This window comes from Urocitellus parryii, chromosome 6 (assembly GCF_045843805.1).
Source record: "Urocitellus parryii isolate mUroPar1 chromosome 6, mUroPar1.hap1, whole genome shotgun sequence".
In the NCBI taxonomy this organism is placed as follows: Eukaryota; Metazoa; Chordata; class Mammalia; order Rodentia; family Sciuridae; genus Urocitellus; species Urocitellus parryii.
Genome location: NC_135536.1, coordinates 164,291,492 through 164,352,439, shown reverse-complemented (window position 1 = coordinate 164,352,439; position 60,948 = coordinate 164,291,492). Strand labels below are relative to the sequence as shown.

General features: G+C 44.2%; 1 protein-coding gene across 2 annotated transcripts; it reads right to left on the bottom strand.

Moving 5' to 3' along the window:
- Nucleotides 1-4,196: 4,196 nt before the first annotated feature.
- Nucleotides 4,197-40,548, bottom strand: Jag1 (jagged canonical Notch ligand 1). 2 transcript variants are annotated; one of them, XM_026385805.2, is made up of 26 exons: nucleotides 40,035-40,548; nucleotides 39,280-39,585; nucleotides 30,710-30,761; nucleotides 24,842-25,096; nucleotides 23,035-23,095; nucleotides 19,038-19,168; nucleotides 18,345-18,464; nucleotides 17,735-17,848; nucleotides 16,429-16,542; nucleotides 15,698-15,811; nucleotides 15,133-15,179; nucleotides 14,624-14,797; nucleotides 14,057-14,207; nucleotides 13,080-13,244; nucleotides 12,477-12,590; nucleotides 11,808-11,921; nucleotides 11,614-11,727; nucleotides 11,323-11,439; nucleotides 10,813-10,840; nucleotides 10,277-10,362; nucleotides 8,985-9,098; nucleotides 8,270-8,379; nucleotides 7,953-8,186; nucleotides 7,620-7,751; nucleotides 7,254-7,419; nucleotides 4,197-6,451 (listed from the first exon to the last, which is right to left on the bottom strand). In XM_026385805.2, exons 1-26 carry the CDS (start codon nucleotides 40,113-40,115, stop codon nucleotides 5,994-5,996), a joined length of 3,672 nt encoding a protein of 1,223 aa, XP_026241590.1. In that variant the 5' UTR covers nucleotides 40,116-40,548; the 3' UTR covers nucleotides 4,197-5,993. The 2 variants fall into 2 exon arrangements, with proteins under 2 accessions (XP_026241590.1, XP_026241591.1); XM_026385806.2 differs by having other exon boundaries at nucleotides 7,254-7,404.
- Between the last annotated feature and the right edge of the window lie 20,400 nt (nucleotides 40,549-60,948).

The following is a 60,948-nucleotide window of genomic DNA, read 5'->3' as shown; positions in this document are numbered from 1 at the left end:
TAATGGTTAATTGCCCTTACCTGACACTGAACAGGACCCTTGTACCTGGCTCTTAGATCCTGAGAGCAGCACTGCTGTCCTGAAAACACCCATTAATCGAGAGTACATGTGAATACAGGGAGGAGGAGGAGGAGGACCTGGGGGGGCTGTCGATTTCCTTTCCGAACCCCTTTTCCTGCAATTCATTTTCTAAATTCAATGAAGCAGAATCTAAAAAGGAAATCTGAAACTTCCCAAGAACAAAGGAGCAACCCACAAAGGAATGGGCTTAATCTGCCTTTGATTCAGAAATCCCCTATTGCTCCACGATTTTAAAAGATGCCACTTTCAGCCAGGCATGATGGCACACACCTGTAATCCCAACTACTCTGGAAGCTGAGGCAGAAGGATCATAAATTCAGGGCCACTCTGGGCAATTTAGCAAGACCCTACCTCAAAATAAAAGGGGCTGGGGATGAGGCTCAGTGATAGAATGCCTCTGGGTCCAATCCCCAATACCACAAAAAAATAAAATAAAACAAACACACACCAGATTCTACTTTCTAAGTAAAACTAGCTCAGATCAATGACACTGTCTTTGTGGCAGGTCCCTGAAGCCTCCCTTGAGCCTTTGCATCTGTTTTTGTTTAGTGCTGATCTCTCAGTGCTTCACTTTTTAAAATCATGCCCAAGGCAGGATCCAGGCACAAACCTGGCAAATTCCCAGACAAGGCGGAAAACACAGCAGCCCAGGAAGCAGGATCCCCAGGGTCTAGCCCTAGCTGTTGCTAACTGAATGAGCAAATCTCTGAACCCCTTTAGACCTCAGTTTCTCTGTCTGGGAAAGTAGTGGAGGTTGGAATACTCTGATAAGTAACATTCCTGATTGCATTACTTTTCAGTGAGTTCAAGGAAAAGGCTTTTCAATTGCACACATCGCAGCAAGGATGAAACAAAGTACTTTACTCTTCGGGTGCAAAATAGTGGGGGGCCATGCCCCAAGTGGTCATTAGGAAGCCAGCTGCAAAGGTGTTTCCCTCTGGATCACCGAGGAGCCCCACCAACATGCCAGGAGAGCTCTCCTTAAAACAAAGCTGTTACTTTCATGTTGCTGGCATCTACATTTGTTCTGTGGATAATTCAACCCTGGGTGCCCTGCTGGGGGAGGGCAGAGGGTGGGTTGAAGGCTGTGGGCAGACTTCCACTCAGAGTTCTTATTGGAGTTAAGAGCCTTTACTCTTCAAGTTAATTTTCCTGACTTGCATATCACAGGTTAATACTGGACCCATGCATAATGATACATAATTTGAGACTTGTAAAAGCTGCCTTGGACTTGAAAGAAACACATTCTTTGCCAGGAAGGTTGAGCCCTGCATGCAAGAGCAAGTAATACAGGTAAAGTGTATATCCAAAGCAAGGGAGCCGCGCCCTTTTGACACGATCTCAGAAGACACCATTCAGGGTTAGGCCCCTCAGCTCCCAGGCAGCTTTCCTGCTGCAGCCCCACAAGCACCCCTTGGCCCCGACTTGCTCTTAATTTTAACAACCATTGGAATGCAATTGTTTACAAAGGGAAATTCGTTATTTTTAATATACCCTGAAATATCTCATGGATTTGGGGTGATGCAATAAGATTGCCCTAATGGTTTCTAAACCTTGTTTTTAAGACTTCTGGGGCCAGAACCCTAAAGAACTGCCTTGGGGCACCCTTCTACCTCAGATAACCAAGCTGTTTGTTGGCATTGTTGGAGACTGACATAGCCTAAGCCGGGATGTTTAGCTGCTTGTGGGGTGGAAAAAAAATGTTAAGAAAAATAATTGTTGTTTTTGCAAACTATCTATTTAAAAACAGAACCTCAGGAAGCAGATTTCTGTTCCAATGCTTGGATGAATCAGAGCTTACAAAGTATAAATACACATTAGCAGGAGGCGGCTTCCCATAACCCATGTGCTTGTGTCTTCCCAGATCAGGAACCTCTGAACTCCTGTTTCTCATTCCCAGTAGAGGCAAGAAAGAGACCCACAGTCCAAGCGGAAGTGGTAGAGCATTGCTCAGCCCAAGTTCAAACCCCTGCAGGCCTGTAGGACTTTTTTCTTTAAAAGCAACTTGTTTTTAGCTACAAACTTGCTCACTCTGGGAAAGACAGGTGTAAGCCATTTAGAAAGGTGGGGAAACCACACTCTGGTTCCTTTGGCTCTTTGCTACCTAAGAAATATTATTAAATAAGTTAACTTTGACTCACTGACCCCTCAGATCAGTTAATAAAGATGAAGCACTTAGACCACAACTCGCTCAAGGGGGAATGTAATTATTTTACTTAAAAATGATGTCAGGTGGCAATTTAGCAACAAACTGGCTTCCAGGCTATTTAATTCAGTTTAACAAGGAGGAAAAACATTGTAATTAATGAAGAGCTTGTACTTCAGTACTACAGCAGGGTTGTTCTCAAATTTTACTGCACATAAGCTGAGGAGGACAGGGCATGGGAGAGAACATGCTGAAAATGCAGATTCCCAGAGCCAACTTTGGTCCAACAGGGTCCTGACCCAGCCTTGGAATATGCATCTAAGAGACCTGCTTGCAGATCATGCTTCTGATCACCACTCAGTCTCACTTGGTTTTTAATCAGTTAAGACTTTTCAATTCTAGTTCTACTCTGTGTAAGTCTAGGGTCTCAGGACAGTTTCCCATCCTAAAACAAATAGCTTCAAGTTAATTCTTTCATGGAGTTTCAGGATTTATTCTATAGCCTGGTTTCTGGACTGAAGATTCTTTTTCTTCTAGGACCCTTTAAAGAACCGAGAATACTCCTAGGAATGGTACAATCACCAAGTCCCTTCTTTTGCACTTCCAACTCCAGAATAACCAGGGCTCTGTTGCCTGCTTCCTTCTGTCTTCAAAGTTAAAATCCTGGCTTTGAGCCATGCCCACAGGAGCCTGATCTACGCCCTCCTGCTACGGAGAGTGTCCGGACTGCTCGTTAAGACAACACCCGTGAATCCCAAGATCACTTCCCTCCTGGAATGAAGAATTGCAGAGGCTCGTTAAACTTTTTTTTCTTGGCACGAAACCATCTGGCAGCTACCCAAGGAATTCTGGGGTCCTGCTGAATCTAAGTTTAGAAACCACCAGAACAAGATATTGCTTCAGGATGGTATCTGAATCAAGGACAGCTAACTAGTCTGTCTCCCGGCTTAAAGGGTCCATTCTTCTCCCTTCCCATAACCCCACCTTGCAGAAACCAGCTGTCTACCAACAGATATTGATGACAAAGTGTTGCTACACTAAGGCAGGGCGATGTCACGGGAATCCAGACTCATCACTATCCAAGTCCTTTGGGCTGCTTCCTCAATGAGCCAAGACACACTGTTGGCCACTCCTGGGGATGTCACAAACTGGTCTCTGCTCATACACCAGGAGCCTGGGACACTTGAAGCCTGTCATCCATTATTAAACAAGTTGCCCGTCTGAGAAAAGTTCCTAGCCTGGTTAGAAAAAAATGAGAAAATCGCCTTTTCTCCAAAGCTGCTTGCCAGTGGGAGGGAGCATACTATGAAAACCAGGGCTGGCTGGATGGGCCTGAGAGTCGCTGGGGAACAGATCTGAGAAGGACAAGCTTTAGCTACCAACCAGAAGCAACAAACAACTCCCAGTGACTCCACGCAGCTACTGGAAACTGTCCATGTGCCTGTCACAACGCATCCCTTGTTGCAGAGGTGCCAGAGGCAAAGCTTCCGCCACCATACAATATGGGGACCGGCAGGGCCCCTATCAATATGCCATGGTAGCCTCTGGGCCCCAGCAGCCAGAGAACTATGCTCCTTTGGTGACAGCCAGACCCTGGAACCTCACAGAAGGCCAAACACCTGACACCCCAAGGCTGCACAGTGAGACCAGCCGAACACTCAATTCCCAGACGATGAGTAAATGGACCCTAATACCAAGAAGCTCCTACTGCACAGGAAGGAAACCACTCCAGTGGGTTAGTGGGCACGAAAGCCACACATAAAGGTGTAGTTTATGACAAGATGTAAGTATTAATCCAAGAAACTGGAGGGAGAAAAGAGAAAGCATTCAATCTCCCTCTTCAGCCCCCAACACCAATTCCAAACTGTTTAAAACCCTTTTAGTGTGGTGGGCGTTTCCCGCGAGTGCTCCCAAACAATTCACCTCCACACTGCAGGCCATTAATCCAGTGGTGTTTATTCAAGCAGTATTCACACTTGCTGTTGAATAACAAGGGAATCAGGCTCCCACAGTTCCAGCTTCACAGCAGCCCCCAAGGTTTTCTGAGAACTTCAGATAAGTTTTGTGGTTGAAAAGCCTTTCAGTTCTTCACCGCTGCCCCTGTCAGTGACAGCCTATTATACCCATTACCAGCACAGACCAGGGAGGTGGCAAAGGCAGACAGCAAAGCGGGCAGAACTACGGAAGCTCAGAAGAGGCCACACTATTCCAGGTTTTCATACAAAAAATTTAATAAATATTACTTCTCAAAATTTATTGCCAGGAACAACACATCAAAGATGCATTTTTATGTTCATATAACACTAATAGGACAATACAAAGTATCTTCACGGTCTCAGTGGTGAACCAACAAGATTACTCTGTTTTATAAGCCTTTTTGATCTTGAACTTTGTAATAGCACTTTGATTTCCTTACTTAAGGCAGGCAGTGTACTCTATGGCAAATCTAAACAGTGATCTTACTGGACATTTTATGGTTCAAGTATTCAACTAGCTTATTAGAATACTCCCTAAATGCAGTAGATTAAAAAAAAAAAAAAAGAAATCAAATCTACAAGTGGTTCAATAGTACATATGAATGGTGAAAAGAAATCAGAATTTACAAAATAAGATTGGTGTGCTTCCAACTTCACACAATTAATTTGATATTTTTAATGATATTCAACCACTCACATTTTGGCTACATTAAGTCATAGCTCAACTTGTTCCCTTAAACTGCTCTGTAGCAGATCACTTGCCTGTCTCTTTTCAAGTCTAAAGCAGAGGGAAAAAAAAAAAAAAAAAAAGGAAAAAGAAAAGAACCTGTTCTAGACTAATTCTCAACTGCCTCGGTCAGTCCTTAAAACGTGTCTTAAAGTGATGCTATAACAGAAGGTGTTTTAACATCTGACGTCGTACAAAAAAAATTCCATCAGTATCCCAGGCACAGAAGCCCATTCTATTGTTTTAAGATAAACTATTTTCAAACACCTTAATTTTGTCTTATAGGCAACACGTAATGAGAAAATAAGTTCAAAAAAAAAAAAAAAAGCCATACGCTTACAATGCTATCAAAAACCTTCAGTTCTAAACACATACATATAAATAAAAAGGAATGATGTTTTAAGGCTCTTGATTATTAAGTTAATAAATCAAATATACACAGTGATTAATACAAAAAAGAATTATTTACATAACTATACAAAAATTCTACTTTTGACACATTTTTCCTCTTTAAATTCTTCATTTTACCAGCAACTGCTGACAAAGGCCCCCCCTCCCCCAACAACAAAAATACAATAAAAAAAATAAATAATAAACTCATTTGTGATAGTTGCTGTGGTTCTGAGCTGCAAAGGCACTTTCAAATACAGAACTATTTGTACGTCATCATAAAACCAATATACAAAAACAACTCAAGAGTCAATAAATATAAATAAAACTATGATCCTAAGACTGCATCACCATTAGGACATCTGGCAGAAGTGGAAGCTCAAGGACTAGGGGCCGGGCAGTGTCCTGGGAGCCTGATCCGCAATGTCTGGCTGCAGGGGAACGTACACCGGGGCACTTTTGACTAGTTTTTGCATAGCTGTGAGATGCAGCGCTCGATTTCCCAGCCAACCACAGAAACTACCATTGCCAGTGTAAGCCAGCTTGTCGAAACTTAAATTAACACAGGGATTCTAAGTCAACAGCCTCAGACTCAAATGACACAACAGTTTAAAGAACTACAAGCCCCGAGTGCCCTCAGACTCTACCTAGCGGCGGCAGCACCTGCTGTCTGCTATACGATGTACTCCATCCGGTTTAAGCTTTGGGCACTTTCCAAGTCTCTGTTATCTTGTTTGTTTGTCCAGTTTGGGTGTTTTGTCGGCGTGCCATTGGGGGCCTTCTCCTCTCTGTCTACCAGCGTGTACGCTGGCTGCTTGGCAAACCGGGCTTTCTGCTGGTGTTTATCCATGTCATCTTCTTCAACTTCAGAGTTGTGTGTCCTTATTTTAGACATTTTGGAGTTTTTGTTCTCGTAATCCTTGATGGGCACCGTATTGGCTCCATGCTTCTCGATGGGGTTTTTGATCTGGTTCAGCTGCTCCCGCACATTGTTGGTGGTGTTGTCCTCGGAAGCAGAGTGAGTGTGGCTGCTTGGCTTCCGCCGCTTCCGCAGGCACCAGTAGAAGGCCGTCACCAAGCAACAGACCCAAGCCACTGTTAAGACAGAGCTCAGCAAAGGAACCAGGAAATCTGTAAGGCAGACACAAGAACCAATTAACTCAGGAAAAAAAAAAAAAAAGCCTTCAACATGGGAACAAAAGAATACAAAGAGTGGTTCTCCTGTCCTTAGTCCCCGAGAGGGGCACTGTGGGGACAAATCCCACTTTGCAACTGCATATTGTCATTTCACAGCTTGATAAGCAAGTGGTCCTTCGGGACCTTGGCTCCTGTTCCCAGAGAGACCAGGTAGGGCAGTAGCTCCTACGGTCTCTGGCTCCACACTGGAGAACAGTACCTGGTTAAGTCCAGGTTAGTCTGGCTACTGAAGCAGCTCATGATTGAAATTAGTTTTCAGAATTAGCAAACCCAAACCAAGCATGGACAGCTCAAATAACTCACGGCCATATGCCCCATTTCTCGCTTAGCTAGAACCATGATGCTAAAGACCCTCAAAAAAGGGGGTCTGGATGCCTCACAGTGCTCATGACAGGCTGTGCCATGACACCAAAATGCTAAAGCAGTTTGACAGCTTCAAGCTCAGGGTACAGTGATGCTCTGCCCTAGGGCTCTGCAATATATCTAGATAATACCAGTTCTACAGGGAGCCTGCTGGCAAGAGTACACAGCTTGTTGGGGAAAAGATTCACCTCTGCCCCCAATGGCTATACAACCTTGGTCAAATAGGCCGACCTCAGGTTTCTCACCAATTAAGGAGCTCCTGGGAGGCAGGGGCACTGACAGGTGATTCCCCACCCCGTGGCTCTACTGGATGGTGTAATGAGATCAGTTTGACAGCAATTACAAAAAGAGACTGTTCCCATTTGATACCTACCTGTTCTGTTCTTCAGAGGGCGCCTCTGAACTCTCACTTCTGCAACAGCAGCAATAAGTGAGCTGTTCCCATCACGTTTACTAACAAGATCTATTATTTTGTCAGTGATTTCCTTGATAGGGTTTCCATCATCCCGTATGTCTTCAGCAGACTGGAAAAAGATCAACTGTCAGACGTGACTTAGGGGGGACACTCGGCAGTAGTCTTTATTTGAAATTAAACTACAACATGTATAATTTATACGTAATAATAAATACGTAATAATACTTAATGCTTTCTTTCAATATGCTTACACAGTCTTGATACTGACTGACATTTACCTCCCTTGCAATCAAATAATTAGGCATAAATAGATCTTATACTCACAATGGCCACGTGTATTTCATTGTTTGCCAAAAGGGAAGGCTCACAAGCTATGTAGATTGAATATTCAGCAGAAACATTCTTCAAAATATTCAAATTCCTCAGTTCACTGCAAATGTGCTCTGTGGTAAGACCCTAAAATGATTTAAAAAGAAAAAAATCACAGGCATGTAAGGAAAAAGAAAAAGCTGATGTTCTTTTCAAACTTTGGCTAAATTCAAGCCTCACTTAGAGTCTAAGACAGGAATTCAGGCTACAGAGAACTGGATCCTAGCTTCTGACATTCGTTTTTTTAAACAAGCAAACATACTGTCCCCAGTTAAAGTTGTTACATACCGGTGACATCATCTCTTTATTAAAGGTGAACGTGATGTTTGCACAGTTATCCTGGTAATAGGAGTCAGAGGTGCACTTGGTCTTCACCGGCTGGAGACTAGAAGACCTACACTCGCCCACTCCAGTGCAGGGGCGGACGAAGCACTGGTCATCCAGGATGGGGATGCAGCTCTGCCCACTGGGGCACTCGCTGTGACCTTTGTGGAGCAGGCAAGGTCGAGGACCACACCAGACCTGGAGAGAGTAAAAGAGGAGCTGAGCAGGAACGTCCACCTACGATTTCAGAGCACAGAACCACAGCAGCCCTCACACCCTACCTTTGAGCATGCAATCCGTCCATTCAGGCACTGGCAGGTGTTACAGTCGTCATCCCACTTGGCCCCATCGGGGATCACCCTCCCTATGGTGATGCAAGGTCTCCCTGAAACTGAGAGGTGGAGGCATATGAGTAGGAGTTTCTTTTTCTGTAGACTGGATCACAGTTCTTAATGCTTCACCTCCTCCCTGTTATGAAATGGTCATATACCCTTGACCACATGGTAATAGTTCCTTCTACCACACTGGGCACGTGTTTTTTCCAGCCCCACTAACTTCACTTGGCCATGTGACTTATTTTAGCTAATGCAATGTCAGCAGATGTGACCCAAGAGATGTGACCCTTTAACTTGGCTTTTCCCACTGAGCTTGGCCTCTTGTGGGCCTGCCATTTGCCATGAAAAGAACAAACCCCCGAGATGGCTGCTGGCTGGTCAAGCTAAGCCTGAGCATAGTGGCACAACTGCTCTGCCCACCCATGCCACAGGCAACAAAAATAAATGCTTACTGCAAGCCCTTGAGGGTTAAGATGGTTGGTTACACAGAATTATCCAAGGCCAGTGGCTACCCTGTTTTGGGAAGACCCACTTCCCCTTCCCTGCAATCTCCACTATGCATTCCATCCCTGAGCACAGTGCCCATTTGTGAACAAATTAATGGCTACAATGCCCGCTCACCCCAGAAGACACATGGGCAGCCAGGACTTGGCACACATACCTTCCTGGCACTTGGTACCACTGTGCCCCGGGGGACAGACACACTGGTAGCCATTGATCTCATCCACACAGGTTGCCCCAAAGGCACAAGGTGAAGACTGGCATTCATTGATGTCTAGGAAAGATGGAGTTTAAATTTAGGCTCCATTGGGGAGTAACAAAGTTTTTGTTTTTTTTCAAACATAGAAAAGCATTCAAATCATAATTATAAGCTTGGTGAATTTTCACTCATGTAACCAGTCCCCAAGTAAAGAAACAGATCATTAATCTCCCAAAAGCCTCTATCAGTCACTGACCCCCAAAGATCACCACTGTCCTGACTTCCAACAGCTGAGAACCATTTTAGGCGGCAGCAATTTTTATTTCTTAAGTTCCTTTCTCTGACAGTGCAGTTTAGAGCAAGGCCAGCAAACTTTTCCCCCAAAAAAGGGTCAGAGTGAATATTTTAGGCTTTGCAGGTCACAAGGTTTCTATCACAACTACTCAATTCAGTTGTGGTGTGTAGCCACAAAACAGATAAACAAGTAAGCGTTTTCTGCGTGCAATAAAACTTATAAGAACAGATGGTGGGTTAGATTTGGCCTCCAGGCTGTAGTTTGTCAATCTTATTTAGAAGTATGAAACAGATAAACCTATCCCCATCTAGTGCTAAAGTTCAGTCCATCCCAGATTGGAGAATGGCAAGCTCCTATAAAATTTCAAACAATTTGGGGACAAGAACAAAAATAATACAACTATTCTGTCATTTTTATTTTGTTTAAAAAAAAAAAGGGTGTAAAAAATAAAGTTTCAGCTTCCTGAAAAACTGCACCGTCTGCCTCCCAGTTTTAATTATTTCTCTGGGGCCTGATCAAACCCATTGCAGCTCAGCCTTTGGAAGTCACAAATCTAGTCCCTCCCATTTGTGTTAGCTCTGTCCCAGTCCCACAACAGGATAGCCATGGTAAGCTTCCACTTGCCCATTCATTAATCATGTTAGTCACGAGGAGAAGCACACTTTTCTCAAGGCCCCAGTGTAGCTGAAATCGTCAGATTCTGTGGCTGGCACTCTCCCCATGAGGAAGGAGGGCTGCACCACCCAGGGACTACCAGCAAGTACCTGGGAGGATCCAGCAGGAGCACCTTAATCCCAGCTGGAGGCAGGAGATTACTTGCTTTGTCAAGGCTACTTAAAGTGAACTGTAGCCTTAATTGTTTTTAAAGAGAAAAAAAAAAAAAATCTCAGGCTGAGGAGTGGAACAGGGAGTAAGGGAATAAAGCCACTGGGAAAAATCAGATGGGGGCGGTCCTTACTTATTCTGCAGTCGGGCCCAGCAAAACCTGGAGCGCATTCACACCGGTACCAGTTGTCCCCATCAACGCAGGTGCCGCTGTTGTAACTAAAAAGAAAACACAGACGGCCTCAGTTACCAGACTCACAGTCCCCGACTCCAGCTGCCCCACAATGCAGGCAGCCGTGCCAGTTACACTCAGCAGCGCTCAACCCTGGCCAGAGTTGCCACTGTCTGAGAAGCTTTAAAAATACTGATGCCTGGGTCCCACCCCGAGAGAGTCTAATTTCTTAGGTCTCGGTTGCAGCTCAGGCATTGGGACTTTTAAAAGCTCCCCAGGTGATTCCTGGGTCCAGCCAAGGTTGAGAATCACTGCTCTAAATGAAGATACAACCTGGCTAATTAAAGTGTGGTCCGCAGAGTGACAGGACGGGTGTCACCAGGGAGCTTGTTAGAAAAGCAGAGCCTCACCCCAGATCGCCCCGAATCAGAACCCACATTCTAAACAGGATCCCGGGAGATTCTCATGCAGATTACTTCAAAGGTTGTCACACTTACCAAGGATGTGGGCTGCAGTCATTGGTATCTGCAAAGAAAAGACAACAGGGAGGTCTTTAACAGGGAAAGGAGTCTTAGCCCTAAGTAAAAACACTTATTTCCATAATACCCAAATGATAAAGTCAAAGTTAACACCAGCCAAATATGCTTAAAACCTCTGCTAAATTGGAACCAGGCCTGCACCACACTCAGTTTCATTTGCCGTGGGACATATGTACACAGGAAGAGGCCCTTGTTGGGGACCGAGGAGTGTGAGAATGGAAGGAGGCAGGGCTGCTGGTCAGACCCCGAGCTGGGAACCGAGACGCCATCTGTCTCCACTTATCTTCATCGGCAACTTTCTCATGCCCAGGTCAGGGCTGTATCCCATCAAGTCATTAATACGGACCCAGGTGATACAAAAGCAGACATCAAACAGTGAATGCTGCTTCTGGTTTCGATTGCAAGTCCCCAAGGGTGTCAGGATATGTTCCAGGAGCCCTGGGAGAGTTCAAAGGGGAGGACACTCACTCTGAGTACAGATGGGCCCCTCCCAGCCTTCTTTGCAGACACATGTGAAGGTCTCACCGTTGACCACACAGGTGCCCCCATTATGGCAGGGGTTGGGCAGGCAGCTACTGTTTCTGGCTATAAGGCAAAAGCAGACAAGACCACCCTCTCTGAGGATCCAAAAATAGTCCGGAGGGGCAAAAACTAGACCCAAGAAAAAAGATCATAAGATCCAGAAGCATGTCCAGGAGCATGATGTGCTCACTCAGGTGGCCATGCCCACTGCAAATCCCACAGGGGGCAGAAAGTTACCTATGTTACAGGTCGTTCCTTCCCAGCCACCAGGACACATGCACTTAAATGCATCCCCTTCATCATAGCATGTGCCACCATTGTTGCATGTGGCCTCATCACACTGGCTGTCACCTGGAGGAAGAATCTCAATGTGAGCCCCAGCGGGCCCCCTCCCTCCTACAGAAGACAGAGGCAGGACCCCCAACACTTACGTGAGTGGCAGGTCTTTCCTTTCCATCCATTTTTGCAGTCACAGTAAAAGTCATTGACCAGGTCTCGGCACGTGCCCCCATTGTGGCAGGGGTTCTGGCTGCAGTCATTAATATCTAGAATCAAAGAGGAGACGCTCAACTGAAGTAGATTCCAGGACTGTTCACAACACTTAGGAACTAAGCTTTCCTACAGCGACAGCCAACCCTTGCTTTCCATCCCCACATTCCAGAAACAGCTGAGCAGCCTCAGGACCTCAACACAATCACCCTTTTCTAGGAATAAACAAGCTCCCAACAGAGCGACTTGGAATGCCACAAGTCGGGAAAGAGTTTGCAGTCCTCTGGAATTCCCATGGAAGTTGAAATCAAGATGCACAGAGATTAAAATCAAAACAAAGATTCCTCTCCTTGCAAGAAGGGATATGTATCTTAATTACCAATCTTAATTCTATAGCTTCCCCGGAAGTTCCTCACCAGCATTAATAAACACAAATGGGACAAGTGATGAGGTCCCTCTGCAGAAATCATTGGGGTCTTACTTCCAGAGGTTTCCATTACAACAAAGAAAAATTGGGGTCTTATTTCCAAAGGTTTCCAAGTTAAGGAGGGATCCTCCCACACACCCTCTGCAACCCAGAGTGGTCAGCCCCCAAATAAGCCCAGACTCACTGGTTTCACAGAAGGCCCCCTCCCAGCCGTCACTACAGATGCACTTGTAAGAGTTGACACCATCGATGCAAGTGCCACCATTTTTACAGGGGTTGCTCTCGCAATCATTAATATCTGCGAAAGGAAGAAAAAGCGAATTGAAGGACAAGTAATGCCACAACCCAGCACTGTCCTGTGATTTTCACTGCTGTCTCCTGAGAAAATGCACCTGGCACCTCAATATGCTCAAATCCATTAGGATATATATTTTTTTTCAATTAGATGGGTGGCTGATGAAGCAGAGGCTTCCCTCATTTTATTTAATGCCCTGACATGACGAGTCAACCCAGTGGGCTTAGGGAAGAAATGTCTTCAGAAAAGAGGGCCCACTCAAATTAGTGAGACCCCAGAATATTCTAAAATAAACTCATGGCTCAGAGGCATCTGAGTGGTCTGATAAATTAAATGTACCTCAGTCTCAGATCCCAGGTACAATGATAAACTTTCTGGTCTCTTCAACTTTAGCTTCCGATTAAAGCTATTCTCAAATACTGTCTTAAGCCGGGCAGCAGCACTGAGTGGGGAGCACCATCCCCATTCCCCAATGTGGGTGGGGGTTCTTACTTTCATGGCAGTATGTTCCCGTGAAGCCTTTGTTACAGTCACAGGTGAATTTGCCTCCCGACTGACTCTTGCACTTCCCGTGGGGACCACAGACGTTAGAGGAGATATACCGCACTCCTTCAGGTGTGTCATTAGAAGCCATGGCCACAGTGCAGCTGTCAATCACTAGAAGACAGGCTGGGGTTCAGATCATAGCCACGGACACACAGACACAGCATTTCTAAGCAAAGTGGGTAAAGCATACCAGCTACACTGGAGATGGGCACCCTTGAGCTAATGAGGATGTCACAAGGCACCCCAGGGACTAAGACTCCAACAACATGCCTGGTAGCACTATGATAAGCAAAGTTGAACTCTTGGCAGATGGGATTTTTTTAAAGCATTTTAGTCCTAAGCTGTCAGGAAACCTGCCTGCCTGTGAGCCCCTATCATTCCACCTTTGACATTACCCGATTTGGTAAAATGCTTGCTGAGGAAAAAAAAAGACCAATTAGACTCGGGCAATGCTAAAGTACAAATCCATAAAAGCTTTAAGGCTGTGCCACCTAATTCAGCAACTACAGGCCACATGTGGCTATTTATATTTAAACAGAGTGAAGCCAGTCCCATTCTAAATGCTCAATGGCCACTACAGCTGTAACCTGATGCACAGAACATTTCCACTGTTGCACAGTTCTACTGACAGTGCTGCTCTCAGGAATTTGTCCTGGTGTTGCACATCAGCCCACCCCAGAACTAGAGTGATAAATGGATTTCACATTCTCTCCCCAGGGCTACTTGTACATGTGGTTTTCCTGCTGACCAGTCTGAATAGATTGTTTCCACTTGTTCTGGATTCTCTAAGAGCTCAGGATAAAGTAGTTCCAACCTACAAGTCCTCTTTACCCTATACTACTTCTAAGTGCATTAAGGGGAGGTGGCCAATGGGAGACATAGGAGGAGGACTAGACACAGTCAGGTCCTGGAAAGGGAAGTACCTTCACAGGGGGTCGTACGGCAGTGGTCTTTCAGGTGAGAGCAGTTCTTGCCCTCATAGTCCTCGGGGCATTTGCAGAAATAGTCACTGGCACGATTGTAGCACTGGGCACCATTCTGGCAGGGGTTGGGCTCACAATAATCTATGTCCAGCTGCAAGTACCAGGAGCAGAGAAGAAGGATCAAAGTCAAACAAGATGTTACGATCACTTCTCTGGGACAGTAGACACTGGAATATGATCCCATCCATATACTTTTAGGAGGAGACACTTGTAGGTAATCATCTTTATGCCCTAGGTACTGTCATGGTTCAGGTAAGCAATTAAGAAAAACAGGGTACAGTAGGAAAGAAAAGAGTCCGGGGTACGAAATGAAACACAAAGCCGAACAGATGCACACCGAGAAGAAAATCACTCATCAATAGCTCCTTCCATCAGCATTTGTCTAACAGAGATTCACTAGTTAATAGGATGTTAATAAATGTCACAAGACCCCAAACACAAGAGCGAAGTATTGGAGGGGCCTCCGCTGTAAATACGTTGCCATCTGAAATTTTTGCCTCCACTCACCTGACAGAGGTTTCCAGAGAAACCAGTGGGACACAGACATTGGAATTTGTTGATTTCATTCTGACAGTGACCCCCATTCAAACAGGGGTTGCTGGCACATTCATCGATGTCTCTCTCACAGTGATCGCCTGCATAGCCAGGTGGACAGATACAGCGATAACCATTAACCAAATCCTGGAGGAGGAGAAGTGGGGGGAGAAACACATGCTTTTTTTTTCTATATAGTCCACAAACAAGAGCTTCAGGGGTTTAGCAGGATGGCTGTGGTTGGGCTGATTCACTACAATAGCCAAATGCCAAGCCTCTCAACTGGGTTAGAAGTTTCTGCAAGCATGCCTTTAAAATGACTCCCAGGAGGCTGAGGTAACGTGAGCCCTAGTGAAATTTCCAGGGACTCAGTTTTCACCTGCATTTTTAAATTTCTTGGGGACAGAGCTCTCCCAGCATCACATAAATCTTAAATTGGTTGTCAACTGTCAAGGCTTTCATTTAAGCAAAGATTTACTTACCCGACAGGAGGCGTCATTCTGACACTGGCCAAGGCAATCATTAATATCTAAAAAGCAAACAAGTTATCTGGTTAAAGAGGCACTTTGCATTGAAATTGGGCTTAATTGAAAAGCCCTCTTAAGCTCTGGACAGATAAAAGTCTCAAATCAGATTTCCTTCTGCTTCCCTGTGAGATAAGGTTATTCCACCAGGTGGGGACCCTCCCTAATTCTTCCAGACCAGAAGGAGGGAGTGAAACTTCACATCATTGTTTTAGCCTCCTTATCAGAATATGGCCAGTTTTAACAGCTAATGAGCCTGATAAATCCTACATTTTCCTTGCTACAGTGACCACTCCCTCTCCAAAAACATTCTGGGATAAAGTTCTCTTTTACTCAGAAGTAGAGGGCTTGCCTGGTACATGAGGAGCCCTGGGTTCTGTCTCCGGCACCTCAAAATGAAAAAAGGAAAAAAAAAAAACCCACTTAGAACTGGAGACTGAGAATGGAAGGGCAAGAGCCTTCTCAACACCCAAGTTTCATGAAAATCAAAATTGAAACAAACAAAAAAAAAAAAATCACTCACTTATGTCACAATTCTGTCCCATCCAGCCTGGAAGGCAATCACAGTAGTAGCTTGCAATCAGATTCTTACAGGATTTGGCATTTACACAAGGTTTGTCCTCACATTCATTTGCATCTGAAAGGAGACAAGGAGCAATGAGAAATAGTTCTACCCCCCCCAGCACCCCCCCCCAAAAAAAAGAAACACCATACCAACAGAGTTGGTCTGAAATATGAGACATTTTAACAAGCTACCAAATAAGAAATACTAGGTTCCCTCTATTCAGAGCATCTGAGCCCTCTCTCTAGCTTTTAGCCAATAAGGAACGCTAATTGATAACTTTCCGGCTGCTGGTTAACAACTGGCCCCCAACAGAATAGCAAAAAGCCACCAGGCGTTTCTGCGCAAAACCCAGCACAGCCTAGTTGCTGGGATTTAAATGTGGCAAAAAGAATGCAGACAGCTCATTCCTCATGAGATCATCCTCGTTTGGAACCCAGCTGAACCCTCCTCGGACAGACGATTGACATGGTTCAAGGAATCCCACGACTTTCCCACAGGGCCTAAAAGAGCTAGCCCATTTGCATTCAAGTTATTTCTCCCAGGCCCGCTGGACTCTTGCTAATAAATTACTTCTTAGTATGGTGGAGTGTGAACTCACACTGCTGGCCACATGCTCATCTTTCTTCACAGCTTTGATTAGCAAAGCCAACATTGGTTCAGGAATTAAGAGTCGTCAAGAATTTTCTTACCTAACTGGCATGTCTTGCCAGTCCACTGGGGAGGGCACACACACTTAAATCCGTTAACCAAGTCCAGGCAGGTGCCCCCATGGGAACAGTTATTTGGAGAACAATCATTGATATCTGTTCAATGAGAATTAAGAGCAATAATTTCATTCTGTTTGGCAATTAGACAATGTAACATCACAGGAGGGGCCTGTGCCTAAAAGCCAGACACCTGTTATAAGTAAAGCTACCACAGGGCAAGTGGGACGGTGATGATAAGCCTGAAGCCTTGATTTTAGCTTTAAATCCCCCAGTGCCCCAGTTCATCTAATCCCCCCCTAAGCAGTGGGGGAGAAAGAGACAGCTGGATAATAACAGAGCATCAACTCAGTGGAAACAGGAGCCATCCATACCTGCCTCATCTTTATTTTTAAAGAAATAAAGATGGCTCAGAGGTTACATAGAAAAGGTAAAAATAATAATTTCTTCATGGTGGAAAACCTTATTTCTAGATTTGCTTACAGAGTTTTCTAAAAATAACCCACCCAGGTGCCACACCCCTCACGTCTGCACCAGACTGCAGAGATTTTAATTCGTTTACAGCCTGTGCCACACACACTATTCAAGAATTCGCTTTTGAGTCTTCATGACAGCCCTTAGAAATAGATGTTGCTACGATCCCGTTTGATCAGGACACAGGGAGGTTATGAGGCCTGCCACAGTTCTAAAAGTCATGGGTGGGGGTCTGGTGCAAGTGCAGGCCATCTGACCCCAGAACAACCCACATCCTTAATCATGCTGTATGCCGTTTTTAGGGTACAGGCGATAGTGGTTTTCAGGCTTGGCTGCACTTCAGAATTCCAGCTCATTAAAGGCTATACCTGCCCGATTCTGGAGGAAATCCACTTCATCCAGAGACCCCATCCCAGGTGGTTTTAACCTATAGCCTAGTCTCAGTCAAGCTAATCCTGTACCCAGGTCCTTGTCTTAGGGGTCTATGATAAAAATCCAGTACAAAAGCGGCCTCTTCAAGGCTAAAAGAGTTAACTAGGATCTGGAGGAGACAAAGCTCCAGGAAGCACACGCAAGGAATGAGCCCTTCCATGAGACTTTCTACCAACCACAGATACATGTGCTACCCTGGTGGGTAGAAATGGGGTGCTAGAAGACTTCCAAGTACCCAAGCCACCAGACTGAGTGCACCCGCCATTCCCACACTCAGACATGTTACTAAGTCCTTAACTTTGGACAAGTCCAGATATCTCCCACCAACCCTGGATCATAACACAGTGACCCCTCAGAACAGACATAGGCCAAAACCTGTACTTACTTGTGGAGCATGTAGGCCCAGTCCAGCCAGGAGAACACTCACACTCAAACCCCAGGGAGGTTTCCTTGCAGCTGCCCTTGTTGTGGCAAGGGTCAGAAAGGCAAGCATGCTCAGCTGCAAAGACCAAGACAGCAGTCAGCAAAGGACCCACTTCTTGTCACACTGCCTCCACCCCACCCCCACCCCACAACCAAGTCCCACACTTTGGTCACCAACTCAAGTATGTCACAAAAAATAAATGCAAGCATGCAATGTAACCCCCTGCTGTGTCTAGGGGAGAAAGGAAATCATCTTCTCACTGAGCCACATTCCAATATATCTTGAAGTTGGGGGGGTCACTTCATCTCATGATACCTCCTATGTTAATCAACATCGCCCAAAAAACATTAAGGACTCAAGATTTCAGAGACTTGTGGAAGAGCTAGAATAACGAGTCTTAACTTTGGAGGGTATTTTCATCTTTTTACATATCATTAAAGAGTGTGTGTGGGGTGTGTGTGTGTGTTTGTATGTGTGTACGTTTGCACGCATCGTAAGCTGAGCATACCAAAAAGTAAAACAAACAAACAAAAAAGAACCCAAGGGATCCTACCCAACTTGGACCACTTACCTATTTCACAGTTAGCTCCTGAATATCCCTCAGGGCAGGAACACTGATATTTGTCAGGACCTGTGTTGCTACAAGTTCCGCCATTGAGACATGGCTGATGAGTTCCACAGTAATTGAGATCTGCCCAAAAGACCCCAAAGTCACAAAAAGACAACAATAAAGGTAAAGACGACTACTAACTCATTAGGAGTCTAGCCCTACTCCATTTTTTTTGGTACTAGGGATTGAACTCTGGGGCACTCGACCATTGAGCCACATCCCCAGCCTTATTTCGTATTTTATTTAGAAACAGGGTCTCACTGATCTGCTTAGCACCTTGCTGTTGCTGAGGTTAGCTTTGAACCCGCAATCCTCCTGCCTCAGCCTCCTGAATTGTGGGATTACAGGTGTGCCACAGCACCTGGCCCCACTCCTATTTTAAAAATGGAACCAAAAATAAGTGAATAAACCACCCTACAGCATTAAAGGCAAATTCAAACAGATTTAGAATAAAAGCCCCCACAGAAGAATGAAATGGTCTGGATGTGGCTTTGGGGTAGAGCACTTGCTTACATTCTCACCCAAACCTCATGACATGGGGTGGTTAAGCATAGAAGATAAATCAAAGTAAAAACCAATTTACTGCTGTTCCAAAATCTCACGTTCCTTCCAAGGCTAGCATCCAGCCCCTGGGTCCCTCCCTGATGGGCGTACCTTTGTCACAGAGCTGACCACCCCAATTGGTCTCACAGAGGCACTGCCAGGGTTCATTGCAGGTGCCGTGGACGCAGCCCGGGTGCGGGATGCACTTGTCACAGTACAAGCCTTGCCAGCCATACTGGCACCTGCGGACAGACAGCACACGCCACTTAGCTTCGTGAACACCAAGGGGGATGCGCACAACTAAAGCAGAAGACTACGAAGTCCAGGCTGTTTATTTTGTTGTGGGAGACAGGACAGGACACTTTCAAGGCCTGTTAGAGGCTCCTTGTGAACAGACATTTTCAGAGTTGAGCCGAGCAGAGACTCTCAACAAAAGGAGGGCTGTTTGGGGAGGGGCCAGAGTGGGGAGTGCCCTCCACAAAGCCCCTCTCAGGCTCCCACGAATGAGCTGAGGGTGAGGACATGGAATAAATCAATCCCAGGACCTCATCGGGACAGACCATAGAAGGAAAGGACAACAATAGCTATGCAGAAGTCCCCACCAAGGCTGCCCCTGCAGCTCCGCCCAGGCTCTTTGTCTCCACAGCAAGTCACAACCCCAGTGCACAGATGCAACAAGATGCCAAAGGCCGCAGGAAAGAGCCCAGTGATGACACTTTAGGAAAATCAAACAAACAGGGGAGAGGGAGGGGGCACCCTCCCTTGGCAAAGACCTGGGGAGGATCTCTAAACTCACTTCTGCAGGGAAGGGGAGGGGTGGCAATGGCACTTGGAACCAATTCTACAGATAATTTATGAGTCATTACCGTGGCCGTGGCTGTTCATGCTAATTTAGTTATTTCTCACTTTGGGGGGGAGGGACAACAAAAGAGAGAAAGAAGAGGTCAAAGTACAATATCCCTGTATCTAATTTTGAGGGAGTTGAGTTTCCCTTATAAGCATCTTGTTCATCAGTCTTTTAAAGCCAAATGGTCTTTGATCTCCAAACACAAACATAAACACAAACCTTCACGTGGGAAGGGAGAGAGGGCAGGAACTCAAACCAATCTCCCCTCAATGTCAAGCCTTCGGAAACTTTAGACCACCTTCTCAAAAACCCAGCTCTAACAAAAAGGATGGAGGAAAGGCAGGGGACATCAGGAGCTAACCTGAGGGTGGAAGGAAGCAGGAGTGAATAGAACACAAAATCATTCCAGATTAGGACCCGGGAAAAACCAGGAAAACCAACTGCCCCGTGAGCTGCTCAGTTGGAACTCATGAAAATAAACGTCCGCATTTGCTCCCCAGAAGGAAAGGGGCTTTGGTTTCCAGAGAGCTGGAGGCAAGCTAGCGAATCTTTGTCATGGGAAAATTATAGGGATCTAGCTAACAGCTAATCACCCACGGCTGAGAATGGATTAACCCTGAGAATACTGCCTAACCACTTCCTAACTTCTAAAAACACCCCATCCACACCCAAACACAAAGAACTACTAGAATGTGTGGTTTCAAATTAATCAGACCCAGGATTCTGGTTCATGTAAAATAGACCCTCCATCTAAATGACAAGTGACTATTTAAAGGAATAGAACAAGAACAAAATAAGTCATCTGGTAGAAATAACTTTTTAAAAAGCAGACACCCAACTTAGTGGGAGGCAGGGAGCCATTCTGTGCAGCCCATACTCTTAGCCTGAAAAATAATTCCAGGGAATTGATTGGGAAATAGCAATATTCCTGCTGTCTTCGCTTATCCTTCCAAATTAAGGATGACTACACCTCTTCAATTTGCCTAATAAAAGGAGAGACAGCTGAGGACCCAACCTAACCTCTTAATTAATGAGAGCTCAATCCCCAAGCATAAAACAGCAACCACAAGAGGCCACGGATGACTTCAAAAGAAAACAAATAAAAAGACTGACCCTAAAAGAGGCATCGACCAAGTTATCCCAGTTTAATAATATATGATTAAGATTCTCATGAGAAATTGAAGTGACTTTCCTCATAGGATGATTCATAATTAAGTTTGATATTATTGGCAGGCTTGCAACAAAACAAGCCCATGTACCCGGGAAGAGGGAACCCAGGTCTCCTTGGGATGAATAAAACCAGGGAAGTTTTCTCGTGTGGGAGAAGACGAAAAGATTAAAAAAAAAAAAAAAAAAAAAAGAAAGAAAGAAAACCTGTGTAATACATAACCCAAAAGACAACTTACAGGTAACTCGCCATTCAACTATTTCTGGAGCAGGACATAACCTGAACTTCCTTAGCTGGAAGGTTCTGTTTTGATTTTCTTTTAAGGCAGGGAAGACTATGCAAATGCTGCGTGGGAAAGTAGCACCTTAAGTAAATAAGGGCACTGGTGCGTGTCTGGGCAGGGAGTGGGAGGTGAGACTTCAAGAAAGAGAAAGGGCTAAATTCTAGAAACAAAGCCTGTTGTTCTGGCTGGGAGGGCCCTCCCCTGCACAGCAATGTGTTTATTCTGATGACAGTAGCACAAATTGTGGTCGGCCTCCATGATACTCAGAGATGATACTCATCTGAGCAGGCAGCAGGCTCAGAGTCCCTAATAGCCTTGCCGGTCTTACTTTCTCCAGAATACCCTTAATTAGGGAGAGTTGCCCTAGGTGGATTCCTGCTCTGCCTTTGACAGTAAAGTTGCTAAACACTACAGTCAGCTGCCACCCAAGGGGATTAGCAGGTGAATCCCCTCGGCCATCCAGAAAATAAACTCCTGCAGAACTGTAGGAAGAGACAATTCCAGGACAACCTGTTCTTATTTCACTTCCAGCTGCCTTGAATCCCACCTCGGCCTCAAGTTCAGTGTTTCCATTACGTGGGAGAACATATGGAGCTGTGGAATCACCGAGGGAAAACTACAAGTAATTCTCTTTAAAACCAGCAGCTCTCAATTTAAATCTGCAAAATCACGTGGCAAGTCCACCAAATGCAGATTCCTGGGACGAAACAAGGGAACAGAATTCAGTAGGAATTCTGCACTTTTAACAGTTCCCCCCATTTGTTTGGGGACTTACACTGTAAGTGCTGAGGTATGGGGTTTGCTGAGGCTCGATTCCCAAAAATATGGTCTGACCAGCAATAGAGCATCACGGGGGAGCTTGCTTGAAATGCAGAAACTTGGGCCCATGCCAGCCCAAGTTTGCATTTTAATGAGGGCCCCAGGTACCACATTCGTTTGAGGTGCACTAGTTTAGACTGTTTCATAAGCTTCCCTGGGCTCAAATCAGAGCAGCCGTGGGGGCAAAGGTGACAGGACCAAAAGATTCATGTAGTGTCACATTAAATCTGCTGCTCCTTAAAACTGGGGAGGAGAAAGAGATGCTGTCAGGATATCAGACAGTATTTCCTGAAACAAGCTTTTCCCAAATTGGCATAATATACATTTCAAGAAGTCCCTAGACCATCCTGGGGAAGCGGTCAGGGTAGGTCTCTCCGTTTGGCTTCTGCATTGTTCCTGGACCATAAAAGAACAGACTTCAAAGGCCAGCAGCAAAAGTCTACATTCATCAGGCTCAGCTGACAAGATTCCAGCACAGCCATTAACCTCTCAGCACCGGCCCAGCTCCTGCCTGCAAAGGGGCCAGGAGATTGTACTAATCCCATTCTAAAGAATGCTGGACTTTCCCTATTGATGGGAAAAGTGGGGGAGGGCAGGGAAAGGAAAGGAGGGTGGAGGAGGAGAGAGAGAGACGCAAAGAAACAAAGCCTCATCCTTCCATATAGTCCATTTGCACTTTAAGGGAAGATTACAAAATGTGTTATCAATTTACAGAACAGTTAATACATGAAGTCACTGGCTATGCCCACAAGTTTTTTTTTTTTTTCCCCTCTTCCAAGAGAGAAGGGGTGGTGTGCATTCCATCAGACAGCTGGTATAATTTAATAAGTTTCGGATGTGCCTATCTGAATTTTTTTTAAAGCTTTCTTGTCCTCCAAAGGGGGGAAAATGGCATATTTACAATAAAAAAAAAAATCAGTCCCTTGGTTGCATTAAAGGAAAGATTTCTGAAAAGAAAAGGAAACCACAAAAGATCAGTGTAGTCATTTACCTGCAGTCACCGGGGAGCTTGCAAGATCCATGCTTGGGACTGCAGCCCTGTCGGCAAATAGCTGTTTAAAAAAAAAAAAAAAATGCAGAAGGATGCGTCAGCACACAGCCCGTTTTCTGCACTGCCATCATCATGAGAATGGCCTAGCACATTAAGCCTACAAAATCCATGATTTTAAGAGATCTGGTGTCAAGCCCATTGTAAGGAGAGGAAGATGGGAGGAGCCCAAATAACAAATCCAGCTTTAAACTTCAAGGCCTTGCTAGCAGATCTTCAAAACATGATACTGTTTGGGGACAAAATGTAGACAAATGATGGGGGAAGGGGACCCTCACCCAGTCTCTCTCAACAATAACCACCCTCCACTTTACACCCTGCCTGGTCAATTCCCATCCTGCCCATCCCACCCTCACCATAAGAAAGAGGTGTAAATAATCCAATCCTTCCACATCCCATTAGGACATCATCAGATGAGCCCCAACCTCCTTTACTAACCCCACGGTCCACCCCTACATGCCTGGTTTCAAAAGTCTCCCAGGTCTAACAGAGCCAATCAGGCTGGCTTCATTTGGCAGGCTAATCCGGTAGCCAGATCTGGTGGTACTTCTGTAGAGTATTCTCACAAAGAATTCTCTACTTCATTAAAAAGAAGCTAAGAAATTGATCTGACATTAAAAACTTACTAACATTAGAGTGTTTGTAGCTCGATTCCTTTTTTCATTTGAGTTCTCAAATACTATCTTTTTGAGATGGGGTCCTGCTATGTTACTGGGACCATCTTAAAATTCTTGTCTCCAGTTATTGAAGAAAGAGCAGCTTTGCCCAAGGGACATGCAAATTCCTCATCATGCCCCACCCCTCAGTCACTGTGGAAAACTTTTTTTTAAATTCAGTTTGTCATGAAAGAATTTACCTAATTATCATGTAAGATAAGCAGATTACATTATTATAGTACATTATTATTTATAAGGGCATGTATACGGTTAACTCAAATTACTGAACAACTTGCTATGAATTAGAATCAATGAATTCCAGTAAAGTGGGTTGGGATGAAGTGGGCAACAGACTGAAAGCTAGACTCCTTTGGGTGGGCTCAATCCTCCAGAGTACGAAGGCTTGGGCTCTCCACTCCCTCTTTCCTCAATGCCGCCACAAAGGCATTGCAAAAGCTTCTTGCAAGGCCCCCTGAGCTCAGGGGCTGTCATTTCCTATAGCACTCTCTGCTTAGACAGCAACTCAATCAAGCCTGTCCCACTTGGCATCGGATTCCTGAGAAGCAGAGCCTGAGAAGCGGATTCAGGCACAGGAGAGAGGGACTGAGGAAGGCAGGGGAAGGAGATGAGCAAGGACCTGGTCTCAGCTGGATTCTGCCTTCAGCCTGATCCCAGGGGAAGCTCTGGAGTGTGAATCTCCTACCACAATGTGAAGGCAAAGGGGGCTGGCCTTTGTACCCCCCCACTTCTAGCAGCCACTCACTAACTATGAGCTGGAGGGATGGGGCATGAAGTGGCTCCTGCTTGGCCAAGGAAAATTCCCTGGAGAAGGAGCAGCTGTGAGCTGTTAGCAGCCAACACTCACAGCAGCTGGGGGATGGGGACACCAGCTGGTAAAGGGGATCTGACGGGGCACCAACAGCATCTTTGACACTCAACATCTTCATGCTTCAGTCCTAGATTACGGGCAAAGTCCCACCCTGCCCGAGATAGCAACCTGCCATCTGACTGCCGGTGGGTGAGAACTGAACACCAAAGCAACAGGCAGTCAGGGCTCGTCAACCCGCCCAGCACACACATGTACACACACGCACCTTTGTTACACTCTGGGCCCATCCAGCCTTCCATGCAAGTTTTGTTGCCATTCTGGTCACAGGCATAATGTCCAAAGAAGTCATCTCTGGGCCGGCAGAATTTATTGCAGCCAAAGCCATAATAGTAGTCATCACAGGTCACACGGATCTGATACTCGAAATGGGCGACCCCTGTGTTCTGCTTCAGTGTCTGCCACTGCCGGCTAGGGTTTATCATGCCTGAGTGAGAAGCCTTTTCAATAATGCTGTCAGGTTCTAGAGGAAAAAAAAAAAGAAGTGAATCATACTAACATTCATATCAGAGCCTCCCACCCTGACCTTTTGGCCTTTTCTTTTTGGGGGGGTACTGGGAATTGAGCCAGGAGTGCTTTACCATTGACCTACATTCCCAGTCCTTTTTATTTGTTTATTCTGAGACAAGGTCTAAGATGCAGAGGCTAGCCTTGAATTTGTACTCTACTGCCTCAGCCTCCTTAGTCGCAGGGATGACAGGTGTGTGCCACCACACCAGCCCATTTGTTTTGTTTTTAAATAAAGTATGCATGCACATGATATGAAACTCAAACAGTTGTACAAAAGGGCAGAAAATAAGAAGTCCATCTCCTTCCCCTAGAGGCCACCAATATCACTTATTCACCCTCTTTAATGTTATATAATATATCTTATTTGTCTGGAAACAATTATTTACCTAGTCTCTAACCTTATGGGTATTCAGGTTGAAACCTTTTGTTATTAAAGCCACAAGCAAGTCGAACATACCGCCCATGTATGTGGTTCCAGCATTAAGAAACATCCCACAAATGGAAGTGCTGAATCAGTATGTGCATAACTAATCCACTCTGTCCACAGACCATCCCAAACTACCCACCAACGAAGCCCTGTCAATTAGTCCTCCCACCAGCACAGGAAACTGTTTCCCAGCAGCAGTGCCAATGCCATATACTATCAAACTTTCTGATCTTTGCCTGATGGATCAAGAGGTATCTCTTGTTTTAATTGCACTTAATTAAGTAATGAACACCTTTTCAAGGTATTTATCAAACCATTCATATCTGTTCCTTGTGACCTGCAACCCATTTCTCTCCGTTGCCAATGTTTTTATTGCATCATTGACTGTACTGATTTTAAAAGCTCTTTATGTAAAAGAACATTGCCCCTTAAGGAATATTGCTCTTTAAGAAAAAATTTTACTATTCCAGATAAAGGTTAGCATCTTCTTCTGGTTTTAGAATTTTATGTCTCCTTTAGAAAAGTTTTGTTCATTTTAAAAACTCTTCTTTGAAAGCCAAGGAGTAAACTGAGTAAACTTAAAAAAAAAAATGTTGGTAGATGTGGTAGTACAGGTCTGTAATTCCAGCTAATTGGGAGCTGAGGTATGGGGATCACAAGTTCAAGGCCAACTTTACCAGACCCTGTTTCAAAATAAGAAAAAATTTTAAAACGTCAGGTAGAGTATTTGCCTGGCATATCCTTGACCCTGGGTTCAATCCCCAGCACGGCAAAAAATTGTTAACATGCCACCTTTTAAACTGGAATTAAGCTAGCATTTCAATAACTACACCACAAACTTGATGTATTTCACCATTCTCCTCTGCACAGAGGGCTGATGAGAGAATAATTACTTCCGTTTAGAGATAAGTAGATTTCTCTCTTTTTACAAGTCATGCATCTTAAAGAATGGTAACTGAGCCAGGTTTGGTGGTGCATACCTGTAATCCCAGTGATTGGGAAGACAGGAGGGTCTCAAAGATTGAGGCCAGTCTGAGAAATCTAGCAAGACCCCTTCTCAAAATTAAAAGGGGATTGGTGAGATAGGAGGACAGGGAAAGAATGCTCACTGAAGAAAATCAAACAACCAATGCCTAGAGTCCAAGGAGCGCTCAGGAGGAGTAAGAAGTGGCCACCCCTGCCCTGAGGTCACTTACAATCTAGTGTGAGAGAAGAGACAGGTACAAAAATAGTACCAGACTCCAGAGACAGCTCAGGGGAGGGATGTGAACCGGCAAAGAGGCACCAGCTCAGTACCCACACAGCCTGGTGCTATGTTTGTTTTCTTAAACCTGCCAGCTCTAGCCCTTCACCACCTTGTCAAATTCAAGGCCACCTTGGAGAGACAGCCTTAGAGCCTACTTGCAATGCCTTTGTGATTCTTACACACCCACACCACTGTTTTTCTAGGCTCTGGGCCTGTGCTGCTTCACAAAGCTAGGCAAGCCATGTAGGTGACCAGAGTAAGGAACTCCTGGGTGGCTTCATCCACATGCTCCACTTCCAACTCAGCCCCAGAATTCACCCTGGGGTTCTCCAACTGTCGCGTGGGCAAGACAAGCCTCCAACAAGCCCACATACCTGCAGACTTACACCTAGTACACAGAGAACCACTTGCAGGTAACACTTCACTCATTTCAGTTTTTGCAAATAAACACAGACTAAAGAATGACAAAAATGCCCCTCCTCAAAGTGCATGTTTGTTCTGCTGGTTCAGTTAAGAGGTATAGTGGGCTATTACCACGTGGTTACAAGATCTGAATAAAGGAATCATTTCGACATACTAGTTATGGCTCAAAGGCACACAGCTTCTCTTGGGCTGGTATCAACAACAAACAATTCAGACAAGCCTCCAGCACAATCCTCAGGGTGCAGAAGACAGACACATGAATCTCAGTTCAGTATGTCCTCTACCTATTTCTGGCAAAGGCCCTGAAGATGATCACTTCACAATCAATCTTCAATGGAGCTAACAGAACGGTAAAATAGCTTCGCACCTGCCAAGGCAGGACGCTAGTGTGTCTGGGTCATGAAGAGCAAGCTTCCTGCCTGCTGCTTCTGGGCTGCCACCCGATTCTTTCCTCCTGTCAGTTTGGATCATAAGTGCACCTGGGATGGCTGTTTTGGTAGTCCAGGCTTGTGACTAGAAAGGACGTTACCATCCTGCATGCAGATTATCACAGAGCACCCATACAGCCTTGAAGGCCAAGGAGGAGGGGAGGAGGGTCACATGATTACAGCCCCAGAACAATGCCAACCTAAAAACCTAGATGAGCAGATAAGGCCATCCTAAAAAGGAAACTGAGTCTGAACTATGCCCGTTTATGTTTGCCATTAATGAAGCATCACAATAAACTGAAATCATTTGCTCTGGCAAAGAAAATAATTGGGACCCTTAAGTACTGTGGTCCCAAAACAAATGACTTTGGAGGACTGCTGGCAGGAGGGTCATCCTTGGAAAATCTCTTCTAACACATGAACAGCACCTGGGTTTTACCAGGCCCAGATTCTGCTCATGGGGGTTCATGGGCAAAGTTGCTGTGAGAAGAAATTCTGCTACAACTTGCTTGAGTACCAAAGGGCAGCCAGCTCCATTTGAGCTCCTCAATATCTCAGCTCTGCTCTCGTGGAATACGTTCTGTTGGGAGGGGCAGAACATTTCAGGCAACTGCAAACAACCCATGCAAAGGCCCTGATGCAGAGAGAAAAATGTAATGAATTCAAGGACAAAAGCTAGGATACAGACATGGATGACAATGTTATGTAACATTATGGTCTGTAAGGCGGAGACAAGGCTGGGATGGAGAGGCCTTAGGAGCCCCATGAAAACCTATCCCAGCAGCAACAGGAAGTCACTAAGTGGTTGGCTTTTTAACAGAAAGGAAGACAACCAAATATGATGTTCCAAAAAGACTGGACAGTGAAGCACTGGGGGTGGACCAGAGAAGATGGGTAGAAGAGCTGGCAGCAATTCTAAGAGAGAGTTCAGGCATGAGCCAACAGTGACTTTGACCAGGATGATGGCAGGAAGAAGCCAGATTTTGAGTTAAGGGTTAAAGATTTTCAGACCCTGAAATGTAGTATTGACAAGAACACTAACAGAGAGCAGGTATGCAAGGTACATTCTGGATTTCTGGCTATGGCACTGAATATCCAAATATTAGTGCTCATCACCAAGAAAGGGCCCTGGGAAAGGGATTGCTCTTGGGGAAGGGAGATCTCAAGTTTGGTTTCAACTAGAGTAAATCTGAGATACTCTGGAAACATCGCAAAAGAGAGGGTGAACAGGAAAGAGGATAAACCATTTCCACCAAACCCACCAGCTCTCTTCATTAGGGCTCCCTGAGAGTTTCAGTGGCCAAACTCCCCAAAAGTTGAGGTTTCAAAGTACTTTGTTCCTACTCTAGTCTTCTTTATTCCCAGCAAGAGACGAGACATCCCAGAACCCCAAACTTGGGCTACCGGGGGCTACCTTGAGCAGCTCTGGATGGACTCTCAGTCTCCATGGGCACAGCTCCCTGAGCTGTGCAGCACTGGAGGCCCAGGAAAGGTTCTGAGGGAATTTGGGGGTCTTCTCAGCCATCCCCAACAAAGTGTCCTGACCCAACATAGTTTCTTATCACAGGTCAGGATAGACACCAGGATGTTAATTCTACCAGATGGACTGTTTTAACAGCTAACAGGGAAGAGAACATCATTCATGCAACATTTGAAGAGCCCATTTTTCCCCCTCCCCACCTCCACCTTCCTAATGTTGGTCAGCACTGTGAGCAGGTCACAGTGACATAATAGTCACACAGTCCTCAACACTGTTGGGAGGGAAGAATAAACAGATATCAATGACCCTAACTTGTATCAGCCATAACCAAAGCTGGCAAAGCTCCCCTGCCACCATTCAGACATATAAACACCTGCCACAGTGGAACAAGAGTGCTGTTAGGGAGGACAGCTCAGAACCTAGACTTGTACAAGCTGCCCTCCAGACAGAGATGCAACCTCGTAGCTGGACTGAAGAGAGAAGGAAAGAAGAGTGCACTAAATGGCTGTGAGCCTCTGTCATGAATTCTGTGGCCCCAAGTGGCCCAATGAGCCAGCCATTGAAAGCTGCCCACAGAGCAAAACCCCAGCCCTCCCTGTGCCCACATTGGGCTTTGACCTCTCAGATCTCTAAAAAAAAGCAATGTGAGAGAAGGGGGAAAGATGGAGGGTATTAGCTGTGAAAACATAAGAAAGGGTCAGTAGAGAAGAAGGCACAAGACATTCCAAGAAGCACAGAAAGTAAACACAAGAAATTAGAGTGCATCTTCCTCATACGTGGACCAAGAGATTTCAGTGTGAATCAAGTTTTCCCATGACAACCACCGAGACTCCACCATCAAAATGGGAACTTGCAGTTTTGGCTCGTAAGGGAAAACATGGTAAGTTACAACTAAGAGTGCGACTACTGTATAAACCAGACTGCTGCCATTCTAACACACGCACTCCATGGCCTCCACCAAAACCCACCCCTTCTCAGTCCTGAAAAGTAACCTGCCCCGAAAACAGAGCCATCTTTCAGAAGAGGACAAGGCAGGTCACAGCTGTGGGGCTCTGAAATTCCGCTTCAATGAAAGGTTTGTGGTGCTCAGTGTGGGAAACTCAGACAGGCCCGAAGCTCACCTGCCCACCAAGTGAAATTCAAGGTCGGTCTTTAGAGCCCAGCGCCACCTTTATGGCTTTATCTTTCTGATGAGAGATTAAACACTCACTTAAAAGTTTAAATGGACTTTTAAAAAGTCACTACTTTGATCCTGTAGCAGTCTACAAGGTTTTAACGTTGTTAAACCATTAAGATCTTTATTCCAGAGATAATCTAGGTCCCTTATTTAGGGACTCAGCTAACTGGAAGTCTGTTCTGACTACTTAATATTCTAAGCCAAAGTGCTAGGGAAAGTTAAGGTACAGACTCCACTGACACATGGGCCTTAGATGGGGGTTAGAACATATGGCAGAGGGTGGTGGAAGTTCTCCTGAGTACTGAGGTAGCAGATACAGCCAAACAGGTCCACCTAGCCCCTATTTCTACATATTTAAAGAAGAATCCACTGATGTGATACTTACGAACAGTGTCATTACTGGAGTCCCACGCCTCCACAAGCAAAGTATAGGACCTCTGCAAGATAGAGAAGCAACAGGTTAGTGATACAGAAACAGGGATCAGCTTCCCAACATAGTTTTTCTCTGGGCCTCCCTGCACACCCCACCGAAACAATATTCTATTAGCCAGCACATTGAGGTCTTGGATGTTTAAATCCAGATGAACTCCCCTCCCCTCCTCAGTGCTCTTTCCAGACTGACAAATGACTACTTTCACCTGGATGGGAACCATTGGGGTCATCATGCATGCAGGCAGCCCAAAGTCCTGATCAGGAAATGCCACCTCCTATGAGAGCATTTGGCATATAGTTTTCCAAAACTTTCCAGATCCTAACCTTAGTGCATGAGAAAACACACACATACACACAAAGAATTTATTCTAAGCTAGCCTACTCAGGTATTTGCACCGAGGGGGTATTGCTAAGGTTACACTTCAGACCCTGATGGGGCAGTCTCCAGGGAGGCCCCCTTTTCCTTTTCAGAACCCCTTTGAAAGCCCTGTCTGTGAGACCATCCCAGCTCCCACAAGTATCAGGTAACTCTAGGAAGCAGGAGGGGGTAGGTGCAAAAAGACTGCTAGAGACAAAGAAGGCAACCGAACTTGGGTGGCGGGCTTGGGGGGGCAGACGGAAAGAAAGTACAAAGGGAGAAATCACCGCACACCCGTGGATTGCGTTTATTGATGAACTTATCTGTCAATAAGATCTAACATTCCAGGAATAATCAGAGCCCACTAACTAAACAAATTCCCTGGATACTGGCAAGGTGCCAGCTATTATAGTGAAGGCACTTTTTATCTCCCAGGCTTATCTCAGAATTCCAGCCTCTCCGCAAAACCCAGAGCCATTAGCAACTTTCTGATTTTACTCAAATCTTCATTTGCAATTTACCAGGAGGTTAGTCTCACAAAATACCAAGAGTCTTGATAAACCTCTCTCAGGACTGGCGAAGAAGACTCGAAGCAGGTGGAGAGAAAAGGAAAACGAACCCATTTTTGCATCCCCTGCTTGGCCACTGTCAGAAGCCAATGCACAGAAAATAGTAGCATGTATTGCTTGAATAACATCATACACCAGAAACACTGCTGTCAAGAGAAGATACCCACAAGGGAAAGGCAAAAAAAAGGGGGGGGGGGAGTTTCATTCATCACTGCTCTCAGGGTGACACAGCAGGTTGTCTCTGAATATAAAAATATCTTGTGATAGACCCTGCCTTGGAATTCAGCCGAAATATGTTTCATACTCCAAGCCGAGTAGGATTCCATTTCGTTCACTGATAACTGTGGGAAAATGCTCACAAAAAGCAAGCAAAACCGGGCAAGCCAGGGCACATACCCAGCCCTCTCCCTGCTAGTGGCCATCGGTCCAAACACATTGTTGTCGTCGTTAATATTTTATTAGTGAAAGTTACACCTTATTTACAACCTCTTTAAGTTTCTTAGGACTTCCTACAAATTATAGGACTCTTCCTGATGAGCAGCAAGAAATTATATTTCTCTACTGATTTGAGGCTAGAGCCAAGTCGAAATGAGGCCAGATGTGTGGCTGATTCTGTATAATTAAGCCCTTCATTTGCTGGTCACGTTGAGGCCCACATCCTCCACTTCAACAATATTGCTGTAATTAATCCTCTGATTAAATGCATTGATACCGAGAGTTTTGACAGACTTGCACAAGCGCTAAACACATAATACCCAAATGCCACAGCAAGGGAAGGTGCCCTGGGACTGGGCTGGCATGGCAGTATGGTTCCATTTAATACTAAGGCAGAAGGTATCCTTAGGTCTTACACCAGGACTTGGAAGACCAAGTAGTGTTTCGGGCTCACGCTCTCCTCAGAAGCTGCTGCCCTACACCCTCCATTCCTTGAGGGATTAGAATGGCACCCTCAGCTCTAGAATCCTGATATCATGATTTTCTTACCCACTGCCTTCCTTCTCAGAGATGGAGGTGGGGTGAGGGTAAGGACTGCAGTGACAGCCACCAAGATTGGACCTTTTCTCCCCCTTATTTCAAAGAAGGGATCTGTGTTCCAGAACAAATCTCCTGGGGTGCCCAGCCTTCAGAGAAAAGAATTCACTCCATGGTTCCTTCCTATTAGAAGGCACTCTTACCTCCCACTCCATCCCCACACTATAGATCAACAATCAAGATAATTTAGCAATGATTATTAGTTGCTAGGGAGCTTTATTTTTTCCCAGGCCCACGCCTGACCTCTGTACATCCTTAAATATACATCTGGACACTGAGATCCCAAACCATGTGCACCTCATGCTATCAAAGCAGGTACCAGGCCACAAATCAGCAATCCACTATGATCAAGTCATACCCAATTGGCCACAGCAAATCTTGCTGCCAACAGAGGCTGAGTCCGCAGTTCCCAAAGGGAGAAGGGACTCAGAAAGGCCAACTATTCAATCTCAAGTTCATAATAAAAATCAAATGAGAAAAAAATGCAAATACCTGGGGTTTTCTTGGTTTCTAAGTATAAAACCAAGGCTTCTAGGAAGAGTCAACTGGATTGCATCTTTTTATTCCCCCCAGAATGATAGTCTGGGGCCAACACAGAAAGAACGGGTAGTTAACAGAGCGTCAGTCTGGATTTGCAATGCAAGTCATTGCTGCCCCTACCCAGCTCCAAGCCCAAGGATGTCCTGGCCACACAGCGGCTGGTTCCCATCTCCTGCAGCATCGAAGAGGACTGGTCAGCTTTCAAAAGTGCCGTTGGGGAGATTTCCATGCAATTTTCAACAAGAAGAGATTCCTGGCATCAAAGCCTCCAAGACATGCCAAGGCCACCAGGTCTCTCTCCCAAGGCCAGGACACCAGCACCTCCTCCCATCCTCCACACTTGGGCTGCTGCTCAAGGGTTATGTTCTGTGTCCTGCCCCACTCCTCGGTGGTTACCTTGGCACTAGGCAGAGCGGTAAGCACTTAATTGCCACATTAAGAAGGGGGGATGTAAGAAACAAAGGTAATTGTGTTGGCAGCTGGGAGCTTCCTTTTCCTGGCAACAGTGGCAGCCAAACCAAGCCTTGAGAAGCGGCTGCCTCCCCTCCTGCCAAGCTGACGGACACAAACAAACCGCCATCCAAACGGCACGCGTGCGGCGTCCAAAACCCCAGGCCGCTGCGACAGGCGGGCCCACTGGAGGCACGCACATCCTGGGAATGTCCAGCTTGCCAACACGGCCATTGTGCATGGCCAGCCGGCCCCCGGGTCTGTCGGGGGCCCTGCGCTCTGCTGACTCAACTGTTGCTTCCTGTCGCTTGTCCTGTATTAGCAGTATTTTTGGAGAGGCCCCATTCTTCTCTGTAATCCTCATTTTAGTCAATTCGGCCAACTCTATTGTCCTGCCTGTGTCTGGGTGGCCAGAGTATAAAATATTCCAGTCACAAAACATATTAAACAAAAAAGGATTCAAGAGAGTCCATGTGTGGGCACACTTACATACACTCACACACATAATCCCCATACCACAGGGTTTTGGCAAGGTGAGAGATGAAGGAGGATGACTACCCTTATTGCATCCCTACAAGCTAAGGCTCCGTTCAGAGAGAGAAAACAATCAAGTCTGCAGGGCTTGACATGTCAATAGCGTCCGATCTGGTTACAAAGGGTGATTTTCTCATCAAAGCCCACCTCAAAGGCTCACCAAGAGGCCCAGAGCTCATATACAGATTTGAGACTCTCAATGAGAGGCCCCTACCTCAGTTCCCATCATTACCCTTACCTGTTTGAAAGGCATCCCACTGATAATTAAATGCACCAGTTACAAAAGGGTGGCGAGGTTAATAGATAGAATACCGAGAAGCCAGCCAAGCACAACGGTCCGGTTCACACATAGCAAGCCCGAACAAGAGTCCTTTCTACTTATTTACAAAAAGTGCATAAAAACTGGGCTTAACTGGTGGAGGACTCTAAATGTTTGACTATTTATGTACCCATTTTAACCACTGGGAACCACTCTGTGGAATTTCTTCCCTGCACATGCATTGCACCAATGATAGATGTCACTGACACTATAAAAATAAGAGCCACAAGGCGGCTGCAGTCCATGCAGTGATCAGAAACCAACAAGAAGTCCCAACACAACACAATTCAGCAGAGGTGGCACAATTTGGAACCCAGGACTTTCTCCATTTCTACAATTTTAGAATCTTTACTTTCCATTTGTTCTCAACAACTGGAAGAACAGGTTAAGTTTTATTCTTTTAAATGTATTTAAAAGCTGTAGCCAAAGATCACTGCTCTCAGCAACCTGGATCCTTACCTTGAAGGTGAGAGGAATGCCTCTAAATGTTCATCAAGGGAAAAGTCTCAGGCATATTTGTCTTTATTGATTATGAAGCTAGTTGTATGCATGTCCAAAGATTATGCATTCTAATGCTGTAATCCTGAAAGCCTGACACTGGGACCAATTTTGGCCCTTCTAACAATGGAACTGTGGCTGCTCTGAATCCAGCCAAGGCCTCTGTTTGCAGATCAACAACATGAAGGTTTCTTGTTACCCCGACCCCCTCCCCTTAACTTTTTTCTCCATGCTAAACTTTCCACATGGCTTCTATCTCAAAAGTCCCCCAAAGGACCACTATTTGGTGTAAAGATTTTAGGTTGCATTCAGATCACTAGTTTTCAGCAGTGAGGGGTAGGGGGTGCCTCCAAGTTGCTGCTACCTCTCCACCTCACCCATTCAACTCCTTCAGTCTCTAGCCAAAAGCCTCACCATTTTCTACACATTTTAAGTCCCTATAGAATTATGGGTGTGGAGCTCGTGGGTTGCAAACTCGTTTAAGTCCTGAAGGTTTGAATAAGTTGCTAAGAAACAGGACAACAAGGGGGTGGGGGGGAAGAGGTTACACCTGCAAGAGAAGAAAAAATTAGACCAAGAACCTGGAATAGGGATTCCTTGGGAGAGAAGCCCTTTCAAAGTTAGCACCACTCCACTTTGCCCTAAGCCTAGTTTTGCTACTCAGACATGTCATTCTGTGTCTTTAGTTTGAGGTAGATTTCTTAGGGCACAGGGTGTTTCCTCCACACAAAGTCCCTTGCACTGGGCACATACACATGTGCTGTATGTACACACACTGACCACACAGGTGAGTTGCAAATATTGGCTAAAGAAAGGCTCAAATGAGAACCTGGTTTCTCTGCCTTTTGAAGTATCTAGAGGCATAAAGGCAAGGACTTGTCAATTATATTGAGATTAATACAGTGACAGTCTATTTACTCAAACACCTGACAATTATTCATTCAGGCCTTAAGTGTGAAGGGGGCCAAAGCTAGCATTTTTCTGGTATGCAAGAATCATATTTCATTGATTTTTCCTAAAAAAAAAAAAATTAAAAAGTCTTTGAATGAGATAAGTGGTATTTAAAATATGAAGCTAAAAAGGCAGATACTTCAATTATTTCCCTCAAATTTTCTCTAGATTCATTTCACTCAAAGGCCACCAATGAAACCACCTACCTAACCAGGGTTCTAGGATTCCCAAGAAGGAGTGGTAATTACATAATGCATTTTTAATAAGCAGGCTCTGCTGGGACTTAGTACTCATTTTGGGAGGTACAAATTAACCATTTCAGTGATTTATAAATGGTTATTCCCAAATCATTTCTTGTTAAGCCCAATTACCTCTCATAATGATGTTCTTATCATTCGGTCCCCCAATTTGAGGATCATAAATCAGGCTAGTTGCTTCAAGGCAAGCCCCCTAGCAGCAGAGATGGTAAAGTGATCAGAAACCACTGGTTAAAAACTACAAGACCAGGGCTAGGGAAGTGGATACCAAGTGAGGTGTAATCAGATACTATATGGCAGAGAGACCCACTTCTATAGAGCTCCTCACACAAATGCTGAAATGTGGGCTGAATTTCATCTTACCAAATAATTTCCTCTTCTTCCTCTCCAGAACAAACAGTTGTTTGACTGGGGTCATAATTCCAAAGCAAAGACACAAATCACATGACCTTCTCCACTGACCTACCCCAACTCCTCAATCATAGCTCTTCCAGTGTCAGCAAATTTAGGACTAATGACAATCGTGGCTACCTACAAATTGGCAGCTTAGGTGGCTGTGAGACTAAGGTGGTCTGGAGGTTGTTTTTAACTATCTAGCCTCCTTGTTACCTCTTGAATTATGTACCACATTGAGTTATTACCTATCCAAAGAAATCAATTTATTTTATTTTGGTCCTGGGGATTGAACCCAAGGTACAAGAGCTAAGCAAGCCCTCTGCCAATGAGCTTTACCCCCAGCCAGAAATTAGTTTTTAAGAAGACACTTATTAATATTAATTGCCAAATTGAAGGAAGCTGTGTTACTTCAACACTGGCTCAGCTAAGGGCTTTCATTCACCCTGGAGTCATGCTTGAAAGTTACAGACTGAGTGTTTCTCCAGCCACATTCAAGAAAATAAAACAATACACCTAAACTCCAATTTCTCTTGGGAAGTAAAGCTTATGTTTCACGGCAGGCCTTTCTGGGGTAGCAGGGTGGAGACTTGTTTATGAGTGATACATGCATTTGGCCCAACTTCAAAAGAACCACATTTTCAGAGTTATGCTGGCAGTCCCCCTATTCTAAAAAAGCCCAGAGTCTATTTCATGGTTGGTGACGACTCAAGCCTGAAGGCAAAGAGGAGCACCAGCAAATCAATCACCTCCCCTACCCTCTCACACCATTTCCATTTCCTTCTCCTCTGAGGACTCCTGCCAAGTGTCAAAGGAAGAGACACACCTTCTAGGTCACTTTTTTGGGGGGGAGGGGGGGTTAAGGAGCAAGACTCCATTTTTGTCTAAGCTATTCTGACCCTACTTTCCAAAATGAATCTCAGCCAGGCCTTCTGCTTTTCCACATCAGTAATAAGATTCCTTTTATGGTCTTGTGAAAAGCCAGAGGGGCTCCGGACTGATCCTCCAGAGGATGGAACCACCTGCTGTCCCAGTCCCCCTAAACTCCAAACACAGTTCAAGGGCAGTCAGCATTCAAAGTCAGCTTGGGCCCCGTCAGATTTAAAGGTGGCCAACGTCTTTAGCTTAAAGTTCTCCTTAATAGGGGATTAACAGACAAGACAAACACTCTTTGTAAAAGTGAAATCCCACAACAGAAACAACCCTCAGATTTCAAGAGAACTTCACATAGATAGTTCTCTTTTTAAATAAGACCCTTTTAAAGACATGTTTTTGCTAACTATCTGATCTTACCCACAGCAGAGGGAATTCCTAATGCCACAACACTAGCTCTTGTAAACGTGGATCTTAGGAGCCTCCCTGGCCTTCCCGCAGACCTAGTCAGACAGGCTTTCCTCCCCTCCTGGAGTTGCTAATCACACAGCCCGAGTTCGCGGATAGGAGGCAGCAGAGCGCACCCAATCAGAGCACGTGGCGCAAAGAAATCCTCTGGGGCACAGAGCTCCCCCGCCCCCCGACTTACCACCCACCCTCCAAGAACAGGCTGGGCCAAGCCCCAGGCCTGGCAGTGAGTCACACCTCCTGGACAGCGGGCACACCCCCAACATTTCCCTTTCCTCCCCTTCTGCAATCGCACCCATCTTCCTTCCACCCATTTTGGGATGTTGCAAGGGCCTTGCTGCAGGTCTGCCAGCTGGGCCCGGGCCTGGAGCTGCTCCGCGAGAGGCGGAGGGTAATGAGGGTCCACACACTTGCACCCTAAAGCACTGCCTCCAAGCGGACCGCCCCTTCAAGCCTTGGCACTGCCCCCGAAGAGCTTGCGGGGGCCGTGTGCCCGCCGGACAAGAGTTTGCGCCCGCCCTTCCCCGGGAAGTTTGCAAACACAGCTGTTCCAGAGCCCGGGAACCGCTGGAAGCGAGGCCATAAGGGCTACACCGCGCGGGGGCGGGGGCAGGAAGAGGCCGGCAGGGGGCGGGGGTTCCTGGGCCTACAGCCCAGCGCGCTCCAGAAGACCCCCCCACACACACACCCTGCGGCGGCCGCCCCCGGGATGTGGAGCCCAGCCCGGAGAGCGCCCTTGCACACACCAAAGTCTCCCGGGGAACAGCGGGAAACCGGCTCCCCCCACACCCTCCAGGAAGGACACACCCGCCCTCCGGGCCGCTCACGGGAAAGGGGAGTGTGCCAATTTGGACGGCATTCTCAGCCCACAACTGCGCGGAGTCGCCTTCAACGGCGCACCAGGTTTCATTGGTTAAGCAAAGAGATCACCTACAATGACCTCCTGGCTCAGGCTGGGAGGAAGGGTGGTGGGAGTTATTCCAGCGACTTCAACTTGCAAGTTTAAACCGGCTATCCCAGGCGATTTCCCCCACAATTCCCTTTGGGTCCCCACTTTTGTGGACTAAGCAAGCAGCAACACGGATGAGACCGCCCGGTCCTGACCTGCCCAAGTCTGACTATAGTCTCAGATCCCTGGCCCGCCACCCCAAAATGCCTCCCTAGTTATCGTCAAGCTTCAAGCCAAGACCCTTTAAATCTCTCAGGCAAAGGAAAGTAGGGCTCCGGCCAGACGCGGTTGCGAGCTTCTGCCCGACTTCCCTCCCTGAGTCGGTCACTCACCGGCCAGGCGAAACTGAAAGGCAGCACGATGCGATTGCGGTCGTTTCCGCGGCTGGCCTTGAGGTTGAAGGTGTTGCCCCCGATGACAGGCGTGGACCCTGAGCCGAAGCTGCAGGGGCCCCCGGCCGTGACGCGGGATTGATACTCCTTGAGGCACACTTTGAAGTACGTGTCACACTCGTCGCGGGTACACTTGCGGTCCCCTGGGTTCCGGGAGCCGCCGCAGCAGTTCCCATTCTGCAGCTCTCCGTTCACGTTTTGCATGGACAGGATCTCCAACTCGAACTGACCCGAGGCCCCGCACACCTGAAGGTGAGGGAGGGAGTAAGGTCACCACGGGAGAAAACTATTTTCTTCGAGGGCAGAGGTAGCGATTCCCTCCCCGCCCGCCCGACGAGTCCGCTGCACCAAGTGAAAATAATTTTACAAAACTAGGTTCAAGAACTCAACATGATTCAGGGGGCTTAAAACATGAGTGCGGGGGAGGGGGTAAATCCGACGCCTGCCATGGGTAAGGTCGAGAGTTGGGCGAACGCTCCCTGCCCAACCTGGAGGGGTCATCCTTCCAGCCTGTGGGGCTCCCCAAGGGAAGCTGGCGTTCTCAACCCAGGTGCAGCCTCTTAAGCGCAAGGGTAGGGCTAGAAAGCTAGGTGTCCTAAGACTCAGGGGGCTGCTCGCCACGCTCAGGCGCCCGCGTCCAGGGCCCCTCGAGGGAAGGGAGACGGCAGGGAAGGAGGCTTGGCAGAGATTCCTACCTTGGCTCGCAGGGCACACAGCAGGGCAAGCAGGAGGCTCAGGGGGCGCCCGGGGCGGCCGCGCGTCCGTGGGGACTGCATCGCTGCGCCGCGCGCCGCGGGCACTCGGGACGCCGCCGCTGCTGCTAGCGCTGGTGCTCTCGCCGGTGCTGCCGTCGCCGCTGCCCCTGCGGCAGCCGCGTCCCGGCTCTAATATACTCCGCCGATTGGAGCATGCACGACTGGAAAACAACACCACTTTTCAAAAGCCCTTTCAAGAGCGGCCCGTTCCAGAAGGCTAAGAGCCCGGCCTCCTTTTATTATTCTGATCGCTTCTTTGAGGCGCTCCCCCTCCTCTTCCACCTCCCGGCTTTCTTTCCTTCTCTCGCGCTCCCCTTCTTTTATTATGATTATGCGCAGCCTTTTATTCCCTTTCAGATCAGCTGCATGGAAAGGGGGGAGGGAGAGAGAAAAAAAAACCCAAGCCTAGCTCGCGGGCCGGCTGCAGGTAACACAATGACGCGTGCCCGCCCGGCTCTCGGAGAGGGACCCGGAGAGCCCGTCTGGGAGCAGCGGCCGGGGTTGGCCACCTCTACCCAGCACGCCAGAGAAGACGCATGCGCGCTTATTAATATTCATGAGGGGCGTGTCCGTCCAGGACACGCCCCTTCCCTCCCGGTTGATGGGGAGGGGACTGCTGAGAGGAACTTGGAAGGGGTTGGGGGATTGAGACTCGCTGGGCGGCGTGGACTCCTGGGGCCCCACACAGCACCCCCTCGTCCTTGGGAACTTTGGGCCGGGCAGGAAGGGAGAGCGTGGGGAAAAATTTGGATAGAGCCTTTGCTCTGGGGTGCCCCCAGCGGTGACCGCCCCCTCGGGCGCCGCAAGCTGGGCATCTCTGCTTGCACGTCGGGGCCCCAGGTGTAGGCGCCGCGGCGCTGCCTGAGCGGTCGGAGAGAGGCAGCTTCCGCCTTCCGAGCCGCCTGCGTCAGCTGCGGCTTTAGCCCCAGGAGGAGGGCCTGCCCGCCCGGAGCCCGGCCCGCTTCCCGCGAGCTAGCGAGCCGCCCAGAGCGCTCTGCTGGCGGCGGTAGCGGCAGAGGCGGCGGCGGTGAGACTGGCGCACTTGCCGCCGTCTGCTCGCCCGGCGGAGGCGACCTAGGCAGACGCTACTGGGAACTTTGAAAAACTTTCCCGGAGCCAGGCTTGCCACAGATTCCAGGGAAAGCCTCGGGCCGCGAGCCACCCCCTCCCAGATCCGAGTCTGTGGAGTCTCGGAGGACTCCCAGCTTCCTTTCCAAACCGCGCCAGGGCAGAGACTCGGGGAAGCATGGGGAAGGCGGCGGGCACTCCGAGCCTCTGCTCAGGCTTCGCAAGGGGCAGTCCCAGACGCTGGTGGGCTTGGATACCCTTCCCGCCCCGCGGTCCCGGGCCGCAGTGCTGGGATTGCACCTGTAGGCGGCCTCCGAGCAGCTCTCTGGGTGGCAAGAGGTGGGCCTGAAAAAGACCATTTCACCACCGTCGCTAGCAGAACTAGGTTTTTCTAGGGCGGCAGTGGAAACTGATGCCATTTTGCACCTTTAGACAGGCTTCGCAATTAACAGCGACGCTTCTAGTCATAATCAAGGTCAAAGGAACCCGCGGGCTGGCTGAAGCTTCTGCCAACTCCTTTTCCCGCGGGTTTGCTGTTGCATTTAAGGGGAGCGCTTTAGGAAAACAGATTTCCATTCAAGAGTGCACGAAGTTATAGCGTTATGTGGGGGTATGCCCTGCAGAAAAGCTTGACTCTGAAAGGTACCAGTTTGGGGCTCAAGCCTTCCAGGGCTGTGGGACGTGATGAGCTGCAATGGGTTAAGGGGAAATAGTTTTAAAAGGTGGGTATTTGTGGTAATCTTACTGCATTTGAAGAGAGACTCAATTTGGACAATATATTCATGTCAAATATCATTCTGGGGAGAAAAAAATAAGGTAACTAATTTCTCTGGTTTAAATCTACCAAAGATGGTTTAGGAATTTGGCATTTTTTAACAGCCACAAAATGTTCTTGAGAAAGGTACTTTCTTAATGGCAGTGTGTTCCGTCTTGATGATCATTTGTGAGAGAACCAATCCATAGTTGGGGAGGCACAGCTGGCTTAGGCAGGAGCCAACAGGGCATTTCTCTTAATGTTCCCAGTTCCCCTCCCCCAGTTATCCTAGAAGCAAGTCATCTAGTTGTCAACTGTAACCTTTGTAAACTTTTCCCACCAAAGTTACATCAGTTTTCCCCACTTCCTATCAGTCCCCTTCTCACCTATACTCCACAAACCTCCAATTTGGTGTGCTCAGTAATAGTTTTGAAGCAAAAGACTAGTGCTGAAAAAAAATCACAATTTATAAAGCCTGTATGGCCTTAAAATGCATACTCCTTTGAGCTTGTGTTAATTCTGCCTGTTTTAATTCTGTGTCTTGTGCCCTACACACCCAAGAAGAGGACTATGGAGCCAGGTTGAAGAGTTTCTACCCAGTCACCTAGTTTAACCAGGGAGAGCTACCTGAGCCTTCATGGTCCTCTATTTTAGCAATCTGGGCTATGTGGAAACTGGGTCAGTTTCGGGCCATTTGATTAACAGAAAAAAAGAGTGTAGATTTCTGAGGGGCTAAAACTACCTGATTGGCAGGATATGGTGGAGCATGCCTATAATTTAGCAACTCAGAAGGCTGAGGCAGGAATTCAAGGCTAGCCTTAGCAACCTACCAAGACCCTATCTCAAAAAAAAAAAGAAAAGTGGGGGCACTGGAGATGTGCCTCAATGGCTAAGCACAGCTTGGTTCAATCCCCCTACCAAAAAAAAAAAAAAAACTCCATCAGAAACGTTTAATCAGTAATGAAAGAAACACAACATTCTAATCAAATAGCAATGTCTCCTGCCTTTTTTGAGCCTGGGAACCCACTTTTAGAGAAGACAGTTGTGGGCTACAGGGGATTCTTTTGAAATTTTTCAGTTGGGGCTCTTTGAACAAATTGGGACTCCCCCAAAAAGCCAGTCACATTTCCCACAACAGGCGATGGGCAGGAGTCTGTCCTCCACTTCCTTGCAGCTTATTCTCAGCCACCTCCCTGAGGAATGGGGAACTACTGCTTGAAGAGCTCAGATATGGAGATTCCCCGGACCAGATTGTAGCCTGCCTTTGTGTATAGCCTTCCAACTGTAAGTGAACATTCCAGAAAAAGTTTCTATGAAAAAATGCCACTTAGGAATCACACCCATACCTAAGAGAAGGGAAGAGAGAAGCTTGTAATCATTTACTCTCTACCCCGTCTTACATGCTCAAATCATAACCATCTTGGTTTGGATATCTCCTCTAATTTCAAAAAGTTAATGCCTCAAATCTCTTTTTCCACAAGACTCCCCATCTATATTGTCACCAATAAGCAGCATCCTGAACCCCCAAAAGGCTTAATAAGACATTCAAGAACCCAGTATGGGGGGCTGGGATTGTGGCTCAGCGGTAGAGTGCTTGCCTAGCATGTGCAGGGCCCTGGGTTCGATTCTCAGCATCACATAAAAATAAGTGAATGGATTAAAGTTATTGGGTCCAACTACAACTAAAAAAATTAACTTTTTTTTTTTTTTTTTTTTTTTAAGAACTCAGTATGGTAGCATATGCCTATAGTCCCAGTGACTCAGGAGGCTTGAAGCAGGAGGGCTGAGGGTATAGCTCAGTGGTTGAACACTTGCCTAGCATACATGAGGCCCTGGATTCAATCCTCAGTACCATAACTACTGTTGCATAAAGTGACACAGATGATCAAAAAAAGATCTTGCAGAGTGAAATAAGCCACACAGAAAGAGCATGACCTGTATATCTTTAATTATATGAACTTCTAGAGCAGGCAAAACTAGTCTAAGGTGAAAACAAAAATCAGAAGAGTGATTTTTGTGGAGAACAGGAGGATAGAGATTGGGATGTATTTAAGGCACTTCTAGTAATGGGGTGGGGTAATGCTCTGCATCTTGATTGGGGCTTGGATTACACAGATACAGGCATTTGTCAAAATCATTAAATAGTATATTTAAGATTGGTGTATTTCATTATATGCTCAAAAAAGACAAAAGGATTGTAGGCAATGACTCACCTCCAGTTATTTATGAGTATGAGAGCATTTAGGGGCACTTGAAATTTACAACTTCAAAATGCATATGGATTAGAAAGGATGGTTCGAGATAAATAAAAACTATATATTATAGCAAAATAGGAACGTGTTAATGGTAGAATCTAGATAGTATGCTGGTGTTCACTAAAAAGTCTTTAAAACTTCTCTATGTTTGAAAATGCTCAATACTTATTGATGTGCCAGAAATTGTACACAGTCCCAAGAATATGGTGGACAATATGCAAACACTGGACTTAATACTTGCTCTACAGAGAAAACTATGTACTTGCAAGGACTGGTGATGGTGTCGATTGAGGTAATGAACAAATAGAACACAATTCCTCTCCTTATTCTTTTTCTCCCCAATTCTTTTCTTCATTTCAATAAGCAAGAAAGGTCCAAATTATAAACAAGGAACATGTAAAATGTCCTTCAAAATCTCCCTTTTCTCTTGTTTAAAAATTGCAGAAGAGATGCAAGTTCACAAGTCCAATTCCATGGATATGATATATTCCTGTTCCTTCCCAGCAGAGCCAAAGAATGCTTATGTACTCCTCTTATACTACATTACCACCTCAGAAACTTGATTAAGCCTCTCATAAGCCCTTGCCCAAAAAGCTTTCCAGAGAGCCACATCATCTGAATATATAGCCATCTCTGTGGGTTCTTCTCATTCTTCCACATTACAAGGAATTCTGCCTGAAAAAACAAACCCACCACCTATGGACTACAAATTAGACATTAAAAATCAAGCTAAGGTTGTAGCTCCCAAAGCAACCATAACCAGACCACAAGTTTATTCATTCAAGCATAAATAGAATAGATCCAGCCATTTTTTTTTCAAAGCTTCATTTTATGTATACAAGAAAGCTGAATTAATTTGGTTTTGGAGACCAAAATTATAGTTTCTTGCATTACCAAGAGCAAATTTCTTTGAGCTCATTTTAAACATTGTGTTGTTTTGCCTTGAGTTCAGAAAGTATATCTTTTGCCCTCCTTGCCCCAGTTCTGTCTCATGGTCACCATCAGGGTGAACAAGGCAAAGTTCATATCTCCTTTAACATATCAAGGCAAGTTCATATCTCCTTTAACATACCAATCTCATGAAGTGACCAAAAATCCAACATGTAAAGTCTAGGAACTGTGGGACTAATATCCTTAAGAACAAATGTTCCTTATGATGTTTTATAATTTCATTGGAACTGGGGGAAAGTGTCCAATTATAAAATGTACTTTTTTATGAGGAGAGTCTTTTTTGAAAAATAAAATCTTAGGTGAGGTTACTGTCAAATTGACATTCTCAAAACAACTGGAAATGATTCACTAACCCTCCTTTTTATGCTGTTGATGTGAAGATTTGTCGGGAAGATTTGTCTGATTTGTGAATGGCATCTGAATGACTTGATCCAAAAAAATTCTGGAATAGTTAGTAATTTTTTTTTAAATCAAATCAATTTGTACAATTGACTAAATTAAATATAACAACTTTCTATAATTGTAAAGTCTGAATGAGCTCTTACCAGCTTTTTCATCATCTAAAAGGCAATGGAAATTATGCCTCTACCAGCAAGTAGCATTTGGAAACTACCACAATTCAATGTACTTTCTGAGCATCTTTTCATCTTGGTTGCACTCAGCGTTTTCCAAACAAATGCAAACCTAAATCTGCCCGCAAATCTAACAACAACAACAACAACAAAGCAAAGTAGTTGTTGGAACTTGAATTAAATCTATTATCTGAGAAAAGTTCAAAACATGTAAATGTGAGAATCAAATCACAAAAGCACAAAAGCAACAGGGTTTCAGATCACAGTATTGCTTGATTGGGTTAATGGTTCTCAACAAATGAGACTGTGTTTGACACTTCTGTTCTCAAGCTAATGATTTATTTACAGATGGCCTCTCTAAATTAGAAGTTATTAAGAACATCAACAGTGGCTGATCTTATGTTTAATTTTTCACTTGGCAGGTAAGTAGTTGTTTTACTATTGTTTTATAATAAGCACTTAAAGAGGGTTAAATAAAAAATATTAGCCTAAGCACAGGAATATATGCCATGACATATTTCTAGACCTTTAGATATTAGTGAAAACATAGGTTTGCTGATACACAGATTTTTAAAAGCATCATTCAGAAATGATTTCAGAGCCATAGCAAGATTCTATTTCCTTTTGGAAATAAAGCTAAAGATAAAAAACTTATAATGACCATGAAGGAGAAAATTGAATTTCCAAAAGATGTTGTTTTATGCACTGAAGTGATAATTTTTTTTTAAGGCAAATGAAAACTTGAGAATTCTACCTACACTATTTCAGGTTGGTTGGCAGAAATTCATGTGAAGAGGAGCTCTGGGCTTTACTAGACCACATATGTAACATGTCTTAGTGAAATTTGGCTACTAAGAAGGGTAGGGCCCACAGTCTAGAGTTGCATTACTAGAAATGTAGGGATCAGTTATCAAGGAAAACCCATAGCTGTGGCATATTTTATTACTCTAGCCTTAGCACATTGGAGGAGCTCTGTTCAGCTCTGGGCTGAACTTTTTTTTTTTTTTTTAATTCTGGTAAAAGTACACATAACATAAAATTAACCATACTTACTATTTTTAAGTTCTGTAGTGTTCAGTACATTCACATTGTTGTGCAACAATCTCCAGAGTCTTTTCATATTGCAAAACTGAAACTCTATACCCATTAAATAACTCTGTTTTCTCCTCCCCTACCCAGCACCTGGCAACCACTGTTCTACTTTCTGACTCTGGTTTGACTACTCTGGATACCTCATATAAGTTATTTCATACAGTGTTTGTCTCTTGTGACTGGCCTATCTCACTTAGAATAATATCCTCCTGGCTCATCTGCTATATCATGGGTCAGAATTCTTTCCCTTTTTAGGCTGAATTCCACTGTAGATACAGATCACATTTTGCTTGTCTGTTCATTCAGTGATGGACACTGGTGTCTACCTTTGGGCTATTGTAAATAATGCTGCTATTAACATGGGTGTACAGAGATCTCTCTGGGCTGCTTTCAATTTTTTTTTTTTATATGTGCGGGTGCACCACTTTTAAGAGTAATATTGACGAAGGACTTGGGAGGGTCCAAATTGAGAAGAGGGGGAAAGAGGCACAGTAACTATATGTAATGTTGGAAGTCTGACTTGAGTAAGAGGTAGCTAGCTTGAAATGCCTCAAATGACAGATGAGGCTCAGTGAATGGAGGTTACAAGGAATTATATTTTGACTCAACAGAAAGACAAATTCTGTTTTCATAAAAAGCTGTTCCTTAATGCAGTGCCCTCCCCCCTGCACCCCAGGAAATAGTGAGTCCTTGCCATTGAAGGTAATCAAAGAGAGTTTGCTGTGGAACTGTTATCAATGGCAAGAGTGGGAGATACTCTGGATGGAAGGTTGAACTAAGTGATTCCAGAGCCTATAGTACAGGGGTGGCAACTTTGCATGGGCCCATCTGATTTCTGAACTGACTTCTCAAAGATCAGTAACATAACATTTACCAACTAGCTGCAGCAAAGAAGTCAGCTCTAGATGTTAGAGTTACTCATCATAGCCTTGGTCTCATTACTTTAGCCCTTGATAGTCTGAATGCATTGACATCACCTGGAAGCATCATACAAATTCAGAATCTCAGGTTCTGATCCCAGACCTTCTGAATCAGAATTTGTAATTTCACAAGATCCCCAGGTGACTTGTTTGCACATTAAGGTCTTAGAAGTCCTGATCTAACACACATTGAGTACAGAAATCTAGAGTTTGGTAGAAGTTATCAAATGATCTTTCCACTTAGTAGTTCCAGCTCAGATCATCCACGGGCAGTCAGTTTCCATCTGACCTACCAACTGACTGCAGGCACATGAGCAAGCCCAGCTGAGATTACCCTAATAGACTCAAATTAGCAGAATCTTCCAGATAATCCACAGACTTGGGAGAAATAACAACTGGATTTTTAAAAGTCAAGTTTGGAACTGATTTGCTACGCAACACTATTGTGGCAATAGATAGCTAATGCAGCCTTGGTGGTCAAATTAAAAAAGCAAAACCACAAAATGTCAGCTTGCAACCATGCAATGAGTGATAATTGTCACTAGTCATCTTTTGTGAGCTACAAGTAGCCTATGGTAACCAAACTTAATGGCCTCCACTTGAGAAAGCAAGCTAAGACGTGAATTAAAGTGGCATTGTAAGAATTATCTTACATCTGCTCCAAATTATCTTATTTGCAGACTCCCCTGACACAATCCTGATAGAGACTCTTATAACCAACCTCTACTTTACCTAATCACTGGATTGACCAATGTTCGCTACTCTTTCTTTAATAGATACTGACGACTTTCCACTGTGTGGAGAACCCCTGCTGTTAATAAGCTGAGTAATCATGTTCTTGTGCAATTCTATTTCAAAGACTGGTGGGATGTTAAACTTTCCAATATTTGGTTGGGTAGGTTCTCAAGCCTGTATTTGCCAGTTGTACTTGTTATTGTAACTACATCACTTGAGGCAATATTAGTGCTAAAGAAAGATGTTGCTTCTTATGCAAACTAAGCAGAATGTAGTTTGATGAAAATAAATGAACAGGGGCTGGGGATGTGGCTCAAGCGGTAGCGCGCTCGCCTGGCATGCGTGCGGCCCGGGTTCGATCCTCAGCACCACATACCAACAAAGATGTTGTGTCCGCCGAGAACTAAAAAATAAATATTAAAAAAAAAAATTCTCTCTCTCTCTCTCTCTCTCTCTCTCTCTCTCTCTCTCTCTCTCTCTCCTCTCTCACTCTCTCTTTAAAAAAAAAAATAAATGAACAGTTAAAAATAAATTCGTGTTGAATAAAAGTGGCCAAGATAACGTTAAAAGAACAGAAAAAGGTCCAAAAAGTAGAGATAGGATTCTACATTCAAATTATTTCCATGTAATCCAACTTAATGAATATAAATAATAAAATGGGTTATAGATATGATGGGAAGCAATACTAGCAATTTAAAGAAACGTTTTTGTCTTAGAGCAAAAGATGAGAAAATAAAGATCAACTTATGTTTTATGTTAAAACATTTCGTGTCATGTTTCCATGAGTATATCTTTAATCAATATTTTAGATTAACCAACCAATTACCAGTGATGACTGAATCACTTACAAACATTTTATTCTATTAGTCGAGTCTGGACCAGTGCCTGGTGGGCAACAAGCACACTATAACTAGCTGCTATATGAATTTGTTGAATGAATCAGTTGCAAATTTTGGCAATGTGCATCACAAACAAATGAGACATGTTTTCACACACCAATTTTTTTTTCATTTTTTAATTTTAATTTGTTTATCACTAATGTGTTTTAATACTGACTTTAAAAACCAGTAACCTAGAAGCTAACGGAAAGTCTTGGTTTTCCAGTAAACTTCTCTAAATATTGCCTCCTTATGGCAGGTTTTCAGCAAAGGCCAACACTGCAGGTCTTGGTATTATTGACTATGTCCTAGTAGCATGTATCAGAATCACCTGGAGGGCTTGTTAAACTGATTGCCAGGCTCAACCACAGAGTTTCCATTGGGTAAGTCTGAGGTGGGACGTTCAAACAAGTTCCCAGGTATTGCTATTGCAAGGACCCATGGAGAATCACTAACCTAGAATATTCTGAAAATAGGAAATTAGCAAGTTCATCTCCCTCTGGGAATATGGTCACCTGTTCACCAATTGCAGGAGCATGTTATTGGAATTGACAACAATCTACTCTGCCCTCCTCATTGCCACCAAAAAGAAAAGAGAGTCTAAAATTACAGTGAAGACACGAGAAGGTTCAGGAGTTTTAACCCCTGCTCCCTTCACACCTGATACTGATTCATTTTCCTTATTTACATATGAAATTCATTTTAAGCCTTGACAAATGTAAGTACCATCACAAACAAGACACAAGACATTCCCAGCATCCCCACATCCCCTTCTGCTGCCTCTTGGTATGCAATGCTTCCCTCTAGAATGTCACATGAACAGAACCAAATATGCAGCTGTTGAGTTTGGCCTATTTCACTTAGCATAATGTTTTGTGATTTATTCATTTTGCTGTGTATTGTGTATCAATAGTTCCACCCCCCAATCTTTTTTTGATTGGCATTCCAATACAGCAACATACCACCCTTTGTTTATCCATCTGCAATTGAGAGATCTTTGGGTTGTGTCATTTCTTACGGGTTATGAGAAAAGCTGCCATAAGTGCGTTTATACAGGTTTTTTTTTTTTAAAACATAATTTTTATTCTTAGGCAAATACCAGGAGTGGGATTGCTGGGTCATATGGGAAGGGTATGTTTAACTTTACAAGAAATTGCCAAACTGTTTTCCAGAGTGACTGTAACTATTTTTGCATTCCTCCTAGCGATGGATGAGTGATCTTTCTGAGCTGCATGTGCCACACATGCTCCCCAGGACCCCAGCACTCACTGTCTGGACACCTTTCACTTCAGGGATGAACTGCCAAGAGCATGAGCCACCTGGGAGAAGGCCGAGGTCAGAGGTTTGGGAAAAGCCAGAGAGGCTGGGCTTACCTCCCCCGACCCCTCCCAGCCTTTAGACCCATCTGTTAAGGTCTGTTAGGTTCATCCTTGGAGGAGGCTCTGCGTCCACCTCTCTCCCCAGCAAGTGTGCAATCCTCAAATACCACCCTCCCGGTTTAGGCTTTGTTGCCAGATAATGTGACTTTGAAAAGAAGCTTCTCCCCTCCCCATAAAAAGGAGGCTAAGAAAGGCTCTCAGATCAATCCTCAGCAGATACACCGAGTCACAAAGCCCCAGCAAATCCTTTATTCTCTCCTTGGAGCAGCTGCCTAGGCAGCACCCCGCCCCCTGCTCTGCCCCCAGTGGAAACCTGAAAGCTATTCATATCATTTAATCCTGTTGAAAATCCTCTTCGCTCTCTCTCACTGAGGTGCGGTCGGCTGAGGTAAACCTGGGCTTAATTCTTGTGTTGGAAAGGAGATGAGAGGTGCCCCATTCTTTGACAGTCTGTTCTAGAAATTGACTCTTCCCTGCTCCAGAAGTTGCCAGTCACAATCCCTACTGGAGAGTGGTTCAGCAATCTATGTATCATTCCGCTCGCTTGAAGATCTATTAGATCTTTTAAATTTTATGGTAAAAATGCAAAGGAAAACGTGGAGACCATTTACCCTGTTGCTAATCATGGCTGCATACTTTAGCAAGCTCCTGCCACCAAGAAGTGTGTGTGTGTGTGTGTGTGTGTGTGTGTGTGTGTGTGTGTGTTTTGGAGGGGTGGTGTTTGTTTTTTGTCTTGTACCAGGAATTAAAGCCAGGGCACCTAACCATTGAACCACATCCTTTTATATTTTATTTAGAGACAGGGTCTCTCTAAATTGCTTAGGGTCTCACTAAATTACTGAAGCTGGCTTTGAACTCGTGATCCTTCTGTCTCAGCTTCTCCAGCCACTGGGATTACAGATATGCACCATCCTTCCCAGTGAAATGTAACATTTTATAGCTAGCTGAGCTCCTTAAGAAATTTGGTATGGTGCAGGTGGTGCACGCCTGTAATCTCAGTGGCTGAGGAGTTTATAATCTCTGGGGAGCTGAGGCAGGACGAGCGATAGTTGTTTATTAAAGCCAGTTTCAGCAATTTAGGAAGACCCTGTCTCTAAATAAAATATAAAACGTACCCCTGGGTTCAATCCCTGGTACCACAAAAAGAAATTTGGACACACCATAATGTGAACAACAAATCTATTCACTTTTTGATTCCAAAATATTTATCTGCATCCCTAGCCATGTACCCTTGAACCTCCTCAGTCTTTCTAGACTGAGAGGACTTCCCATAAGTTTCCTAGCTCTTACGGTTTCAGGAGAAGCAAAAGAGAGTAGGAAATGTCACTCATATTTCAAAGAATACATTCCTTCTGGCTTGTTTTAGGACCTAAGCAGTATTTAAAGAATAAATGATCCCATGTGGTTAATTAAGGGTGACTTCCTTATAGGGAAAATTATTAGAAGAGCCCCATGAAAATCTCAATCCCCTGCCAGGCAATATTTATTAAACTTCTATTACATACAGACTGGTTCAGGAAGTGTAATTGAAGAAACACTAATGCAAATACTATCCCTGAAGGCTTTGTAAACATAGGGTATGTGAAAAAAAAATCAGAATAGTAGCAGTGATGTTAAACCTATAGTCAAATACACAACTTTAGCAGCACATTGGAATTACCTGGGGAACTTCAAAAATTATTTTGATGCCAGAGTCCCACCCCCAGAGATCCTGATTTAATTGGTCTAGGTTGCAACCTGAGCACCAAGACTATTTAAATCTTCCAATGTGTAGTCAAGGTAGAAATCCACAGCTCTGACTAGAGAAACCATGTAATAGACAAGGACCTATCCCTTATATGTCTTGTGATGCAATAGTTAGGAATGTTGGGTGAGAGAAGCTTTAGGACACATAATCACCCTGGGATCTGGAGCCATGTTGAGAGAGAAGCTTAGAAAATGCCACTTTGGGTATATATACACAATGGAATATTACTCATCATTAAAAGATAATAAAATTATGGCATTTGCAGGTAAATGGATGGAATTGGAGAATATGCTGAGAGAAGTCAGCCAATCTCAAAAAAACCAAAGGCCAAATAAATGTTCTCTTTGGTCAGTGGATGCTGACCCATAATGGGGGGGGGCATGGAAAGAACTTTGATTGGGCAAAGGGGAGGGAGGAGAGGGGAGAGAGCATGGGGGTAGGAAAGATGGTGGAATGAGATGAACATTATTACCCTAGGTACATGTATGACTGCACATATGGTGCGGTGCTACATCATGTACAACCAGAGAAATGAAAAGTTGTGCTGAATTTGTGTACAATGAATCAAAATGTGTTCTGCTATCATAGAATAAATAAATTAATTAATAAAAAAAGAAAATACCACTTTGACTCTTGCAAGTGGAGAATAGGTCTGAATAATAGAGAAATCAGAGAAAATGGGAGTAGTCCTTAAAGAATGTGTTTTTTTTTTTTTTTGTGGATGGCACTTTCTAGCTTGAAATTACTTCTCAATTATTTTCTCTTATAATGACAGAGGCAATACAGAGTAAATCCCAGAGAATTAGGTTAAATTTCCGGTTTTGCTATTGTTTAGCTCTGTAATCACCAGCAGGTTACATAAGCCTCTGTTTTCCCATCTGTACAATGGAAGTAATAATAGTATCTTCCTGCTAGGGTGGTTGGAAATATTGAATAAGGTATGCAAAATACTTAGCTGTGAAAAGCTCTTTGCATATTTGAATTACCTTTGCATTATCACTGTCTGGTTAACATTGCTGTTGGTATAGGATTGAGACCTAAGGTCAACCTCAATCAAAGCCAAAAGGAGGCCTTTCAAAAAACATGATTGGTACCTTGGCCTTCTGAGATGCCTCATTTATTTAGGAAAAAAAAAATCTGTTTGGCATTTTCAGAGAAGAGGAAGTATAATTTAATCAGGGATTTGGCCAGTAAGTTATATATAAAATAATTGTTCAATGAAAACCCTGGTGAGTTGATTTTGATTTGAAACAGAAGAAAACAGAAGCATCTAGGATAGTAGTAACAAAGACTCAGATGAAGCTTGAGTCTGCAGAGTGGGTGGTGGTTGGCCAGACTAGAGCAGAAACAGAGACAGAATGCTGTGTCCTGGGCTTGAGTGAATGCACCTGGGAAAGAGGAGCCAGCTGATTGAGGAGAAAGAGGATACTGGTGTGTGTGTGTGTGTGTGTGTGTGTGTTTGAGAGGTGCTTGATAGGTCATAAGTATACTGTTGAAATGGCAGATGAGGGAAAATTCAAGTCAAATTTGAGGAGGCTGGTGAAGATCCTGCTCTTATCTGAGGCTCTTCTTTGATTTTCTGGCCCTTGAACCTACCTGTCCTTTGCATTGCCACAGGAAAAATGAGAAGGGTAGCAGGAAGAGTCCCATGTTCCTTCAAAGATCAAAGGTAGCATATCCTTGCTGGTTTTATGACTTCAGACGAAGGCACAGGTAGTGATTACCAGCCTCCCTTTCACACCAAGATCCTGGGCACCCACTGTCTTCTACCTGCTGTCCTGCAATGTACTCAGTCCTTCTGGCCAGCCTCTCAGAGAATTCTCTAAGATCCCTTGAGCTTTGTGCTTGTCATTCATAATTAAGCACTCATAAAAATCACCTTGAGAAGTTGTTGCAGAGATTCGTGTCCCTCCCCTTGGGAAGAGCTTGACTCAGCATGTCTTGGGTGGGGCCCCATAATTTGCTTTCCTGGGTGCTACAGCAGTAGCTGCTGCTTCACACTCTGAATAGCTCTAAATTCGTGCCCTATTCCACCTTCCCCAACCCTACATCCTTGAGTGTGGACTTTTGCTTAGGAGAAGGGATTCAACTTTAGTAAATTCTCCAGAGGATGTTAGTTGCAATGCTAGCTTCAGATGCAGCTTCTTGGGAGAAGTTTATTAGGAGGATTCAAAATGCTAGTTGTTTTGGAAGTTTGTATAAAATAGAGTACTTGATGTCAGAGTTCTTCCAGAGTCACCATTTCCTAGTGTGTCTCATCTAAGCACATGAGATTTGAAGGTATGAGGGTTTGATGTGTTATAATATTTTGTAAATTTAAAGTCTGTTTGCCAACAATTTTTTTTTTTGTACTTTGGGGATTACTGAGAAGGAACACATCCTTCTTCTTTTTTTTTTTTTTTTTTTAGAACTTAGGGTAATTTTTCTTATTTTCATATTTTTATTGGTGCTATAGGTAATGTTGGGATTTGTTGTTACATATTTGCGTGTGTACACAATATAACAGTATAATTTGGTTAATATCATTCCCCAGTTCTTCCCCTTTTCCTTCCCTCCTCCCTTCCCCTGGACCCTTTCCTTTACTGATCTCCCTTCAGTTTTCATGGGATCCCCCACACTTCTTTTTCCTTTTTCCTCTCTAACTTCCATATATGAGAGAAAACAAACCACACTTGATTTTTCTGAGTTTGACTTACTGCACTTAACATAATGTTCTCAAGTTCTATCAGTTTTCTTGCAAATGACATAATTTCATTCTTCTTTATGGCTGAATAAAACTCCAATGTGCGTACCACATTTTCTTTATCCATTCCTTCTAATCCTTTTTGACAATCTTGCCCACTCTGTTGTGCTTCCTTTGAAGTTGCAGCCTCAAAACCAAAACTTTCGTTGAGGGATCCTTTTGTTTGTACTTGATTTACCAGGATGAGATTCTCAGTTTAGTTGGATCCTACCCTACTCTTTTTCTGGATCTCCTAAATAGCTCTTACAACATCTATAGATGTCTCTTCTAGAGAGCAATAGGTAATCTGAATATTCTGCCAAAACAAAGCTGGTGTAACAATAGTCCTGTTTTTTCCCCCCTTCTTGTGGACTTTGGGGTTTGGTTACCAAAGGGGACAGAAGGGTGATATTGGCTCTTGGACATTCAAAGGTCTCCCAATGGATGGCCAAACTGAGAAATTGGAGCAGCCCTGAGTTTGGTGTCAACAAATCCATCTTAATTGTTCTTTGGGTTTTGGAATTGCTTGACTGGTTGTCAAGCCTCAGTGTGGAGTAGCCTTATCCAACTGGTCCCGTGTTGTGGACTTGCCACCTGTCCCAAGGCAGTCTAAATGCAGTGAGGCCTGGTGTCCTTGCAAAAGGGGGAGTTCTTCAGTAACAACTGGAGTTTATTTTGATCTCTATCTTTTGAAGCCAGAAACTGTTCATGTGTAACTTTAAAGAAAGCTTTTTTTTTTTTTTTTTTTTTTTTTCTCCTAGAGCAAAGCTGCAATTTGAAGGCAGGATTCTATTAAAAACAGACAAATAATTCCCATTCCTTTCTGGTCCTGCCTATTGTTTTCCTAAGTTTGTTTGCATTCCCAGATTGAATCCTTCTGGTTACCCTGCAAAGAGAGGGTCCTGGCCACTACTGTCCCATGAGGTTGGCTGTCTTATAAGGTCCTTGGGGAACACATCCTGTTTCTGTGTCAAAGAGGCATGTAGAGGATGTGGGAGAATGTCTCCTGTCTTCCCCATTCAGAGAGCTCTTTTATTTCCTTTCTATGTTTTGTCTATAGACGACTTCAGTCTTCCTAAGAACTGTTCTAAGGAGAAATGTTGGTCCAGAGCCAATAACACTTATAGATAATAAGTAGTGGACTATGGGGTTGGTTTAGGGAATCCAGGACTGTATTCAACAAGAAAAACATGGTATTCATTAGATGTACACATCCAAGACAATTTTCTGATACTCACAGTGTACTTTTAAATGCATTCAGCAGATGATGCTCTATGTGTGCCAAATGCTTCCATATTATGCAAGCCATTCCTGGTCACATGGCCATGGCTCCTTTTCCCAAGGAGCCCTGATGTGCTCAATGAACTTGCTCCATCAATCAGAGTTGGGGTATTATTGCAACCTAATAGTCATCCCCAAGTCAAGAGTTGACTTTTCTTTTAAAAGGAATATATCCCAGGAATGGAGACAGTGTAGTATTGTCATATTCATCTGATCTGACCTTTTCCCTAGGTCCACATGGCTATGCAGGCTTAGATAGGGAGAGCTATGCAGCACTATACTAGATTCCCTTTCCCTGTGGAGGGTACAGGTTCTTACCAGTGAATGCAGATGTAGTTAGTTATGCACACTTGTAAGCTTCTACTTGTTGAGAAAATTCCTAACTAAGAAATAATGATAGAGGAAACAACTTTTCCCTCTCTGTCTAAACATGAAAGAGCCACTGCTGATTAAATATATCTGGTAAAGAATCACTTGTCTTAAGCTTTAAACTGAAACTTCTGAAACCTCTTTCCCAGAATATTCCAAATACAAATGGGCAAGTTGTATTATTTCCAAGTCACCTTTTCCTAAGGGAAAACTAGTGATGTCCCAGACTGGCAGACACAGAGCTCTGCGCATCCTGATAAAGATAGGAACTTTAGGCTAACAAAAAAAAAATCCAAATAAACAGATTTTCAAACAAACCAGCTTTCCTCTTGGTAGCTGAAAAGGAAACCCCACATCCAGGAGGAATGCAGATCAAAGCAAAGTCTACAAATGATGCAGAAACACATAAAATAACAAACAAGCCTGGTGGGAAGAGGGAACTTTTTGTAAAAGAATAGGCCTCTTCATATTACACTGAAATTGAATGCAAGATTGCAAGCAAAGATACATGAGTTGAGAATACAAAGCTATAGTTTCTTTCCCCTTTTTGGGGGCCGAGAGTATACCTTTAATAGGTCACACTGGAAGCCACTAAAAGCAACAGACAAAAGATAGGCCCCTTGTTGGAAATCTTTCCTAGTTTACATTTTTGCAGTTAACTTTGCACACCCCCACCCCTGCCAATATACAGTGGACAGAATAATTCATCTATTTTGCTATAAAAGTGGAACCCAAATGACCCTGGTGTCCTAGACCTTTCATGTCAAAAGCTTAGTCTTTTTCATTCTAGAAAATCTGGTTCTATTTACAAGTGTTCTCAGGTGAGATTCATATTTTAAATTGCTGACGTGATGACATTTTAACTCAGAGGCTGTCCTCGGCTGTTAAAATTTATTTGGGCTAAATTTTCAGATGGATCATAGGAAGCAAGGTATAAAAGGTACCAGTCTTGTGATATTTTATCCTTGGGAACTAAGCCCATTTAAATCATATCTGTGTTGATAGGTGCTGAGTGGCTACTGAAGACAGAGAACACTATTGGATGCTGTTGCTCACTATTTAAAATCAAGATCACTGCCATTCTTAAGTGTCTTGTGCTTTTTGAGAACCATTGGAATGAGTACTTGGTGGTGTTAGAGTTCTCTTTAAAGACCTTGAGGTGTTAAGTGCACATTTCATTGAAGCTTTGAGCCCATATATTTCCTTCTTTTGGAAAGGGGAGCTGTCACTTTCAGGTAATTTTTAGTAACTTGTCTCTCAAAGTAGCATTAGCATTGCCTACAGGCATTAACTGGGGGCTCTATTCCTCAGGGTGGAATTTTGGGTCACTGCATGTATTCATCTTCAAATATATCATGTCTATTGTTTCATATTCTTTTGAGTAATATTATCACATTTAAAAGCTTTTTTAAAACTAGTTTTTGATAATTAGGTATTGGTATTTTGTTTCCATTTGTACTTCACTGATTACTTGTGAAATCCATTGCCTTTATAGAAGGTATTTACTGGACATCTAGATTTCTTTTTCAGTGAATCACAACTTTTGTCCATTTTTTTGTTTGTTTGTTTTTCACCTTATGGGTTATTTGTATTTTTTTTTTTTTTACAGATCAGTGGGAGTGGTTTAAATATTCTAGATAGTAATTCTTTATCATTCCAAGCATCGAAAATATTCTTTTCCCATCTATGCCTTGACTTTTCGAACTATTAAATCGTGTCTTTCAATAAACAGAAGTGTTAAATTTTAATGTGGTTTAATTTATCAATCTCCGCTTTGGTTAATTGAGGCCTTTTTTTTTTTTTAAGAAAAATTGTCCTTATCTGAAATTACAAGCAGCTTCCTCACCATTAGACTACCTGAAATAGACTTTTATATGTGACATAGAGGAGGGACAACTGTGTAATAATCTATCCTGCCAGCCTCATTAATACATAGCCCATTGTTTTCTCAGCAAGTTTTAAGCCTTTCTTGTATGTATTTTCATGTATCAGCAGTACTGTTCCAAGGGTCTCTCTTCTGATCCATCTACCTTTGCTTATCCCTATTTCAATAACACACTGTATTTACCACTATTTTATGCACAAAATTATTTGATATTTGGAAGAATGAGTTTCTCTGTTCATCTTCACTCTTCCCTTTAAAAATTGGTATGGCTATCCATGGGTCTCTGCTTTTTCATATAGATTTTTGTAATCCAATTATCAAAGTCCATGAAAAACTGTGTAGACATTTTCACAGGAATTACATGTAAATTACATTTTAATTTGCAGATGAATGCTTTAATAATTTTAAATCTTCCCAACTTTGAATATGGTATATTGCTGTTTGTTGCAGTTGTTTATTTAAGTCCTTCAATAAAGGAGTTGTCTATAAACTACTTGCATATCTTTTGTTAGATTCCTAGGTACCTGATATTTTTTGTTGTTGTCAGGTTTGTGTATGTTTCTAACCAAGAATTCTGACATATATGCATTTATATCCATGCTCCACATTTAAAATGCATTAGATGCTAAGAGGACTATATAGAATACAGCTCATCTTTGGATCTCATGTTCTCATTGAGGGGCAAAGATGGAACAATGGGAATACACAGGAGTTCTATGGTTACATGCCAATCATCATCAGAGTTAATTGATGCTAACAGTGCAGAGGCAGGAAAAGGCCACAGGTAGACTGGTTCATTTGGGAAAGGCCCCATAAAAGAGGTATGGTGGAGGGTGAGTAGCACTTTGGTTAAGAGATTAAATGTGTAAGTAGGAAGAAAGCTTATGAACATAAACCCACACATATTTAGGTGACAGAGAATTGACGATGGGGAGAGTGAAGATTGTAGCCAGGTGATGGATGACCTTGAATGTCATGAAAAAGATTTGCACTTAATCATCTTCTCTCTAGGAATCCTTCCAAAACTTCATGATACACACACACACACACACACACACACACACACACACACACACACACACATATATATATATATATATATATATATATATATATGATTTTTGCATTTGGCTATTTTTATTTTTTTCACATTTTTATTGGTGCATTATAGTTGTACATAATGAGGAGATTTGTTGCTACATATTTATACATGCACAAAATATAACAATATAACAATATAATTTGGCCAATATCATTCCCCAGCACTTTCCTCCCTTCCTCCTCCCAACCCTTGGTCCCTTTGATTTCCATGAGATCTACCCCCACCTTTCTTTTCCTTTATCCTCTCTAGCTTCCGCATATGAGAGAAAACACAGGACCTTGACCTTCTGGGTTTGACTTTTTTTGCTTAACATAATGGTCTCTAGTACCATCCATTTTCCTGAAAATGGCATATTCTATTTTTCTTTATGGCTGAATAAATCTCTACTGTCTCTATATACTACATTTTCTTTATCTATTTATCTGTTGATGGAAACTAGATGGTTCCACAGTTTGGAGATGGTGAATTGTGCTGCTACTAACATGGGTATGCATGTGTCACTATAGTAAAATGACTTTAATTCTTTAGGATGAAAACTAAGGAGAAGTATAGCTGGGTGATATGGTGGTACCATGCCTAGTCTTTGAGGGACCTCCATACTGATCCATAGTGGTTGTCCTAATTTACAATCTCACCAACAGTATAAAAGTGTTCCTTTTTCTCCACCTCCTCTTCAGCATTTGTTATTATTTGTATCCTTATGACTGCCATTCTGACTGGTGTGAGTGAAATCTCAGTGTAAGTTTGATTTCCATTTCTCTAATTGCTCAAAACTGCATGATATGTTGAACTTAATAGCTTGACTGACTATTCCCTTTCTTCAAAGAGGCAAGTTGAACAGGAAAAGTAGGCTGACCTTGTGCTAAATCCTTTAAATTAGTTTCGATTCAGAGCTGGGTGTGAGCTGAGACAAAGCAGTTGTTCTGTATAAAAATCAAATGCATTTAAGACAAATCTAGGATTTAGAGAAGACATCAATTTCAAACTTTAAGGAAAGTTGGAGTTTGAGGAATTGCCAAGGATAGATAGACTCAGGTCTAATAAACAATATATCACATTTTAAACTTTATTTTAATCCTGTAAAAAATTTTTTTTGGGGGGGATAGTTTTATTTTTTGGAGGTGGGTATCATGGATTGCACTCA

What these genes read in the sequence shown, in the direction of transcription:
- Jag1 (XM_026385805.2), bottom strand. Translation starts at nt 40,115, where the DNA reads ATGCAGTCCCCACGGACGCGCGGCCGCCCCGGGCGCCCCCTGAGCCTC. An exon ending in GGGCCCAGAGTGTAACAAAG is followed by an intron (nt 23,096 to 24,841) that starts GTGCGTGTGTGT and finishes TTTTTTAAACAG; the next exon opens with CTATTTGCCGACAGGGCTGC. An exon ending in AGGAACGACCTGTAACATAG is followed by an intron (nt 11,440 to 11,613) that starts GTAACTTTCTGC and finishes TTTGCCTTATAG; the next exon opens with CCAGAAACAGTAGCTGCCTG.